Raw genomic sequence first — 60,948 nt, 5'->3', positions numbered from 1 at the left:
ACAGCTGTGTGATCCACACAGCTGTGTGATCCACACAGCTGTGTGATCCACACAGCTGTGTGCACAACTACAATTTGCAGCATGGGACATAACACAAGCACAGGACTTGTATTTTTCATTTTTAATCTAATTTATTGCAGTGTTTAGCCATCAAGTGGTATAATAAATGTAAAAAAAAACTTTCTATTAATTGTGCACGTGTTTTTATTTAATTGTTGTGTGGATTAGACTTGTAGACTTCGTTTTTAACGTAGATTTTTCGTTGCATTCACAGCTGGGTTGGACCTTTAGGTTTTCCGCGGTCCCAGGAGGCCCTCCTCAATAAGCCCGGCTCACTCGCTGGAGTCTCACTCCACAGTATTCCCTCGTTATTTACGACCTTGCTATCTGCGATTTTGGCTATCCGCGAATCACCCCTGGAACTCAACACGACTGCTGCATCGAGAGAGAGAAAGTAATGAGAGAGAATGTGGTGAGAGATAAGGCGACGAGATGAAATGAGAGAGCCTATTTACGTATTTATTTAAGGTAACGCATTAAAAAGTTAGGCTTTCGTAAGCCATTGTCGTCATCTGCAAGATATATCCCTCGCGAATAACGAGGGAATGGTGCATTTCAGTGGCGTTATTGACTGGGCCTGACTCTTCTAATCTTACGAACTCTAACCAACCCCAGACATCTGATGTCCTACAAATGCACGGTTGTATATTAAAGTTTTAGAAGCAGAGTAATGCGCGGGACATCTCAACGCGAACAATTAACATTGAAGCAAATCTCAAACGTCACCAAAATTTAGATCGGGAATCTGTCTCTTCACCCACGGCATCATCTTTGCCACGTTCGTGTAAAAGCTGCTCTTGATGTTCTTCCCACAATGCTGTGCCACTCCCCCAGCCACGATGCCAACCTGTTGTGGAACGAACACATCCTCGGTTTTAACACGCTTTCGCGAACAATATTAGCCGTCTTCTTGGTTCTTTCGGTAAAGTCACGTAGAATGGAAATAATAAAATAATAAAAATAAAACATTTCTTCACCTGAAGACGGCTGCTTGCGTTGTGGCCGAAACGTCGTGAGAATTATATTATTTTATTACGTTTTGTTTTTATTATTTTATTACTTCCCTTCTACGTGACTTTACCGAAAGAACCAAGAAGATGAATCCCTGCAGTCACGAAAGCTTTAAATCGAAAAATAATAAAATTATTCTCACGACGTTTCGGCCACAACGCAAGCAGCCGTCCTCAGGTGGAGAACAGGTCTGTCGAGTCATTCAGACTCTGTCTTCTCGACAGACCTGTTCTCCACCTGAGGACGGCTGCTTGCGTTGTGGCCGAAACGTCGTGAGAATGATTTAATTATGTTTTATTTGTATTATTTTATTATTTCCATTCTACGTGACTTTACCGAAAGAACCAAGAAGATGAATCCCTGCAGTCACGAAAGCTTTAAATCGGAATATCCGGTAGAGGTTTATTTTTAGGTTTGATCCCGTAAATATAAATGTGTCGTTAAACCTGCCACCACCCCGACATTGCCAATTTAGAAAGATTTGTGGCTATCAAATTTGAGCCAAATGTGGCTTTCACCTGATGATGCTAGTTGTAATTACTGGTGAAATATTGTGTGTTTACTCTCCAACACACCGGTGTGCTGTAGTGGTAATGAATTGGCATGTTTTGTTTAGGTGACAAACTTTACTAATTGGCTGTGTCGGGTGGTCGCGGGTTTAATGGCACATTTATTTGCGATCTAACCCAAAAAAACGTATGTAAACACAACCTTCTTTAAGACATTTCGCGGACACCCCATAACGTTCTATGCCGGTGGAGTGCGTTTGCTCCTCGACTTTGTTTTAAAAAGAATACCAAAGTAATATTTAATCTCCCGTCCATATCCAATAGGCCTCCTGAATTCACTACTGTAACAGTACAAATGTGGTTTTCAGTTTGGTGTCCTTTAAAAAAAAACGTTTTAAAATATTTCCAGCAGTTCGCCTTGATAGCAAATCGAGGTGATGTCATTGCAATAAAAAAACTGAAACTTCTCTTTTCCAAATGCATATTGAGTTGCACCGTAACACCCAGGTTAAATACTAAAGAAGAGGGCTAATATATTAGTACTTGAATTTCTATTGCACCCATAACTCAACATCTTTAAGGGATCATTTTTACCATGGGGTTCCGCTCCCCCTGCCGTTCTGCTGGCAGCTGCCCCCACGTGGCAAGCGGCGACCACAACACTGGCCTGCAAGTGGGAATTGAGTCTGCCACGAGCGGAGGTCATGTTGTGATGTTGCTACTGGTTAATCCAATTAAGTAACTTGAAAGTACATTTTTTTCTAATTTGGCAAATTTGGATCATGACGCAGGCACCACGTGACCTGCTGTTTTTTTTCTATATATCACCGGATCTCTTAATTTTCATTGTAAAGCAGAGGACGCCCCCTAAGACAATCCGGCAATGCCCAGGTGTGTTTTGAAATCACCTGAATCCATCTTCTGTTTTTTTGCAAAACAAGAGGTCCTCCGGAATCACCTGCACACAACGGAGTGGAGGGGGGAAATTGAGGGATTTATATTTCATGCTGTTGTCTTTTTCCTCCCCCATTTCATGGCAACTGTGCTGTTGGTAATTGTTTTTTTACCCTTCTATCTGGCAACAAAACCGACACCTTTTTTTACAAGGAGTCATGTTTGTATAGACCACAATACCTGCAGTCATAATGCAAACAAAAAACATAACTCTAATGTATGCACTGTCCGTGAAGTTGATTGGTCCACACCCGAGACAGCTTTCCTTAGAGCCTAGTCTCACCCATAACTCAACATCTGGCGTCATCTGGTCCAACCCATGTGAGACTAGGCTCTAAGGAAAGCTGTCTCGGGTGTGGACCAATCAACTTCAAGGACAGTGCATACATTATCAGAGTTATGTTTTTTGTTTGCATTATGACTGCAGGTATTGTGGTCTATGCAAACATGACTCTTTGTAAAAAAAGGTGTCTTTTGTTGCCAGATAGAAGGGTAAAAAACCAATTGTCATATTTTTTACTGGCAAATGAGGTTCCAATGGTGTCCTGTTGGTGTCATGCTGCTAGACACACGTCTGCTGAGACATCGCGAAGAGTGATGCATCGTGCTTTTGGGGAATGATCTGTGGTAGAAGATGTCGCAACAACGAATTCAGATATCTATTTCAGTGATTTTTTTTTTGCCTCCGATTCTTGGGTATGTATGTTGAACTTCTTTCGCACCGTACGTAGCCAATCGTGCTAAGCGGAGGTGCGGGGGAAGGACCACAAATTAAACACAAAGCAGTTCTATAGAAATAAGTGTTTAAACTAGATGATGATTTAAAAGTACATCGCTCCAGTGGCTTCCTAATATCGGAAGGAAGAGTGTTTCAGATGTCCGCACAAGAGCATCTGAAAGCGTTCGATACGGCGACTGACGTTCAATGGTTAGCCCAAAGCCACTGCGAGGATGACGGGAGTTCGCGTGATGGTTTCTGCTCCTTGGTGAGATCGGCAAGGTATTGTGGTTCATTTGTGGCAAGCACTTTGTGTGTAAAGAGTGCGACCTTTGGGATGATGAAGAGGAATGTTCTTTGCATGGCGGTCAAAACGAATATTTCAGTGCGGACTTCAGAGTACCTAAAACGTAGCTCTATGTGAAGACTAAATATAATGAATCTTAGGCTTTGCTTGCCTAAACAAATACTGCTGAATAATATTGCTCTGGTAAGCCACATGGGCTGATGGACTTACAGCAAAAATCTAGTTCAAGTAATGTCGAGAAAAAACATAGTAAAATGTATGAAAGTTTTTTTTTTAAATCCTTTATATTAAGTTCGCTTGCTTGCTTGCTTGCGTGCTTGCGTGCTTGCGTGCTTGCTTGCTTGCTTACGACCGTGCAAACCTTTCGGTCGCTTTTTAACCCACTTCCCGTGATCCAATCGAGCTGACATTTTGCACACAGACTCGTTGTGCGAGACAATTAATGTTCGTGACATTTTTTTTCCAAAATTTGACACTGTTTAGGAAAAACAAATTAAATATTTAATTACCAATTGTTTAATACTGCAGACAATCATCTGACCCATAGGTGGCAGCCATCTCAAGCCAGAGGACGAGAGGACTCTAGCCGCCACGCATATAAAGGATTTAGAGTGAAAAACTTTGTTTTTACGGGTTATACTTATTTTAACGTAAGCTCTGCTGGCTTTAACGCAGCCAAATGCATACCTCGGCATGTGTCTGCTGTTGCGTTCCATGCACACAGCATGTTCTCTGTGATATGTTTCTCTGCTTTCTCTTCGGTGACGTTAAATCTGGCCATTATGTCTTTCAGGCAAACTTCCTTTTTCTGGAAAACAAAGTACACGTGACACTCAGTAGGAATGCAACAATTTGCACTCCATTATAATTACAGAGACTCCTCTACTTATGAATTTTCGACTTACGAACTTGTAGAGATACGAACAAACCTGCCCATATGTCCAGTTGCCTGTTTGGACCGAGAGTCGTAAGTTCAACCGCCACGCAATAGATGGTGGTAGCGGCATCTACAACTGCATGAGATGATACAACGTTTAAAGCCATTCCCCGTGTTTGGAATCGACAGGGGTAAATTTGACTTACGGACAATTCGACTTACGAACAGACCTCTGGAACCTAACTCGTTCTTAAGTAGAGGAGTCCCTGTGGACGATTTCTCACATTTCGACTGGGGAATGTGGCTTTGCTCTTCCACGCCGGCCAGACATCTCGGAAGAGGTAGGACTACCAGAGGTCGCAAACGGGTTTTGATTCCTTACCTGTACCCGTACCCGGCCGCACCAGGGTCGCGAATGGGTACCCGTACGGGTACCCGTTCCCTACCCGTACCCGTACCCTACCCGAAATGAGTGACAAACGGTTACTCACCAGTGACTCACGGCCTACCCGTACCCGTACACGGCCGGGTACGGGTAGCCGGGTATCGGGTAGAGTACGGGTATCAGGTACCCGGTTGCGACCTCTGAGGACTACCCACATTTGACCCCGACACATGCCACCTGGCGGTTGACCGCATGGCTGTCACTCACCGCATATTGCACGGTAGCTTGCTGAAGCTGCTGGGCGTGTTTTTTATCACCCTCCAGAAGGCCAAATCCTGTGACTGTAAGTGATGTATTTTTTTTGACATCGATGAGGTTTTTTCCTGAAATAAAAAAAACATGTAAACATCTAGGAGAAGCAAGTAAAACAGCTACAAGACCAAACTGAACATTCACATTAGTGTTCAGTACAGCTTTGTATGCCTGTGAGACTTGGACGTTAAAAATATACTGACAGAGATAAGATATTGGCACTCGAAATCTATTGCTACAGAAGGATGCTGCATCTCAGATGGACCCAAAAGAGTGATCAACGTCGAAGAAAAATGTTGCACATCGAAGCCGTGTCGGATTAAGCTAGTGCGCTAACCTTAAACACCCAGTCGTTCATAAAGTTGAAGGCGTTATAGTACTATAGTAATAGAGCAAGTGCAGAATCACTGAATCGGAATTGATAGCTTGAAAGCATTTAGCGCGGGGCCCTTGAAAGTGCGTGGCCCGTAGCTACTACATGTGTCGCTACTTTTGCTACTACGATAATCCGGCACTTTAGAAGTCGACCTGATGCAGGAAGTGGTGAGACGGAAACTGGCATTATTTGAACACGTAGAATGAACAGGAAAATAACAAAAATTGCTTGCAAAAATGGAAGGAACCGGAAAGAGAGGAATACCTAAGAGAGGATGACTTGACGACATCATCAGAGATTGGTGTTAGAAAGATGTGGTCACTACTTGAGAATATTGGCACAAGACGAGAGGAAAGTTGAAACGGATAATGAAATGTGCAGTGGACACCGACGGGCGATCTGCATATGGAACTAATGATGATGTTTCAAAATGCGGAGGTGAAAAAACAAGACGACGCGGAGATAAATCGACATGACCACGGGGAGAATGTGAAAATGCCAAATATACAGGTGTCAGGGTCGGGATCGAACCGACGACCTCCTGCATACCAGATGAATGAGATTGCATCTCGCCAGTGTGGTTCCCCAACAAACTAAAAGCGGTTCTCATTCTATCTCGATTCTAAAAAGTTGCTAGCCGTCTGCTGTTTAATGCAGGCCAGCCGTCTGCTGTTCGACGAAGCTAATATCATCGGCTGACCATTACGACAAACACCTCCAGCACCCGGCAGCTTTAGACAATCGAGGTACAATGGGAGCTGCTCCATTCAACTCCTAAAAAACCTTCCTTAGCGCGTGCAGCAAAACGTCTGGAACGTTGTGTTGAACAGCGCTCGGCGCAAACCAGGAACACATCCGTCACAGTTCCTATGATCACTGTTTCATTGCTTTCATGGCTTTATTTTGGTGATTTCGAAAAGTGTATTGGTATAGCCATGTTTATTTGTTGTAGTACAGAGTTAGACGGATGGCCTTAATCTAAGTTGTCTTGTGGTTGTTGTTGGTTGTTTGACTTGCATCCTACTGGCATTTTTGCACACAGCGTTGGTGTACGGTGATTTTCTTCTGCAATATTTTGCTGTCTTTTCTTGGATTTTCTGTTTGCACTTAGTCACATATTCACTTTAAGATGTTTTTTGTTCATGTTTTTGCTTTTTGTTTGTTGCGGTTGCACCCGATTCAAGAGCCGAATGGCTCACAGGGCTACACCTAATACATGAACTTAAATGAACTTAAAAAATGAACGTCGGAGTGTTAATGGGTAATCATTGTTCATGGCAAGACGTACCATGTATGTTGCAGAGCGTTGTCCAATCCTTGTTTGCCGAATTGAGATCCAGGATCGCATTCGTTTCCTTTGTACATGGCAAGCAAATTGGCCTGTGTGAAAATGAAAGCGCATTTAGAAGAACAGAAGTCCGTTGCGACACACGAAAAAACCTCGGAATGCCGTTGTTGGGGAACACGATGGGATTAGCCGTCGTTTGGGCTCTTCGTACATCACAGGGGTGCCGGTCAGTGGCGTAGCTAAGATATTTTGCGCCCGGGGACGAACTATAAAATTGGCGTCCCCCCCCCCCCGTTTAATCACATACCAAAATGTAATTACATGACATGTAGGCTGTGTGTGGCGGGATATATAAACTTTTAGGTTGAGGTGTAGATTTGTGCAGTCGTTTCAGGCTGCCGCGCCCGCCGCAATAAGTTATAATGTGACGTTGTAAGCCTCATTTTGGCGCCCCTTTACCTTGGCGCCCGGGGACACATGTACCCCCCTGCCCCCCCCCCCCTAGCTACGCCTCTGGTGCCGGTCACCACCTTGACCAACACTGATGATGACGGGGCAGCCCGCGACGTAGGAGAAGGCCCAAACGCGGGTGCTCCAACGTACGCTACGACATGACGAACACGCGCCACTGTGTGCAACTGATGAGGTGGTATTAGAGAGGGGAGGAGGGGAGGGGGTATATACAGGGTGCTTCAAAAAATGTTGTTGTAGCAATATATTGGGGGGGGCGGGCATTTTGAGCATATTTGAATATTGGTGGGGATAATTACGGCCTCGGTACAGATAGTGGATAACAGTTAGATACTGCACTGTTTCTCGTGCGGTCTGATGAGAATTAACATGTACAAACATTGTGACGAATAGTTTTAATTTGGAATGTGATTAGTTACCTATTCGTAGAGAGAGAGAGAGTAGCAGACAAACCCTTCAATGGTCACGCATGTGTTACAACAAACTCATTTGTATTAAAAGTAAAACATTCAAAAATGTTGCGGACACATTGCATTCTGGGTAACCCTGTTGCAGTGTGGTCTCTTTATCTAGTTAACACAAAATTATAATTTGCATGATCCGCAAGTAAAACGTTATTACACACTTCACACGCCTGCTGAACACGTTCTATGTTATGGAGAGAACGCTGATTAAAATGACAATACATACAATACATACCTTCGTATGTGTGGACATGTGTGACCCATGTAACTGGTACGTAACGTATAAAATGTTCATTCAAATGAATGTCCTCGCATTTAACTTTGATACGAAAAAAACGATGTATCATGGAGTATAGTGAGAATTGAACATTGGAACACCCAACGTTAGCAAATGTATACAATACATTTGTACAGGCAACGAGCTGAACCACGTGGGTAATGTAATATCTGAGCAGCCGACCCTATGCAAGAATGAGATTTCTGGCTTCGAAGAAGACAAGCAATATCTGTTTTTAATGACGAACTGCTTACCGATATGTATATCCAAATGTTAGACGCTTGCTAAGTTTAATAAGGGCGATGTCGTTATCCAAATTTTCGATTTGTACATGAGCGTCTGGGTTCCTGTTGTAGCCTTCGTGGATGATAATTTGTTTTGGAGAAATTTTATCTCCTCCCAGTTTGTTACTTGATCCTAAAAGCAAGAAACATGTATGCGTTAATTCATGTGCACATTAACTTATGACAATTAGGATAAGGAGTTCAACTTATAGTGCTTACATGGCTCAGCAACACAATGTCTTGCGATATCGTATCAACGACGCCAATCCCTGCTGCACTTTCCAAGTTGGGCCCGCAGTGCGACACAAAATGTGTTCGCACAATTGCACCATGACACCTCCTCTTTTTCGAAATAGCAAAACCGTATCTTTAACGTCCACTTTGAAGCAGATGGCGTGTGTCTATGTTCAACACGTCTGCAGTATCCTACGTATACACTATGAGACCTCCTTTACTAGTGGCAAAATATAGTAATAGGTTTTTACCCTTTCAACTGGTACAAAACTGACACCTCTATACAAGGGGTCACGTTTGCAATAACCACAACACAAGCAGTCAAAATGCAAACAAAAAGAAACAACTCTGACGATGATAAAGATATGCACTGTCCTTGAAGTTGATTGGTCCACACCCGAGACAGCTTTTCTTAGAGCCTAGTCTCCATTGGTGTTGGACCAGATGACGCCAAAAGGCGTACAACTCAAAAACAGCGCACTATCAGAGTATTGAGAGCTCGGGGTAAGCATTTACACTATGAGACCTCCTTTACCAGTGGCAAAATATAGTAATAGGTTTTTACCCTTTCAACTGGTACAAAAACTGACACCTTTATACAAGGGATCACGTTTGCAAGGACAGCGCATATCATTATCATTATCAGAGTTGTTTCTTTTTGTTTGCATTTTGACTGCTTGTGTTGTGGTTATTGCAAACATGATGCCTTGTATAAAGGTGTCAGTTTTGTACCAGTTGAAAGGGTAAAAACCTATTACTATATCCTACGTATGTTTAACGTCTTTGGCACCGTGCGTAGCCAACCGTGCTAAAAGCGGAGGTGCAGGTGGAAGGACAACAAACTAAACATTACAAAAACATTTACAAGGGTGACCGCTAGGCTAGAACTGCAATGCCCCTGCAACAATAGGCCGTGTTGCCACCCGAAAGCCACGGTAATCATGTGATGAAGGCTTTGCTTTGGCAGTACCTATCACAACGTCAATCGATCCCCTCCACCATTCGTCGTCAGTGATGGCGAATTCGTCGAAGCAATGGGCAGCGGTGAGGATCCACTGCTCGGCAATGATGGAGCCACCGCAAAATGCTGGTTTTACGTGATCATTTGAGATGTGCACCTGAAAAGAAAAGTTAAGTAAAATTCGTTGGTTCTTTCGGTAAAGTCACGTAGATAGAAAAGAATAATAGAAACATTATAAAAATGATAAAATAAAAAAAAATTAATAAAAAACGAAAACTCACGATGTTTCCATCGCAACACAAGCGGACGTCATCAGGCGCCTAAATTAATTTATTTTATTTCTACGCGACCTTACCGAAAGAACCAAAGAGTATTTTATGCATTCATTACACTTTATACACCACCTACGTTCACCATAATTTTCACTCGTAAGGTGCCTTTCACGATGCCTAAAGGTGCCGTGGACGAAATGAGAAAAGTAAAATAAGAAATAACCGGGTTGCGAAACACTAACCAGAGCAGGAATAAAACTACTTTGGAGAAAAAGCTTTTAATAAAAAAGTATCTAAAAAAAAGTAGCTTTTCAGTCAGGAATTTTAAAAACAACAACAACACTGACAGACGTGTACCTCCACAGAGGTACCTCCACAGAGAGGTACCTCCATAGAGAGGTCCACGCCTGGATCACCGCAGCAACCCGTTTGCGCAACAGTGACACTCCACAAACGCGTTTGGAAAGGTGCACACGTACCCTCATACTAATCTGCGCTTGCCATGGCCACAGCTCGATTTTAGTGGGATCGCCTCCTGCGATCCGAGCACGCGGTATCCTGAAGGTGCCTGATGTACCGCACTGCGTAAACAGCTTCTCATCTGCAGCGCAGGCAACAAGGAACACCACACGCTTTCATTTCACTCACTCTGTCAGTTGTTGTTGTCGTCGTTGTTGTTGTTGTATCCTCAAATCTTGTAACTCAATTTTAACCCACTTCCCAATGTGGTATCGACTGCAAACTTGGTATACTTATGTCATATCTCCAACGCACGAGCAGAACTTCAGGCTGACAAACCCCTGCGAGGCAGGAGAGGCCACTGCCAATCTTAAGCAGGCGGAGTTCTGCCATCGGTGTGAACGCACGACCACGCAAACTCCAAGTGTACGAGCGTCAGGATCGGGATCGAACCCACGACCTCCTGTATACCAGGCGAGGTAGTTAACATCTCGCCCAACCTCCACTGCCACCCGATTGGCTCGTGCCTGATAGCCTCACCCCTGATAATTGTTTTTTTACCCTTTTATCTAGCAACAAAACTGACACCTTTTTTTTAACAAGGAGTCGTGTTTGCATTGACCACAATACCTGCAGTCGGAATGCAAACAAAAAACATAACTCTGATAATGTATGCACTGTCTTTGAAATTGATTGGTCTACACCCGAGACAGCTTTCCTTAGAGCCTAGTCTCACATGGTGTTGGACCAGATGACGCCAAAAGGCACACAACTCAAAGACAATGCACCAGCAGAGTATGAGAGCTCGGGTTAAGCATTTACACCATTGGAACCTCATTTGCCAGTAGCAAAATAGCAAAAAATGTGTTGCCAGATAAAAGGGTAAAAAAACTATTATCATATTTTGCTACTGGCAAATGAGGTTCCAATGGAGCCTCAGCCCTGTCGGAGTTGTCAGGAGCCACCTGCAGCAAGGCTCACCCCCGATTGGCCAAATCTTTGGAAGAATTCCATAACATTTATCCCCCCCCCCCACTTCTTGAATGAAAGACTTCACAAGCCCAAGCTGATTCCTTTACCCACTTAGCAAACTCAACACGGATCCCTCTCCCGTACCGATCTCTCTCCACATGGAGAAACATTAAGAGCGACGCAGGGGTTGCTTCAAAAAAATGTTAACACTTCTGAGAAGTTGCAACAATACCGCAAGAAGTGCGCCTCCCGGCTCTGGAGACCACCTGGAGAGGATTCCAGGCACGCGCTGACAATGACGGCGAACAAGTGGAGACTCGTTGAAGCTATTAACATACATTTGTTACCATGCTACAGCGTATTATCCGTTATTTTTCCATAAAAAACGATAGTCCCATGTAAGTGTTAACATGTTTTTGAAGCAGCCTGTTTTTCAATGTTTCTCACAGCCCACGCACTTTGATATCCCCGTTACAATGAAACTCGCCCGATTGCAACGATTTGGGAAATATTAACCCGTGCGTCGATTCGACTGCGCGATATTGAAACAAAGAAAGCATCACCTGCGTGCAGCATTTTTTCAAAAACTTCGTTCAGATCATCGTAATCCCTGAGAATGAAGGAATGTTGCTCGTTGGGTTTCTGCGACGCAATTGTTTCGATCTCGTCCTTGTAGACGTCTCCCATGCCAAAGACATAAACGTCTGGACAAACGCAAAAAAAGATACACACATGCAGAAGAGTCACTCGAGAAAGGCGACCTGCTCGAATGAATCGAATGGGCGGGTTGAAGTTCCGCAAGAACACATTCCTGCGGAGGGAGCTGGTAGGAACGTTGGGTAGCTCGGTCAATGGCCAGCGTCAACGGCGGCGTGGTGTATTCCGCAAATATGCCCGACTGTGAGGGCGGGCACAAGCCGGCGTGAGTAGGTTAAACGTTGAGTTTTATAAGGGCACCACGGGGTGACCAGCCCCTTCCCACCCAGCCACACCCCTCCCACCCCCACCCAGCCCCACCCTCCCCACCCAGCCCCTCCCCACCCTCCAAACCCAGCCCCTCCCCTCCCCACCCAGCCCCTCTCCACCCTGCCGTCGCCACCCAGTCCCTCCCTTCCCACCCAGCCCCTCCCTGCACGACGGACGGACGGACACAATAATCCCCTGTGGGCTGGTGTAACCAGGAGGTTCCTACCAGTATAACGTATGCGTTGTTTCTCCCGAGGTGATGGGGGTGTTTTTATTATTGCACGCTTTTATTTAACTCACACTCTGTGTGTTGTATCCTGAACTCTGTCTGTTGTCGTATCCTCAAATCTTGTAACTCAATTTTAACCCACTTCCCAATGTCGTATCGACTGCAAACTTGGTATACGTATGTCATACTGATGACAATACTATATTCTATCATTAAAATAATATATTTTTTATTTTAAGCAATCTTTTGTATATCTTATGTTTCGGCTTGGGTCTGATTGTCCATGCTTAAATGATGTTGGCTATAAATCACCACGGCCCCTTACCTTGTGGCAAGCCTCGGGGCCACTTCCATTACTCGTACGGTACATTTCATTAAAGCGTGTTTAAAAAAAAGTATTTTTAAATATTACTTATTGTGTGTTTTGGGGGGTAGGTGTTTGTCTACGTTTGGGCCCTGTACTGTGTTCCAGCACCACCTGATTGTTCGCTTAGAGGTACGTATCCACATTTTTTTTTACATTATAGGATTGGTTGGTATTGAGTCTTGTTGGATTAATTTGATCAGTATTAATTTGAAATGGCCAAAGGAAATGCAAGGTTTAAATACGCAATTTAGCCTTTTTTTCTACTTAGCTATGATTTGTACTAAATATTACTCTGACAAGATCAGCCTTACATTCGAGTACCAAACCCTAATGGGTGTGTAACTCTTACTGAAATCGAAATTGACAATAGGTTACAGAATTATTAAACGTCTCTTTATAGACGGAAATGCCATCCTATGTTGTTCAGTAATAATAATGAAAACCCAGGAGTATTATAATTGTTCTGCTTCTTGCAGGTTGTGCTCCAACTACCCATGTGTTCTTTAGGGATGTCCAGGTCAATGTTGTCCATCAGGAATTTGCCCGGTGGAGGTCCAACATTGGATCTTCCTTCAAACACGAAATAAATGAGAAGGGGAGGGGAAAGGTGGGGGAGGGGGGGGGAGACACAATCAGAAACCACTTTTTTCATATTTAGCATTATTGTACTTATATACCCAGGAGAGCCTTGCTGAATCTCAAAACTATTTCTTCAGGAAGGTCCTCGACACGTTTTTACATGGGGGGGTGCAAGTTAGTTTTCAACATTGAGATGTCCAGTACTAGTTACATAGCGGTTATTTCAATCTATGCGAGGAAAACAGAGAAGCTGTAGGAGATCATTGCAGAACAGGGGAAGGACAATGGAAAACTCTGCTAAGAGCACAGACAAAAACAATCAGACCAAGGACCTGTTTTGCTACGAGGCGTGAGTGTTACCACTGTGCCACCCGCCACCCCGTAATGACTCTGCATGTTCACAATAGTTTGAAACTACAAACACGAAACGGATGCGGAGTAAACTGCACGCCACGTGGCAGTTACACATTCCTGCGGAGGGAGCTGGTGTAGGAACCTTGGGTTGCTCGGTCAATGGCCAGGGTCAACGGCGGCGTGGTGTATTCCGCAAATATGGCCAACTGTGAGTTTTATAAGGGCACCACGGGGTGACCAGCCCCTCCCCACCCAGCCCCACCCCCCACCCAGCCCCACCCTCCCCACCCAGCCCCTCCCTACCCTCCCCTCTCCACCCGGCCCCACTCCTCAAATTTTTGGATGCACGACGGACGGACGAACACAATAATCCCCTGTGGGCTGGTGTAACCAGGATGTTCCTACCAGTACTAGTTTAAAAGTGTACAGAGTTGATTGTGTCGGTTCAGTCATCATTGCACGCACATTACATTTTGTCTTGCACTTAATTTCCTAAACGGCAGCTCTGAGAATGAAAATATCAGTTTGACTGTCAAGCAACGAACAATATTCTCATCACATGCAGAGCGAGTGGAAAAGTGCTGCCTCCTGCTATGTTATCCGCTTTTGGTGGGCTGGTTTATAACACAACGGGCCACGCTAGCTCTTCAGAGATCTGATTGAATTCTATGTCCCACGATGACATGATGCCAAAAAAAGCACAATCAGGATAAAACTGGGACGAACAACAGTTGCATATATCGCGGACAAAAAAAAGTTTGAACTTCTGCATCGGGAGATTTGCAACGCGGGCACGACTTTGTTTGCGAGATGTTCGGTTCAGTGATTTGGAGCCTTGCGCATGAAAAGTTGCTGTTGCTTCTGAGCCAAAGATGTGCACGTGTGAACGGCGGCTCACCATCTGTGAGAAGTATAATGGCTTGTCTGATATCCTTAAACGTATTCTGATTAGCCACTTTATATAAAGCCATTGTATCCAGCACCATCTTCAAAGCCATGGCTGTATTTGTACCCGGAGTATCGTCGAATTCTGTATCATTGTATACGGGAGATGAAAAACAAAACAAAGGAAAACATCATTGGAACCTCATTTGCCAGTAAAAAATATGATAATCGTTTTTTTACCCTTCTATCTGGCAGCAAAACTGACACCTTTTTTTATTTTGATGACGCCTTTTGGCGTCATCTGGTCCAACACCATATGAGACTAGGCTCTAAAGAAAGCTGTCTCGGGTGTGGACCAATCAACTTCAAGGACAGTGCATACATTATCAGAGTTATGTTTTTTGTTTTCATTATGACTGCAGGTATTGTGGTCTATGCAAACATGACTCCTTGTAAAAAAAGGTGTCAGTTGTGTTGCCAGATAGAAGGGTAACAAACCAATTATCAAAGGAAAACATTTTAAGAAATCCGTTTTTTCCTCTCTCAAAATGTGTGTTCGTTCATTCGTTTCTCAGTCCGCTTGTCCTCCGGCACAACATTACTACACCATAAGACAAAGATCCCCCGTATAGCCTTAACATACTCTCTGGTTCTTTCGGTAAAGTCACGTAGGTATAAAGTAAAATACAAAATTAAATCACGACGTTTCGATTGCAACACAAGCAATCATCATCATCAGGTGGGAAAACCACAGCAAGAAAACATTTTGCTGGAGCAACAGGAGAGCTTCACCATTCTTGCCCGATGAAGCTGATTGTAGTTATCAGCGAAACGTTGTACTCAAATTTTAAAATGCTGTTGATTCTCTCTTCAGCACACCGGTGGGCTAAAGAAGTCAATTAATTTGTCCTTTGAAAAACGTGACACATTTTTTACTGTTTGGCCGTGTCGGGTGGTGGAGGGTTACGACACATTTATAAATAACGCGATCTGACCCAAAAACCTACATTATGAACCAGCAGTATTTGTTTACAAAGCGGGACTTTCTTGATTAGAAGCAGGAGGTTACAACTGGTTGAGAGAGAGCCAGAAAGTGCTGGCTTCAGCTGAGGTCGCAGTCGACCTCACGGCACAAGGTGACAAGGTGGACAGAGGCAGAGGAGATTCAGGAAACGCATCCCCGTTATTTTGACTGCCTCGCCGGCCGATTGAACTGGTGACCTCTGGATGTTCCGACCACAATCATGAATGTGACGCAGTGCTTGCCAAAATGTACACTTACCGTAATAATCCAGATCATCCAAAATCTTGATCACAGCGTTGGGGTCATTGGACCAACTGTCACGCACCGAAAGCTTTAAGGATGGATTCGTGGCATACATCACGATGCTGTACCTTATATTCCTGACGTACATTCCGATCTAAGGAATTTTGACGGAGACATTCACGAGTCAGGATTAAACAGTTCGCCACCAATGAAACCCGCGCCACGCACGCACGCACGGCGTGAAGACGCACATCTTCTATGTCTTGCGATGATCAATTGGGTAAAATCGATTCTTACACTCGTGATAGACGCTTCAAATCTGTGTGCGCGGAGAATCGACGATGCTAAATAACACGTGTGTGAAATGAGAAACAATTCTAGATTTGAAGCTTTCGTGACTGCAAGGATTCATACTAGTAGGTCTTTTCGGTAAAGTCACGTAGGTATAAAAATAAGTAATAAAAATAAATAATAAAAGTAATATAATAATATAAGAAATAAGAAGAAATATTATTTCTTATATTATTTATATAAGAAGAAATATTATTTATTATTTTATTTCTTTTTATTATTTATTTTTTACCTACGTGACTTTACCGAAAAGACCTAAGAAAATGAGAAGCAAGTCTGAAAAGTGTGCAACAAGCCTTGGCCGGTTGTACAACTCTCCAAAATTACACCTTCAATAAAAAATAAAATTTCCTACAGGGATGCAAAAACGCAGAAAGATGTTCCTCGCTAAGGGAGATAAGGCAGAGCTATATAGGAATGATGCGAAGGAGGGAGATAGGAAGAGGTGGAGAGCGGAGGGAGGGGGGTGAGTGAAAAGGCATGGAACAGAGAAATAAGAGATAGAGCAAAACGGAAAGAGGACAGTGAGGGAAAGCAACTAGCAGTGGTTGAGAGGATTAGGGAAATCGAGATGAGAAAAGGAGAGCTGGGAGGAGAAGAGTGAGACGTCAGAGAGAGAGAGAGAGAAACAGAGAGAGATGGGGGGGGGGGGTGTGGGTGCGATACAGTGGAGGGAGGAGAGGAATAGAGAAACAGATAGAAACAGAGACAAAGTGAGGAATTGAGATAAATTAGGATACTCGGTACAGAGAAGGCACGAGAAAGGTGGAGAGAGACAGGGCTCTGTATAAGATTCATTGTTTTACTGGCTGGCTGGCTGGGAGGGACCTGGGGATTTCAAGGGATTTCACATCCAAAGGATGTGTGGGTTGCTAGCTATTGAAACATATAAAATTAATGAAGGTCAAATGAGTGCGTTACTGATTGAACTTTATGGTTAAAAATAAATTTGGATTAAATCATTTAAATGAACAATTATATTTAGTGCAATACACAATTAATGTTGTTTCAATGTAACACATTTAAATCTGAAAATAGAATACATACAGTACTAAATTGGCCCTAGAAATCCAAAAATCTGGTATCCTAAGAAATGAAAATCGCAACCCATCCTTAAAGTATATGAAAGGTAAAGGCGCGGACCTGCAACTGCTGGCTCATGCCACCGCCGTCAAAAAGGCCTCCACTCGAGCGAGTATTTGGTCTACTCTTCCACACTGACCAGATGCGTTGGCAAGAGATGGACATAAGCACACCTTACCCCTGTCGATTGACGAACACGTGACCTTCCGATCAATTAACCGTGTCGTACCCATATATACTGCTGGGCGGACAAAGGCAGGGGAATTTAAGAAACTTGTCCTTATTGTTTGAATTGCCGCCCGTGGCCATCGCATTGAACTGGCCGCCTCTGTGGTGCAAATCTGGTGTGTTGACCGCTAGAACACCGTGGCAGCTCCTCTAACATAAATGTTGTGCGTAAATGGTTCATGAGAGCCCTACTGCAACTTGCGAATCTCCACGCATCACGTCGGCAAGCATGGAATGTTGGGCCGACGCTGGTTCCAACGGTTCAAAACCACATGCCGAACGTTGGCCTTACGTTCGCACGCTTACCGGGACCAGCGGAAAACGATAATGAATGTACTGCATTGAATCACGACCCGCAATCGTGACAAATAATATACTCAAATCGCTGGGGTGTGAATCAAAAGATGCAGACCCATTGTGTCCATGCACCGTAATTGGGGGTGAGTTGTGTGCGGTGCGTTACCCTGTTGATGAGATCTTTGACAAAATTCAAGCCCGTGTCAAAGTCTTCCTTGCCAACGCTGTAGGAGGCATCAATGACCAGGTAGATGTGCGTGTCGTACAAGCTCGTCAAATTGATGGATCGTGCCATTGATTCTTAAACACACACACACACGTACAAATCCCAATATATTAAACGGCACAATTTGTCAATGTAAATGCAGGATATGTAATACACTGGTCGACACACTTTTTCTGGCATAAGGTATTCCAACGTAATTTTGGGGTGCTGATTCCAAATATGGCATCAGTTTTTGTCTATCACATCAAGTTTTTGAGATATCAAATATTGCATTTTCAATAAAAACTGCAGAAGAAAAATATTAAATAAATGTGGATATCTACATAAAATGATATTATAAACACACTATCCTAAAAAAATACAGCACCATATTTTAACACTAAAGCAGACCCTGACTCGCAACAACTTGCAATCATAAGTGACAGAGTTAATTTCGGGTAAAATCAATGAAAATGGGGTATGCTGATAGCATAAAAATGAGATGTGATAGAGCAAATCTGAGATCAGATTTGGAATAAGCAACCTGAAATTAGTCTAAAACAGCTGCAAAAGTCCAGTGATATTAAGGGCAATTAGGCTACGTATTGCTAAACTCAGGGTTTAATTTTTATTATATCCCCTCTCTTGGGGACGTCCAGGACCAGTTCAGATATTCGCCGCTGATGTTGGTGGCCATGAGCGGGAATCGAACTCAGGTGGTCGTGAGCGACTTCATGGCACCTGTGCTTGACACCTGGACTGCCACTCCCCACGCTGTAAGACAAAGACAACCCTGATAGTCTTCACACACGTTTGGGACAAGGGCTGTTAGTGAGGACTTATGAAGGCTGGCACGGTACACAAGGGGGTGGGTAGCCGGCACCACGCCCGACCGCCTTTGTCTCCCGAGTGGCGATGTTTACACACTGCACCAGGTACTCATTTGAGGCTGAGTCGACTAAAGAGAGGACCAGAACCGGTTCATAAAAATCGTCACTGATGTTGGCCGTGAGTGGGAATCGAACTCGGGTCACCGGGTTCGTAGTGCAGAGCGCTAACCACTGCACCACCGCTTCCCATACTGTTGGACAAACACGCACACACAAATCTATAAACGTACATTTAAAACACAAAGTAAGAGTAATATTTCGTGTGTTGCTTGCAACACAGTACCTGATTGCTCAACACCCATTGACAAAGTGACTTTGCTGAGTGCAAAGGACACATCTTCTGGATTGTCATAGCTGTAAATATCTGTGAGGATACAAAGATCAAATAATAATTAGTGGCGTAAGATATAATAATAAAGCAATTTGTAACGTGCACAACATTTGACAAACAATGACAATGATCATGAGGTATGTCTGCTCAGTGTCATGCCAGGCGCGAGAGGTGGGGCCTTTAAGTGTTTCTTAAAAGGTGTAGACTCTGTCAAGGCGCTCTCCTCCTCCGACTCAGCTTCAAAAGACGCTGCCAAGCTTAGCAGTGTTCATTAGGACGCTGTCTTTCCGACAGCCCTGTTCTTCACCTGAGGAAGGCTGCTTGCGTTGTGGCCGAAACGTCGTGAGAATTTGATCTTATTATGTTTTATTTTTATTATTTCATTATTTCCCTTCTACGTGACTTTACTGAAAGAACCAAGAATATGAATTTATGCAGTCACGAAAGCTTTAAATCTAAAAATGTCCAGTGGTATTCCAGACGGCCGGGGCTGCTGTCGGATAATCAGCGCCCAGCAGTGATGGTCTTAGTCCTTCGTGTAGAGCAGCGGTCGGGAACCTATGGCTCGCGAGCCATATATGGCTCTTCCGGTGACGGCATATGGCTCCCAGACAATTTTGAGTTGAAAAAAATAATAATAAAACAATAAAATCAGTTTGGAACTGATTTTAAAATACTTGTGATATTGCTTAATAATACTGTGCCATTTTAAAGTAAACAGAAATTTGTTTTGAAGATAAAATTTCTCGGGTCACGGGTCCCGTGACCAGAAGTCGCATTAAAAGTAAGACATATTTAATTTATTATACGTTAAAAATACTATATGGCTCTCAATGAAATATATTTAGAAATATTTGGCTTTTATGGCTCTCCCAGTCAAAAAGGTTCCTGACCCCTGGTGTAGAGAGAAGGAGGTTGACAGTTGTGCTGAATGATACTGCGATCATAAAAGCATAGGAGACATGCACACGATATTCCCTCATACTGGTAGGAACCTCCTGGTTACACCAGCCCACAGGGGATTATTGTGTCCGTCGTGCAGAGGGAGGGGCTGGGTGGGGAGGGAGGGGCTGGGTGGGGAGGGGAGGGTGGGGAGGGGCTGGGTGGGGAGGGAGGGGTTGGGTGGGGAGGGGAGGGGCTGGGTGGGGAGGGGCTGGGTGGGGGGTGGAGGGGTGGGGCTGGGTGGGGAGGGGAGGGTGGGGAGGGGCTGGGTGGGGAGGGTGGGGCTGGGTCGGGAGGGGAGGGTGGGGAGGGGCTGGGTGGGGAGGGTGGGGAGAGGCTGGGTGGGGAGGGGAGGGTGGGGAGGGGCTGGGTGGGGAGGGTGGGGCTGGGTGGGGAGGGGAGGGTGGGGAGGGGCTGGGTGGGGAGAGGCTGGGTGGGGAAGGGAGGGGCTGAGTGGGGGGTGGAGGGGTGGGGCTGGGTGGGGAGGGGCTGGGTGGGGTGGGGCTGGGTGGGGAGGGTGGGGCTGGGTGGATATGCACTGGCGAGATGGGCAGAGGGAACTCGTGGATTGGCCTCATTATTTCACGCTGCTAGTCGTGATGTAGGCCCACATCGACTGCCTGCTTTCCTAGATTGTTTAGCGGCCGACTTTCAGTCTCCTGCCTCCCCGACTCCTAAATATAGATTTACGGTTACTAAATCCTGGATTATAGTGTCGAAGACTGTCGTTCGGTTTCAGTTCAACGTACGTTTAATCGGGGTTTCAGTCCTCTGTATAGCATGACAACTGTAATTGCCAAGAATACTAGCATAAGTACCCGGCGTTGCCCGGGTGAAAAATATATTTCTTAATAACCTTACATATATACACAGATGGGCTGCTACCCCTGCCCCCCCCCAGCCACGATCTCCTCGGCCGCTGTGCAGTAATATGTACGGCCTATAGTGTGGTGGGGTGTCGAGGCCTAGTACCGTGCAGAGCCTCCGGCCTCGCCTAAATTGCCCACCCGGCTGAGGCTGGGTTTTAAAAATATTTCAAAATTACTGTTAATAATGTAACTGCAGTGCGTACTGACTGTGGTGGTACCTGCTTTCACTGCAGCAGTGCATACTGTGGTGGTACCTGCTATGATTACAGCAGTACATGGTGACTCTATAGCAGTATTTATGGACTGTATAGCACAAAGTACTCACCTGTCAGAGTGAATTTACCTCAGAGTCGCGTGTTAATGCGTGCGCATATTTTTAACGGGAATTAAAAATGGCGTCCACCCCGCAGCAAATGCGTCGCTACCCGTTGCCAGGGGCAACCGCCGTGGAAAACCAAACGGACAAATCGCGTCTCGCAAATCCCTCACATTTCGTCCAATGAAACTGCGTATGGTATATATATAGATGGAGCACACAAGGGAGCCACTGTGAATCTATAATGTAAAGTTTCAACAATAACCGAGAGGAACCAGCCACGGAATAAAAAAAAAAACCCAGACTTCCAAAGAAGGTAAAAATTAGGTCGCAATCAAAGACAAATTTTGATTCGTAATCGAGTATTTGTGTAACACGGGGGGACCCACAACACCTTCTACCAAAGACTATGATTCCTAATCGAGTACTGGTGCAACACGGGGGGGGGACCCACAACAACAATGAGGTCACACTCTACCAAAGACACATTCTGATTTGTAATTCAGTACTGATGTAACATGGGGTGGAAGGGGGCACAACAACAATGAGGTCACACTCTACCAAAGACACATTCGGATTCGTAATCGAGTGCTGGTGCAACACGGGGGATCCACAACAACAATGAGGTCACACTCTACCAAAGACACGTTCTGATTTGTAATTGAGTACTGGTGTAACACCGGGGAGGCCCACAACAACAATGAGGCCACACTCTACCAAAGACACATTCTGATTTATAATTGAGTACTGGTGTAACACCGGGGAGGCCCACAACAACAATGAGGCCACACTCTACCAAAGACACGTTCTGATTTGTAATTGAGTACTGGTGTAACACCGGGGATGTCCACAACAACCCACCTTCACAATCCGATTCCTTCCCCGTCCATTCCCCGGTCGACAGGCAGGTGCGCCGGGTGTCCCCGGACATCACCAGCCCCGGGCTGCAGGTGAAGGAGACGACTCCTTCAATGTCGAAGTCCACTCCCATCTTGCGACCTCCGAACGGAACGCCGGGGTTTCGACAAAATGAACCTGTGTATGACCCCATCCACCCACCCCAAAAATAAAAGAAAACGTTGGATGGCTCAAAAAGGTCCGCACGCACCACCGATTAGCAACGGTTGGCCATGCGTGCGGTGCGAAAGAAGTTCAACGTACCGTGCGTGCGCATACCTGTCAACCCATACTGTTTACCTGTGTTGTACAGGGAAATTGAGTTTTCAAGTCCATATGGCATAACAGCCGTTTCAATACGGGCACAATTTAGTTTTGTCTTTGTGTTTCTCCATTGTGATGGGACTTTGTAGGATGAACGTTGAAATGTATAAGGGGCACGGGCTGACCAATAATATCTGAATTGGTCTGTAGCAAGGTAGACACTGATAAGGGGTTGACAGGTATGTGTCTGCAACAGGTCAGAGAGCCGAGTTGGCATCACCCGAGATCCTGTGACCATGAGCTCAGGACTTAAGCAATGCTATACGTGGCCTAAGCCAAGACCTGTCTTGGCTCCAATTCCATAAGGAAGTTAAGACTGTTAAGCATCGTAAAGTTAGTTGAAAACTTAGGTGTAGCGAGGAGGCGTAAATAATAATCAAACGCTCCAAAGAGCTTCACTGTGAATGTTCGTCGCGGTTGCCATGCCCAGTCTAAGTGAGCGGGCGAGCTGGTCGACAATTGTGATGCATTTTACAGACGTGGGTGGACACGTACTCTCGTCGTCGCAGGCGGGAACAGTGCCGCTCCACTTTCCATTGGCTTGGCACGTGCGGTTACCAGACCCGTAGAATAAGAAGCCGCTGTAGCACGAGAAGGTGACGGTGTCGCCCACATTGTAGGGGTGCTTGCGTGGGTAATACTCCCCGTTCTCAAACTCCAGTGGCCCCACGCATGTCATCGCTGTCGGCGGGGGAGGGAAGGGAAAAAGGAAATAACATTGGTGGGTTAGGAACGTGGCTGGCATGAGTGGCCGATTGGCTGGGCCATGTGTAAGTTAGGCATGCAACTTGAGCCGAGAAAAATCAGTCGATTAATTGTATCAAACTAAAGTAAATAATCAACTAGATTGTTTGAAATAATAGGGGGGTTTCCCCCTTTTTTCTGGCGACAAAACTGAAACATTTTGCAAGGAATCGTGTTTACGTCCACCAAAATACTTGCAGTCAGAATGCAAACAAAAACAACACTCTGATCATTTATGCATTGTCCTTGAAACTGATTGGTCCACAGCAGAGACAGCTGGTCGAACACCGTATGAGACTAGGCTCTAAGGAAAGCTGTCTCTGGTGTGGACCAATCAGTTTCAAGGACAATGCATAAATAATTATCAAAGTATTGTTTTTTGTTTGCATTCTGACTGCAAGTATTGTGGTTAACGGAAACATGATTCCTTGCAAAAGGTTTCCGTTTTGTCGCCAGAAAAAGAGGAAAAACCCTATGATTATATTTTGGTACTAACAAAGTAGGCCTCATGATGTAGATTGTTTGTCTTGTGTCGCCACCCGGTCCAGCTCTGGGATGCGGGCAGGGGGGGGGGGCAGGAGATCTGGGGTGCATTCAATGGGCAGAGCACCCAAGAGTGATTTTACTGGTAGGAACCTCCTGGTTACACCAGCCCACAGGGGATTATTGTGTCCGTCCGTCGTGCAGGGAGGGGCTGGGTGGGGAGGGTGGGGAGGGGCTGGGTGGGGAGGGTGGGACTGGGCGGGGGGTGGGGCTGGGTGGGGAGGGGCTGGTCACCCCGTGGTGCCCTGATAAAACTCAACGTTTAACCTACTCACGCCGGCTTGTGCCCGTCCTCACAGTCGGGCATATTTGCGGAATACACCACGCCGCCGTTGACCCTGGCCATTGACTGAGCAACCCAACGTTCCTACCAGCTCCCTCCGCAGGAATGTGTTCTTTAGCACGACCCGTTGGTAGCCCAGAGCGCATCGTGTCAGGAGCTAACGGTCTGAGGAGCTTGCCTCGCTGTTTAAAGAGAGAGGGACATTCACTGGTAATGCAGCGGGCCCGTCCACGTTGGTTAGTTCGAATATTTATACGTGAAGACAGAGTAGGGAGGGAGAGCGGGGGGAAGGGGGGGTAGAGAAGGAGGGGGGGTTGTGGTTTGAAAAATATTTATAAGGAGCAGGTAGATTACATTTTGACTTAAAACTTTCGTTACTGCAGGAATTCATATTCTTTGGTTCTTTCGGTAAAAGTCACGTAGATAAAATACAAAATATTAATAAAAAATAAAAACCACGACGTTTCGAACGCAACGCAAGCGGTCGTCATCAGGAAAAGGGGGGGGGGGGGTGATGGGGGGGGGTATTGCGATCTAAACGTCGTGGTTTCTATTTTATATATTATAATTTTGTATTCTATCTACGTGACTTTATCGAAAGAACGAAAGAATAGGTAGAAGATTGTTAAGGTCTTTTTTTTTCAACTCAAAATGTTCTCACTCGTGGGAACTGACCCCACGTGCTCCCTCGTGACGAGCAGCTGCTGGATTTGGATGTCCTCCGAACTTAGAAGAAAACCCGTCGCAACACATATTTAAAAAATATTGTAGCAAATAGTCTTTAATTCATGGGACCTCCTTTGCCAGTACCAAAATATACTAATAGGGGGTTTCCCCTTTTTTTCTGGCAACAAAACTGATACCTTTTGCAAGGAATCCCCTATTAGTATATTTTGGTACTGGCAAAGGAGGTCCCATGATGTAGCTGCTCACCCGAGCCCTCATTACTCTGGTAGTGCGTTGTCTTGGAACTGTGCGCCTTTTGGCGTCATCTGGTCGAACACCATATGAGACTAGGCTCCAATGAAAGCTGTCTCTGGTGTGGACCAATCAGTTTCAAAGACAATGCATAAATTATCAGAGTATTGTTTTTTGTTTGCATTTGACTGCAAGTATTGTGGTTAATGTAAACATGATTCCTTTCAAAAGGTATCCGTTTTGTTGCCAAAAAAAGGGGAAAACCCCTATTAGTAGTCTTTACTTGTTATGAATTACAAGGTGGGGGGAGGGGGAGCTCAGCCTTCTACAAGACCCCCCTCCACCCCCATCCACCCCCTCCGGGTCACTAAAGGGGGGGGGGGGCATTTGTGTGCGTGCGAATTTACGGCGGCACGATGCTCTCCTCGCTTTCTGGTTGTAGGCGTTGACGAGCGGCGACCAGTCCCCGTTTTTCTGGCAGACGCGCGTGTGGACAGGAAACGGCCGCATGGCGTACGGGCACCTGTACTTGAGCACGCTGCCCACCGCCGGCTCGTCGGGCATGCTGGTGTTTCCCCCCAGGATCGACACCCCTTGTTTGGTGCACTGCAACCGAGCTGTGGGTGGAAAGAAAGCACGCGGTCAGTCGTCGTCGTCGTCAGGACCATCACGGCCGCCGTCATTGTCAGCGTCACCTTTGTCAACGATCGCCGTCAGTGTCACCGCCGTCAAGAGCGCATCGCGACCCGTGCCATCGATGCCAGCACGCCCTCGTCATCCGTTTGATTCCTTCTGCTGAGGCACGTAGTTATTGCAAAGTCGACGCTTGACATTCTATCTTAGTATCTCACCACCGCCACCTTCTTGGGTTAGGGTCTTCCCATTGGTCACCAACATCGAGGTACCACTCCAATGGCTGTCTCAGTAATTTTACTCCTACACGTGTCCCACCCATTGCAAACTCGTCTTTCCAATTGCATCTAGAGCAATCGCTTGTTATGTTGAACTACAAAGCTCCAAAAATGCTTACCCTATCCTCCCAACAGAGCCCTGGCATCCTCTGCAAGTGGCAGTTTAATTGTTTTTTTTTCGCCAGCCAAGCCAGCCTTTTGAGATGTGCGTCTCATCTCCAAGGGGCTTCTGCCTAGATGGCAGCTGCACTTTGGTGACACTTAAACGTTACAGAGAAAAAAACAAATAAAATTGCTTGCTCACGCCACTGCCGTCGGAAGGGCTTCCGCAAGAGGGACATTGAGAGGGCCCCCTCCAGAGTGTATTTGACCTTCTCTTCCACGCTGACCCAGACATCTTGGAGGATGTGCGATTACCCACAATTGGCTCCACCACAACTAACGCTGCCGATCATAGACAAGTCGTGGTTTACCCAGTTATGCCGCTGGGTGAACATACTCCTACTAAATCATGTTTTAGTTTACCAAGCAAGGTCCCCTGAGCTATATAGCTATTTTTTAGAAGCGAACTGGCCACGAATGATAGCTCAAGGAAGTGGCTTATCAGCCATATACTCTAAACATATGTTTTTAAATGTGGAGGGAAAGACCGGAGGACCCGAAGAAAAATCCACGCGACCACGGGCAGAGAGACATAAAAACTCCACGACCTCCTGTACACCAGGCGAGGTAGTAAACATCTCATAGCCACCGTGATGATGATGAGAGAGAGACGCAGACTCCAAATATACAGCTGGCGTCAGAGTTGGGATCGAACCCACGACCCCCTGTATACCAGGCGAGGTAGTTAACATCTCATAACCACCGTGATGATGATGAGAGAGAGACGCAGACTCCAAATATACAGCAGGCGTCAGGGTCGGGATCGAACCCACGACCTCCTGTACACCAGGCGAGGTAGTTAACATCTCGCCACCATGGCACCCCACAGGCAGGAGAGGAAGATTTCACAAAACTCGCCCCTCTGTTTCAACTGCCGCACCGGCAACCTCTCGACTGCCGTGGCAACCAATTAACACCGCGGTAGCATCCTAAAAACAAAGCAAAACCCCCCCAAAAAACAAATGTACACGCGTGAAAAGTAATTCGACTTACCGTCGCAGAGCTGCTGATGCGAAGCCCACACAACAATGCTCAGAACCACGACAGTCAACCTCGCACGGGGCATCTCTGCGCCGAGACGAGGCTGCGCGGGAGAGAGCGTGAAGCCAAGCGGCATCGACGGGGCGTGCGTGTTGTGGATGGCACAGCGGTGTCTGCTCAGTGTCGCCCGAAACCCAAGCCAGAATGCTTGCAACCTCGTTAAGCAGCGAGGAGGCTGGAATTTGTGCAGATCGTGCCAACCCTGGCACTTATCAAAGTCCAAACGGGAACCAAGGACTTGCGGGGGGTGGGGTGTAGGGAGGAAAAATTGTTTGTTATTCTGGAACGGTACTGGCAGATAAAAAATCCCACTGGCAAAGTTTCTGTTAATCATTCTTTAAAATCCGTGTTTTTTTTCATGGGCCCGATTTAAAAAATGTTTCACGTCGAACGAGGTCGAACATTGTTTTCGCAGAATATTTTCCGTCAGATTCGTGTGTCATTTATTAATTGATGTGCTATGAAGAAGAGGCCCCACACCTAGGATTAGCATGGTTGGCTAGGTACGGTACGAAAGAAGTTCAACATACGTATGTACGTACACTCACTGACCCGCTCACTCACGGTTGGCTACATATGGTGCAAAGAAAGTTAAATGTACATACATGGGTCAATGCCCTAACAGACACCCGTTATACTTTATTCTTTTTAAGTCTACAGTGTCATTGACGAATTGTTTTGAGTTTTTACGAATGTATTTGCAGACATGAAAGGAGATTTTTAAAAAAAATAGAAAACAGGTCCATAGTCTCTGCACGTACCCGTTTGTCTGAAAAGCGAATGAGCACATATTAATCATTGCCAACGTTGTCCATCAAAAAGTGGAACTGATGCATAATACAATGGCATTAAATGTAAATAATTATGTTATTGGAATAAATATTAAGTGGAAAATAATCACCGTTCTCCAGGAAAAAGAATATCACTTTAAATAGGCAGCAATATACAGTGTGCATATCTCGGACAATTATTTCAGGGATATCGAGATCAAAATGATGAACTAAAGAGTGAAGGGAGAGTGGGATAGATAGCTCTTAGAAATTAAAATGAAACGAAAAGCTACAGTTGAAGCGTACTGTGATGTCGACGCGGACAGGGCTAATATCAGTGGCGAGCGATATCTGCAGCAGTGCAGGACCACGACTCCTTCACCAACACACACTGACCCGTGTGGTGAAGTATGGTCAAACAACCCATATGAGCGACACGGCGTGAAATGACAAAGGGCTGTAAAAAAAACATGTCCATAATCACAATCAGTCATGGTCAATCCACTGCTGGATGATGGCCTCCCACAATCCAAAACACAAACCGAAACGGTGACAAAGTAAACTCATTTAAAGGTAACTCATTTGAAATAACAAATGTAAGAGCGAAGCAACACACGACACACGGCTGCCCATCGTAAGAAATTACAATAATAACAATTCATTTAGGCCTAAAACAACATTTCAAACGAAATTGTACGATTCCTGTAAACGTTTGCTGGAGCCATGGATTTTTTCAAACAAAAGTGAAGTGTTCACGGAGGTCACTCACTGGTGGAGGCAAACATTTGTGCTTGACAATCAGCCACATTCCGGGGAGCGGTGGAGATAAAACCGTTTCCCGTAAACCACGTGAATCGTCACCCGGGAGTTCACAGCGCGCAGCATGCCCAATGTCAATGTGCGGCCCTGCAATAGCCTCGCTCGTGATTTTAAGCTTTCGTGACTGCAAGGATTCATACTCGTAGGTTTTTTCGGTAAAGTCACGTAGGTAAAACATTAAAATAAATTAAATCACGACGTTTCGGAGGCAACACAAGCTCCGTCTTCAGGTGGAACCGTCACAGCAAAATTACTCTATCAAGTGTATCTCCCGCTCATCTTTGTGGTTCCTCCTCGCGCCTCTGAGTCGTTCTCTCCCTACGGGAGCGAGTGGATAGGAGAGACCTTTCGGTAAAGTCACGTAGGTAAATTTTTTTATTAAAATTAATAAAAGTTAAATAAAAAATAAAAAAATTCACGACGTGTCGGAGGCAACACAAGCTTCCGTCTTCAGGTGGAACCGTCACAGCACGATTGCTGTATCAAGTAAAGAGTTTTTTTTATTCTAGATTTGAAGCTTTCGTGACTGCAAGGATTCATATTCTTAGATTTTTTCGGTAAAGTCACGTAGGTAAAAAAATTTAAATTAATAAAAGTAAAATAAAAAATAAGAAAAAATTCACGACGTTTCGGAGGCAACACAAGCTTCCGTCTTCAGGTGGAACCGTCACAGCACGACTGCTGTACTTGATACAGCAGTCGTACTTGATACAGCAATCGTGCTGTGACGGTTCCACCTGAAGACGGAAGCTTGTGTTGCCTCCGAAACGTCGTGAATTTTTTATTTAACTTTTATTAATTTAAATTTTATTTTTTACCTACGTGACTTTACCGAAAAAACCTAAGAATATGCCTCGCTTGTGCCAATGCCGGCATCAGGCCCTCCGCTCGAGAGAGTCCTCCCCGGGGGGGGGGGGGGGTGGGGGGATTTTAGGCCTACTCTTCCAAGCTGGCCAGACGTGTTGCTGTTGTAAGATGTAGGAGCAACCGACACTTTGCCCCGTCGCAAACGACCTGCCGATCGGACGAGCTCATGGCGTCCCCACACGATTATTTATCGTAGTCTCTCGTTTCAGGCGAGAGACTGCGTTTGTTAGGATCAGGCCGTGTCGGGGCATACTTGGTCAGGAGGAGGATGCCGTAGGGCGTCGACTTTTTCCATTGCCGACGATGGCGACTCACGTACGATGCCGGGTGGATAGAGGAGGTTCGAGGATTAATCAACTTGATATGCAAATTCCTTTGTCAAGGCGCCCTTCCTCCCCTAACCCAGCTTAAATATACGCTGCCAAGCTTGGTGGTGTTCATTCAGACGCTGTCTTTCCGACAGACCTGTTCTTCACCTGAGGACGGCTGCTTGCGTTGTGGCCGAAACGTCGTGATAATTGTATTTTATTATGTTTTATTTTTATCATTTTATTGTTTCCCTTCTACGTGACTTTACCGAAAGAACCAAGAAGATTGCACCGTTCTGTTAACGATTCGCACGGTTGGCTGTGCGCGGTTAGAAATAAGTTCAACATACGTGCGTGCGTGCGTATGTGTCGGCAGATCGAATCGAGGAGGCGACCTTTCGTCCAGTGTGCTAAACCAATACACAGCAGCTCGGCACCATATTTTTAGGGAGACCAAAACATGATCTGTTTCTGCTTTTATCTCCTTTCGTCTATTTGTTCACGTCTCTATCCATGTCTGTCTTCTCGCCATATTTTTCTATCTCTGTCCTGTGTGTGCCTGTCGATCTCTAGTTCTGCGTGTGTGCGTCTTTGTATTTGTCTCTCTCAATCTTTTTCTCCATGTCTCTTCATCTCTGTTCTCTGTGCCTGTCTCTCTCCAGCTCTGTCCGTCTGTTTCTCTCTTCATCTCTTAATGACTGGGGTCTCTGCGTCTGTGTGGACGCTACCTGGTCTGTCGTTCCACACGAAGCTTCGGGTCTTCTCGGTCACAGTCACGGCCCTCCCTTCCCGATGCTTGCGAAAATGTGAACCCCCTCTAATAGAACATTTTACCAGGTTAGAAACATTCAGACTGCCCTCCCTGCAATCCATCCTGGGTTTAACCATCGGTGAGCTGCGTTGGCTGAGGCATGTAGCCTGCATGCCCAGTCACCGCATACCCAAACAGCTTTTGTTTGACCAGATAGAGGGGATGAAATGGGTGCGGCGCGGGCTAAAGAAGGGATGGACTGATGTGGTACAGGAGGATATGGAGCTGAGTGGACTTGCCGACCAGCGGTGTCGTGAAAGATGCATCTGGCCAGCTGGAGGCAATCGCCCTCCAACAACAGCATCGGGCAGATGATCAATGTCCACGATAACGAGCAGAGCGCCGGGTGGCCAAAACACAGCAGGGTCATCTCAGTCAGTCAACCCATGGCACCTGGGTCGAGTCACGCACTGCTGGGCCAAGTGCTGTTAGCGAGCACCTACGTCACACGGGGGAGTGGAGGAGGGGTGGCCAGCACACGCATGTTTTATCTGGGTCGTCCACTTTCCTCCTAACTGTTTAAACACCCATTCATTGCCTGAAGACATCTTCATATATAGAGGACCCTTAGAGCGTGGGTAATCGTTGGCACCGGCTCACTGTCGCCTAGCTCCTTCTGCCTTCCGGCTCATCTCTGGTTCCTCGTTGCGTCTTTCAGTTGTTCTCTCTCTCTCGTTGGGAGCAAAGCGCAACCCCGTCTGAATTGTTACCGCGATTGTTAGAATTAGATTGAGAAAAATCAAAGTAATTCACCCGTTCAACACGAGACACGCGGCGCTCCTTATGCTCATCGTCGCCATCATTATTAGTTGAAGTTTGGGTGCCGGAATTTTTGATGTGCCTCTATTTTCTTCACAAATCTGCTGGGGGGGGGGGGGGGGGTGTGGGGGGGGGGGGCTTGGGCTACTCAGGGCACTAGACCTTTGGCTTGTTTTGCTGAAGCCTATGTATGTATGTACAAAATGTTGACCTTCTTTCGCACACCCTATACGCAGCCGCTAACCGTGTGGATCGTGGGTGCGGGGCGAAGCGCGGATGTCTCCCCGGGTCGCCACGGCGAGAGCTCTTGGGGTGACGAATGCGGTTCAAGTTTAAGATGAAAACGGACACCGTGAGAGAAGGGCACGATATAAATCAACGAACATCAACGATGGCGGGTTCATCGTAATTTGCGAGATAATCGCCGTGTCGATTCATCGCCAATATTGTGACCACGGCCTCACCCCCCCCTCCCCGGCTTCATTTGATCGGCTAAAATATCATCGGCGAGATCGGTGATTCCTGAGCAGTCCACTCTGATCGTGACCTCGGGAGCGCGATCATGAGAGAGAGAGAGAGCGAGCGAGAGCGTGAGCGAGAGGTGGGGGTTTACATAAAGCAAAGTAAAAAAAAAAATTACGAAATAATGAACGAAGCAAAATGCCGACTACACCGAGCATCTTCTTGTTTCCACTGATCGTAAAAAAGAGAGAGCGAGTGGCGTTTCTCAACTTCGCCCAGCAGGCGGAGTAACGAAACCGTAACCCGAAAACGCGTTTGAATTTCCCCGGTCACTCGTTGCTCGTGCATATCACTGCCGAAGCGACAAACGTGCTGTCATTCTCTCAGATGTCACACGTACCACCACCACCACCCCTCCTCCCCGCCACCGCCCCCCCCCCCCCGCTCCACAGATACACAAATAAATAAGGAATGTGCGGTGTTCAGTTTGGTCAATGGGTCGACAGGGAACTGGCCCGTAATTTAAAAGCACGTGGCTGGGAGAGACCGCCGAATTGGTGTCCGGTTGGAGCAAGAGCGGAGAGTCCAAATGTGATTCAACGCAATACGGAGCGGACGGCATAGGGCAGGTGTGGGGAAAATTTTTTCTGCCAAAGGCCATTTGGATATTTATAACATCATTCGGGGCCATACAAAATTATCAACTTAAAAATGAGCCCGTTATATTTGGTCAAATATTTAATTAACTCACCCCTAATGCGATGGGCTGGAACTGCTTCTCTTAGGCAAGGCGTGTGGTGTTAGCTGGTATTGATGATGTTGCTACTCGCAACCGCTTTTCCAGGTTTGCTCCGAGATTTATTGAATTTCGAGTCCCGCCTGCGGTTGCCTTGGCAGGGCCACACCAAATGATTCTGCGGGCCGTATAAGGCCCGCGGGCCGGATGTTCACACCCCTGGCATAGGGCATCTAAATGCAAACCTGAATCTCGAGAGGGCCGGGTCGGCCTTCGTGTATAAGAAGTGTTCGGAAAGCTGCAATGGGTGTAATGGATAGAACACACGAGACTTTGAAAATTCCGAGGCCGTCGATTCAAACACCCGGCGTGGCAGTTTGTACTGCTGTCCACCCAGCAGGCCGAATCGGAATATTTATATTTAGACTGTAGGAATCCGATGAGCTGTAAAGCTTTTTTTCCCTACAGATTTCCAGTCGGGGCACGGGCTCAGAACGTTACAACAAACAATACAAAGACACGATGAGAGTGAAGAGTTTAGTAATGGTAAACACATCACTTAAAAAATATATGTAAGTAAAACTAAAACCATTTTTTTAAAATCTTACCAAGTAAAGCCGACTGAGCAATTAGCTTATTTTTATAAGTGACCTGGCCGCAAATGACAGCTCAACGAAGTGGCTCATCATCGTGTGGAAATGTAGAGCAGCAAATGTGTACACCATCGTGAGTCTATCGACAGGTCGTGTGTGGTGGGGTATGGTGTGGTGTGTGTCATTTTGGTCATCTCGGTCAGTCGACCCGTGGCACCTGCTGGGTCTGCCCCGTGACCTCCTGCTAGCGGGCGTTCGACACTTCACGTGGCCTCAAGGTGCACTTGGCCTGACACAAGCGTCGTGGTGACGTCACCGCCACTTAGTGGCGAATAGCGGTTGTTGGTGTGGATACTCCCAGCTCTTCGAAGACGTTTGGCTGGCGTGGAAGACTCGGCTCATCGTGCAAGAGGCCCTTCTGCAAGCAGTGGGCATCACGGCATAAGGGTATCACGGTGGCGAGATGTTAACTCCCTCGCCTGGTTTACAGGAGGTCGTGGGTTCTGATCCCAACCCTGACGCCTGCTGTATATTTGGAATTCGCACGTTCTCCCCGTGGTCACCGTGGATTTTTCTAAAGGGTCCTCCGGTTTTCTCCTCCACATTTAGAAACACGCGTTTTAGAGTATGTGGCTGTTATACATGTCCAAATGATAATCCACTTTAGTAGAGGTATGATCTGTAGCCATGTCGCTTCTGAAAAAAGCTATATAGTTCAGTGAGCCTTACCTGCTAAAATGAAAAATAGTTTTTAAAATAGTAATAGCAGTGAGGGATCTGAGAGCACCCATACTTCACAAATACGTTAAGACCAATCTCAATTACGACCGCAATCACTTGAGGTGTTACAATCGATTTAAAGCTTTCGTGACTGCAGGGATTCATATTCTTGGATCTTTCGGTAAAGTCACGTAGAAGGGAAATAATAAAATAATAAACATTAAACATAATACAATTCTCACGACGTTTCGGCCACAACGCAAGCAGCCGTCCTCACCTGAGTCTTCACCTGAGGACGGCTGCTTGTGTTGTCGCCGAAACGTCGTGAGAATTGTATTGTTTTATTTTAAAGGTTTTATTATTTCCCTTCTACGTGACTTTACCGAAAGATCCAAGAATATGTTACAGTCGGCCTGGTGTCTCGTCCGAAGAGCAAGCGGCTCACAATCGGAAGGTTGTGAGTTGGGGGGGGGGGGGGGGGTGACTCAGCCTATCATCCCTCGGGGGGTCGTTAAATGAGAACCACGTTGTGGGGAAGTTACGTCTGGTAGGATGGGGATGGTTTAATTGTATCAGTATGTGGGTGATGTGTTTACCTCTATTGTACTTAGTACTCCCATCATAATTGGTGTTTTACCCTTCTATCTGGCAACAAAACTGACACCTTGTTGCCAGATAGAAGGGTAAAAAAACAGTTATCATATTTTTACTGGCAAATGAGGTTCCAATGGTACTCCCATCATCTTTTGTGTATTGTTTTGTCGCTGTAACGTTCCTACCCGCCCCGACTGGACATCTGTGAAAAACAGCTTCATATCTCATCGGATTCCTCCCCTTTAAACAATTCTGGTCGTCATATTCAAGTTCGTCACACACCCATAGGGATGAGGGGAATGTGGAATTTGCGCGACTCGCTCAGAGCTGTGAACAGGCGATGAACACCAATGCCGCGATGTTCATTCGAGCACGAAATCGCTTGAGCTCATTTGTAAACGTCAGATGTCACGATGATGACCTTTCGATTTAAAGCTTTCGTGACTGCAGGGATTCATCTTCTTGGTTCTTTCGGTAAAGTCACGTAGAATGGAAATAATAAAAGAAAAAAATATATTATATTATTTTATTATATTATTATGTTTTATTTTTATTACTTTATTATTTCCATTTTACGTGACTTTACCAAAAGAACCAAGAAGATGAGGACCTTGCTCGCATGCCCCTGTAAAGGCTCCGAGCCGCTTCAGGTGTGGCCCTGTGCACACACAGTACGGCGATTCCGTTGCCGTCACGCAAATTTCGACCGCAATTTGCTCACTTGCCCATCCCTTTAAGTGTTGTTTTGTCGCTGCGGCGGAGGTCGTTCCAGGCACATCGTGAAACCGCAGGGAGCTTAAAGCGTAATGACCGCGTGACATCACACAGGGACAAAATACGGGTGGTGGCAATTTTTTTTTTTCATAATCGGCAGACTCCTGCTTCCGAGCAGGATCATTCCGGTGTCAGCAGCCAGTGTGGAGACCGGTGTAACAGTCCGAGTCAGTGACCTCGGGCCAGAACCACGAGCTCTCCTTTAAAAATTACGCGGCAAAAATGCTCCGTAAGCAAGAATCCACGAACTCCACCGCGATCCGCGGGCAGAATCAGCCCGAGCCCTCGTCGCGCCAGGAGGAGGATGCCGCGCGAGATCTTCGCAAGCGGCCGAGCGGCGCGCCGCTGGCCGAGGGGCGGAATCTTCTCGTCGACGCGGGCAGCCCGCGGCTTCGGCACATCCTGGACAAGGCCGGAGAGCTCAATGAGCTCGTCGAAGCCTTCTTTCGCGAGAACGGCGGAGCGGAGATCCTCCGGGCAGAGCGTGCAAGCGGCGGGCGCAACGTGAGCACCGAGACCCATCCCGCGACTCGCGCGGTGGCGGCGGCGGCGGCCGTGAAAAGCAACGGAGCTGGAAGCGTGGCTGACAGGAGTTTGTTCAACATCGTTGAGCTCAACGAGGCCGAAGGGGATCTGAAGGGGTCCGAGCGAGGCGACGGCGGGGACAGCGGCGCGTCGTCGGTGGACTTGGCCGCGCAGATGCTGAGGTTGAGAGATGCCCTCGGTGGCTACCAGCCAAAGGGGTTTAGAACGGAGGTGTTCCGGCTCGCCGGGAACATGACGGTACGTTTTTTTCTTGGTGCCGACGGCACCAAAGTTGGAGTCTCCTGATGCGTTGTTTTCGGGTTGTAGCCGCGCGTTTGTTCGAGGTGATGTCCGAGGTTTCGTGCCACATGCTGGGAGCTTCCTCGGGAACCGGGCATGGTGTCCCGGAAGCTCGCCATCGTGGCGAACGACACGCGGTACAACCACCGAAATCACATCGGAGAGCTACACAGCACCACCACGAGAACCTACGCAGTACATGCGGGCAGTAGATGGAAATGATTCTCAACCCGCATATATAACAACAAATGCCGTTTCTTAATCTGGTAGAGGCCCGTTGAGTCTCTAGACCCCTGCACTGGGATATTTGACCAAACTCTTTTTCAAGGAGCGTTTTGAATGTGGCACCAACCCTGATTGAACCTATGGATCGAGAAGGGATGACACTCAAGGGTCTACACATGAGGCCAGGGATCCACTTGCTGCACTGCCTTGCGGCCGGGAGATGGCAGCTTCACAAATCTGCACGATCCACCATCTCTTGGCTCTGGAGTGCTTCTTCATTTGGCTTGTGGTGGCCGTGAGGGGTGCAACTTGGTGGAATGACGGGTTCTCGTTTCACAAATGCCCGGTCTTAATAATAAAAAAGAGTGTGTATAAAACATGGAGAGATGTATGCGTGGGACTACAATGAGAGTCGGAGAGAGGGAGATATGGGTAACAGAACATAGGCAGATTAAAGATAACACTTTGACGGTTACGAATGTTGAGTGGGCTTTAAAGCAGGACACGTCACGGGAATGGATGGGGACCAGTGGAAGAGATTAACAACGGAGTGGCAGCCAAAGCAGGGAGAATGTCTGAGGGGCAACGGCCGATGAGACGGAGCAATGAAATCAACTCAGTGGCATGTGCTAGATCAGGAATGGGGAACCTTTTTTTCTGCCAAGGGCCATTTGTATATTTCTAACATTATTCGCGGGCCATACAAAATTATCAACTTAAACAAATTTAACCTGTTATATTTGGTCAAACATTTAATTAACTCATACCTAATGTGATGGCTGGAACTGCTTCTCTTTGGTGAGGCGTGTGATGTTAGCTGGTATTGATGATGTTGCTACTCGCAACTGCTTTTCCAGGTTTGCTCCTAGATTTATTGAATTTCGAGTCCCGCCTGCGGTTGCCTTGACAGGGCCACACTAAATGATTTCGCGGGCCTCATACGGCCCGCGGGCCGGACGTTCCCCACCCCTGTGCTAGATGGATTGTTGCATCACGGGATCGTGAGAGTTTCCGTTGGTTTGGAGAGGCGTTCATCCAGCAGTGGATTGATCATGGGCGATTATGATGAACAATTCGACTTTACTGTTCCACTTTAATGAGACACTTCAGAGACAAATTTAAAATGAGTTCACAAAAAAATCTAACTTTATGAAATGTGAAACGTTAAACGTGAACTTGGATAAGTAAACCTCATTATAATATACTTCATTAAGAGACTAATTTTTAATTGCTATATTATTCAACATGTTTTTTTTTCATCACTTATACTCAGAAACGCTCTTCTGCAATCACCTCTAAATATTATGAAGGATGTGAAACGTGAACGTTTCATTCTAATACATATCATTGCTTTGGTAGTTAAGAGCTCCCTCTTGTGGAGTCCTCTCAGCCAGCAGGCGTAGCGAGAGTAAATCATCGCAAGGCGACCCCGTTGTAGTCTTTGGTTTAGAACGCCATCGCAGTGGTACGCGCAGTGTATAACGAACCCATCGATCCCCAGGCGTGGCTACCATCAGTGGCGAGTAATATCTGAACTAGTCTTAGAAGTCCTGCCTTTCAGCACCCTACACTGACCAGCGGCGTGGTGAAGTTACGGTCAAGCAACTCTTCCACCCCATCTCCCCCACCCGCCCCAATGACTGCTAAAACACGGGGTAAAACTTCACGCGGAATTTGATTGACAACGGTGCGTACGTGATCGTCAATTACAATCACAACAAATATTAAGGCACGATAATTGACGACGGTGCAAAAACAACTTGCACGGAGGATACGTGCAAGGGCTCTCTGCCTTGCGAGCGGTACAGCATTCGTCGAGATCTGACATCAGTGAGAGACACTTGCTGGACGCTGGGCAGGGATTATGGGCAGAGACACCCCACACCCTCATCCTGACATTAAACACGCGCCACAACGCCACTTGCTCACATCCCTAAATTGTCAGACAGCGCCCCGTTTTGGTGAAACAAAACACCAAAAGGTCCTGCTACCGAGTCAAACGCGCCGTCTAACAATGATGATGATGATGATCATGTCCCTTTAATTCTAGATTTGAAGCTTTCGTGACTGCAATGATTCATACTCTTTGGTTTTTTCGGTAAAGTCACGTAGGTTACATTTAATTTATTTGTTTTCTTTGTTAACCTACGTGACTTTACCGAAAAAAACAAAGAAAATGCCCCTTTAGTTTCACATGTAGGCTTTCACGACCAACAGTACCCATAATAGAGTTTTTTTTGGTTTAGACTGCAGAAATATAAATGTGTCGTTAAACCCTCCACCACCAATTCGTAAGGTCCGTTCTGCCCCAGCGACTTTAGCGACGTACACAAACGCGCGCCTGGATTATTTGGAGTATTTCATACCGCTATAAATGGTACACGTGAAGACGATGCGCCATGATCAGCTCGCCCCTGAACAAGAAGCTCATGGGTCGGTGGGCCTTACCTGGTACAATAAGAATAGTTTAGTTTTCTTTGTATAAAAATTCATTTTAAAGTGATTTGCTTACCTTCACCACACTTTGCACTCCCATCGTGTTGTTCCTATTGTTTGTTGTTGTTGTTACCCGCCACCGCTGTACATGTTGATAAAGAGCTTGATAGCTCATCGGCTTCCTCCGGTATAAAGGAAGAATCTGATTCTGCTACCCAGGCATCCGCGCCCCCCCCCCCACCCATACAGGAACTCCCCAAGTTCGTCCATGCTTGGCTTATTAAGATCGGACGTGATTGGGCGCATTCGGGGTTGTGAAGTCCAAAGGCAATACAGACTTCGTGGAGAACGCGCAGAAGTTGCAGGCTCTAGTTGGTACTGGTGACATCACAAACGTGCGATGTTTACTCCACAGACGTACCGGTCCATCGCTTTCATCAAGACTTGCAAGTGTCCTGGATCTGCCGTTCCGACGTTTTCTGTTGCCAAGAAGGTAAGTCACTTGCTTCGCATAGCCTTCCCAGCTCTCGTAAGTGTCAAGCAAGCGGTGTGGATTCTGATAATTGTTTTTTTACCCTTTTATCTGGCAACAAAACTGACACCTGTTTTTTACAAGGAGTCATGTTTGCATAGACCACAATACCTGCAGTCATGATGCAAACAAAAAACATAAATCTGATGATGTATGCACTGTCCTTGAAGTTGATTGGTCCACACCCGAGACAGCTTTCCTTAGAGCCTAGTCCCACATGGTGTTGGACCAGATGACCCCAAAAGGCGTTGTGGATTCTATCGGAAAGAGGAGGTCGTGATTCGTCGGACACGTGCGGGGTGGAGGAGGATAGGGTAAGCGACTTGGAGGCCTCGTATGGAATGCTGCAAGAAAGCGCTGAGAGTTGCGATGAGAGAGCTGAGGTTGCGATTGGTGGGGAGCACGTGGCAGGCTGGAGGAGGGAAGGTGGCCGAGGCAGACATTGAAGTGTCACTCGGAGGGCGGTGACCAAGGGGAAGGCCCCGAAACCAAATACTGGGAGACTGTAAGTGCGGTCCTTGAGGGTCAGCTGTTGAATCTACATGAACGGGATCCAGGAGAAGGGAGCAATGACAAGGTGTGGTGGCATCAATGGCATTGATGACCTCTTGACTTTGATGAAATAGTGAGCGCCTAGGTCAAAGGGTCACCACGGCCAATGCCATTGGAATCCACCACGCGGTCATTGTCGTGGGAGATGGGCAACGTGACGAGCAGGAGGCGTTGGCTGAAGGCGGCAGCTGAAGGGGCTCTGGACTTGGGCTGTGGGACCCCCCCCCCCCACCTAGTTCAGTACAACTACGGAGGCCAAATGTGTCTCATGTACGAACAAGGGCGCAATAACAGGGCAGTGGGCACCCTGGGTCGTGACGAGCTGCAGTAACGAGCCGTAGTAACGAGATGAAGTAACGAGATGAAGTAACGATATAAAGTAACGAGATGAAGTAACGAGCCATAGTAACGAGATGAAGTAACGAGCCGTAGTAACGAGATGAAGTAACGAGCCGTAGTAACGAGATGAAGTAACGAGCCGTAGTAACGAGATGAAGTAACGAGATGAAGTAACGAGATGAAGTAACGAGCCGTAGTAACGAGATGAAGTAACGAGCCGTAGTAACGAGATGAAGTAACGAGCCATAGTAACGAGATGAAGTAACGAGCCGTAGTAACGAGATGAAGTAACGAGCCGTAGTAACGAGCTGTCGTAACGAGCCGTAGTAACGAGATGAAGTAACGAGATGAAGTAAAGAGATAGAGTAACGATATAAAGTAACGAAATCAAGTAATGAGCTGCAGTAACGAGCTGGAGTAACGATGGCACCTCAGACACCGGCGGTTACAGGGGCGCCACGACGTGAGCTCCGATCACGGTGGTGTCAAAAAAGACTAAACAAACTGTGAGTTCATGAAGATCACTACACTATCGGTGTTACATTGACGGTCGCTCACGACTCGATGCGGCAACGTCTTAACCTGACATTCAGCGGTTCACTTTTTTCGCGGGGACGTTGGCATATTCATAATTCTCATCCAAAAGCAAAAAAAAAGTTAAAATAAAAAAACGCAAACCGCAAAAGCGGCCATTTTTCTGCAACTCTTTAGCTGCACGTAAATAAGACAGCGAAGCGTCGTTGTCGGGTGTGAGTGAGTGTGTGTCAGGACATGTTTTAGAACTCTCTTTAATTTCGCCCCCCTCCCTGCCCCGTAACGACCGCCGATGGCCCGGAATGGCCCCGTCACCTCGCGGCGGAGAGTTGCGTCGCCGCATTTTCAGAAGAGAGCCGATCTGTTCGGTCGCCGGCCGTTGCACTATGTCATGTCATATCTCGTGAATGCCGCCACTGTGGGTGGACACCTGCAACACGACACGGTGGTGGTGGTGGGGGGGGGACCGCCAAGCTCCCAAAGAAACGAGGGCCTCTGCACAGACGCGCGGTGTCGCATCTCGCCTGCCTCGACTGTTGTGAAACGGTCCGACGCAAACACGACGGGGGGTGAATGGATGATTGAGTGGAACGGGCGGCACAATCTTCACCGGGCGCACGCGCGCGATTTCTGCTACCCGCCAAATAGAGTCGGAGGTTTCCGCACAGGTTAACAGAATAAAAAAAAACATATGAAACTGTTAAACTATTTTTTCTATTTTACCAGGTAAGGCCCACTGAGCTATGTAGCTCTTTTTCAGATGTGACCTGGCCACAAACGATAGCTCAACGAAGTGGCTTACCACGTGGATATTTATAGCAGCCGAATAATCTAAACGCACGTTTTCAAATGTGGAGGGAAAAACCGGAGAAAAACCCACGAGATCACAGGGAGAACATGCAAACTCTAAATACGCCGGGTCGAGATTGAACCCACAACCTCCTGTATACCAGGCGAGGTAGTTGACATCTCGCCATCCGTGGCGCCCATTATTGGCACACGGAGACGTAGAAAGTGACAGCCGCTCATCGTCGTCGTCGTCACATCATCCCTGGATGCGGTGAGGCTGCAGTTACTCGTCACGTGTCACCTACACCAGCACAGCAGTGAACAGGACAATATATTCAGTGAGAAATGAAGCATTGCGCGAGGCAGTGGGTCTCTATGCAACACTGGAGCTCACCTTAAGCTGGGTCTGTCCGGGTCAGTAATCCTGAAAATATTTACACCCTCGGCACGCCACATTGTCAGTATGCCTCTCGCCATGGCTGTGTCTGCCACGAGTAACGTGTGACCTACCGCATACCAGTTGCCCGGGAAACAATAATAATAACAAAGTTAAAATAATCCTGAAGGCGCAGCCCTGCAATTGCTTGCTCAGACCACTGCTGGCGGAAGGGCCCACACGCAAGGGAGATCTCGATCTCCCTCTTCCTTGTTGGTCAGACGTCTAGAAAGATGTCTAAGTACCCGCACTTTAGCCCACCGCACTCGGACTTGCCCATCGACTAACCGTGGTGGCACCCAGCGGATTTAAGAATATTCGCCCGATTTGTTTCAACTGCCACTCCGCGGGAGGGAGACAGAGACAGAGGGAGAGAGACGCGGAAAATATCCGTCGAGATCTCGAGGCCGCGGCCGCGTCGTCCCCCACCCGGTCCCTACTTCCGCGCAGGAGAACGGGCTCATGGGGCTGGTGATGGGGCTGGTGCGGCTGCTGGAGGCCGTCTCGTCCCAGCGCTGCGGCTGCCAGGGGTTCCGGTCGGCGCTGGCGCGGAACGGCGACGCGCTGGTGCAGACGGCGGCCGAGGTGTGCCGCATCGCCGAGGACAGCGAGCCGGTGCTGCGCAAGCTCTCCCACGGGGACCTCATCACCCGCGTGCAGACGGTGAACGGGCGAGAGACCTGTGTGGGGGGAAATTGAGGTGGTGACGTGGGGGATCACGGGGTCACGCACCCCAATAATAGGGTTGTCACCTCTGAGCAAAGTGACGGCTCGAGGGCGCTTCATCCAGCAGCGGACAGATCACGGCTGATGATTATGAATCAGATCGCAGGTGTTGCCGCTGATCACTTTGGCGCGTATTATCATTGTTGTTATTCCGCATGATTACCCACTGGAAAGCCTCACCGAGTCGTCGGGACTTTTCCCAGAACAATTGGCAACGCAACAACGGTGACAACCAGGAGCACGGGCAGCCCGGCGTTGGGGTGGAGGGTTAGGGTTGGGGTGGGGGTGGGGGTTGGGTTGGGGTGGGGGGGTTAGTGTTTGGGGTTAGGGTTGGGGTGGGGGGTTAGGGTTGGGGTGGGGGGGGGGTGATGGTTGGGGTGAGGGGGGGTTACGGTTGGGGGGTGGGGTTAGGGTCGGGGTGGGGGGTGAGGGTTGGGGTAGGAGGTTAGGGTTGGGGGTTTTGGTTGGGGTAGGAGGTTAGGGTTGGGGGTTAGGGTTGAGGTTGGGGGCTAGGGTTGGGGTGGGGGGGTTGGGGTGGGGTGGGGGGTTAGGGTTGGGGTGGGGGGTTGGGGTTGGGGTAGGAGGTTAGGGTTGGGGTGAGGGGGGGCCACAGCGCGCCAAGCTGCTCGTGGTGTTCCCCAATCCGACGAGTGCACAGAGCGCGATGGGTTTTGTCGCCGTACGACACCGACGCACCGCACAGGCTTGCGTGCACACGGCAGACGTTTTTCAAAACTTGCGAGGCACAACATTTGCGAAGCGGTGAAATAAACTGGCACGTTTTGCTCACGTGACGACTTTACGAATTTTACTTACTACGAGATCTGACAAAAATTTAATTGTAAATGTTGTGGGTTCACTCTCCAACACACCGGTGTGCTGAACTCGTCACGAATTGGCACGTTTTCTTTACGTGACAAACCTCGCTAATAGGCTGTGTCGGATGATAGCTGGTTTAACGACGCATTTATATTTAGGCGATCTAACCCAAAAAACCTCGATTATGGATAATATTGGTCGCGAAAGCCTACGTGTTTAACTTTACGAATTGGCTGTGTCGGGTCAAAGGAGAGTTTACGACACACATTTTAGTAACGAGATCTGACCAAAATCAATTAGGAACCGTCATAGTGGTCGCGAAAGCCAACGCGTTAACATTTACAAAGCGTGCCACTGAGCAGATGTGACGGGCGATAAACACCACCATCAGTGGGTGCAGACTTGTATTTTAAACACTGGGTTTAAGGGGAGGAATTAGGCTTAAGCTAATTGGAGACACTGTCTCATCTTCGGTTATTATGAGCAGAGGGCACGCACGCCAGCGGTAATTTTGCAATCGTCGCGGATTCAGTCGAAATTGCTCTTATTGTTGAGCGCACGGCTAGCTTTTTGCGGAAGCCACACGTGCCAGAGAGGTAGGTGCCCCGTGACATGCCGTGCCCAGGTCCATCGCTATGCCCTGAAATCAGAATGCTGTTTGCAATTGTAATAACACGCTGGAGACGGCTTGTAGAATCGGTCCTTTTATTTCACTTCCTTTGCAGTTCACAAACACTCCCCGTTGCTGGCAGGCAACGGGAAGCGGGCAGACAGTCACCAGAGACACACCACCACGTGGCACCTCGGAGCCCCACTCGCGCGTAGCCTCTCCCTCTCTTAGTTCCTGTGTCTGACCCCGTGTCTCTCCTCTCTCCCCTTATTTAATGCGTGGATCACGTGGTACACTCCAGCCAATTCTCAATAGCCTGCACCGAATGTTCCAGATTCCCCATCAACTCCCGGGACCACGCCCCTGACTTGTCTTCCCATTGGCTGAGGCCAAGACCACCGAAACCAATCACCTAGCTGACATCCCGTGATCACGCCGGGGCCATGCTCCCAGGCTCTCCCCCCATTGGCTGTGAAGCGGGACCGGCAAAGCCGATCACCACGTGAATCTGACATAGGCTCTTATCACAAAATGATCCTGTTTCCAATTGCACGGTATTCTGTTCTTCGTTGCTGTTGTTGTTGGTGCTGGTTGATCGAAATCACCCCAATGCAGGCAGAACCATCCTGGAGGAAGTCTTGAGACTCCAGTGGTGGAGTCAACGGGGAATTGTTGGGGGGAATCGCCCCCCCCCCTCTGCCCCCTTTGAGCCCCACGTCCCCCAAAATGTGTATTCTATTGCCAGTGAAAACACACTGCATTTTTTAACTGCACTCGAGTCTCGATTATTCGAGTGCGGTTTATCCGATTTGCGGGTTAACCGCACACCTGAGATTTTGACATGTATTAACAACTCATGAATTTTCCCTGAAGCCCAAATTAAGAAACTAAAGACAGTCATGCATTGTTATTCTTGAAGATGTTTATTACAAGTCACACGCTTTAACCGAATAAATATGTTGCTCCGGTTAATCCGAAATCCACGTGATCGCCTCTACAGTACAGTAGTTGCATATTTTTTACAAAAAGTGGGCAGAGTTTGAGTGATGTTGATTGGCGTGGCTCTGCTGCTGTCCACTGAGTGGGCGGAGTCTTCTGTGCGGGAGCAGGAAAGCGTTATCATTGAGCACGCGCATTGATCAGGTGGATCGATGTAGCGCGGATAATCGAGAGTATGCTGTTTATTCTTGACGTCGAGTCGTACTTTAGGACTGCCACATCACCCCTAATGTGCTGACAAATAGTTATTAAACGATTCGCATTGATTTTTTTTATCATTGTGTATATACACCAACTGGTCAAAAACAGCGCCCAGCAGACGTTAATTTTTTATTTGTTATTTTATGGGATGGTTGTGTGTCAGGCTACAACATTTTAGGGGAAGGCACTTGCCTGGGTTTAAATGTAGGCTTCACAGTCAATGCTGTTCTCTCTCTTGTGGACCATTCTAAATCGCGTGTATGGCCCATGAGCCAAGCAGGTTTGTCGGTACCAGCTGGCGTGGCAAATGCTACCAGTATGCACCATGGGCAGTGTGCACTATGAGCTGTAAAGCTTAGCGTGTCATAGAGACCCTTCATATTCATTTTAATAATGCGTGGATGTTTCAGATGACATTCATTTTTTTTCTCACACCAAAACGATATTCTCTGTCAAACATACCATGGTGACCTTTTGTATGAATTTTATCTCAGATAAAGCTACCATCGTGGTCTTGCTTTCATAGAGGCTTGTAATAGGGAGATACAATGCTTTAAGGAAATCATTGTTAGCATCTGCCACCTTAGGTGGTACCGACGAACCATCTCTGGGCCCATGGCTTAAGGACCACAATCACCGGCATGTCGTGGAAGCACAATTTCCCCACACCTGTCCCTCCACGTACAAAACAAAAGGCATGTTATTGTACATCCCATGAGCCACTCGGCCTTCTGGAAGTGCATCAGTTCAGCAGCATTGGTTCAATACAAGACAACTCTGGCCTGAGTTCGACATTCAGTGCCTCCTAAAGTCTGACGTTCCTTGACTGTCGATTCTTTATGATAACCCCACTTGCAAATGCATTGGACATCCTTGGCTGTTTACGTATTAATACAAGAGGCACCCTATATCTACGCAATGTTCCATAACTTCATTTTGTATTTCTACTATGCTCAGTCTATAAATGTTTTGCCCGAGCCAACTTGCGCTATGGGGAAAGTATTATTTCAACATTGATTTTTACATTTGTGCAATACGTTCGATGTGTCATGTAACACAGTTGTTTTTATTATTATAATTTATGTTTGCTGCATTTATCGACTTTGTAATTGTTGTGACCCAGGTCATGCTTGAAAATATAACTGTTGGGGTCATCTCTTGCATTCTCACCTGGTTAAATAAACTGAACCTGAAACAAACTAAACTTTAAATTTGTAAACCATCATTTCGATTTAAAGCTTTCGTGACTGCAGGGATTAATCTTCTTGGTTATTTCGGTAAAGTCACGTAGAATGGAAATAATACAATTATAAAAATAAAACATAATAAAATAATTCTCACGACGTTTCGGCCACAACGCAAGCAGCCGTCCTCAGGTGAAGAACAGGTCTGTCGAGAAGACAGAGTCTGAATGACACACCCCAGGCTTGGAGCGTCTATTTAAGCTGGGATGGAGGGGGAAGAGCTCCAAGCCTGGGGTGTGTCATTCAGACTCTGTCTTCTCGACAGACCTGTTCTTCACCTGAGGACGGCTGCTTGCGTTGTGGCCGAAACGTCGTGAGAATGATTCTATTACGTTTATTTGTATTATTTTATTTCCATTCTACGTGACTTTACCGAAAGAACCAAGAACTTGTAAACCATCAGTTGTCAAGCTTGCTTGAAGCAATGTCGGTGAACTGCCAGATGCTTATAGGCAAGCGACCTATCTCTGTTCGATAACACGTCCTAGTTTGATGCAAAACTTGAAAGTAATTAAGCAGACAATACCGCCTGCTTGTGCATCTATTTACTTTCTCATGAAGTCGTGGTATTTTCACCGCGAGGTTAAAGCTCCTAACTTCGGTGTGAACCCTGCAGGTGTGCCAAAAGATTAAAGGAATTCTGGATGAAATCTTGAGCGATGGTGCACCCAAGGTAATGTGTTTATTTTATTTCTCCTATCCTCAAAAAAAAAACCCCACAGCAAAACAAAACAGAGTTGACGAAAGACAAATATTAAAAAATGAAGTATTACGTCGGAAGTATAATTATTTACAATGAAAACACATTGCAAACGTTGCCTGTACAGCTTTACAACATTCTTTTTTTAGCGGACTGCATTTATTTTTTTAAACGTTCTGATAAAATCCGCTTCACACCATCTCCGCCCTATAGGAGTGCTTATCCAAACACCGCAACATTCTGCACAAATTTGCAAACGTTATTTTATTTACACGCGTTGAGAAATATGCCTGGCTGTGCAAGCAAGCCGAGAAATCTGATGGCTGTGGAAAAGTGAGCGAGGAAATTAGAGCAGACATCCTGTTGTAAAGTAAAATAATTGCAGCAAAATATTATTTAAAATCGGTGGAACGGTGGCACCGCGTTAAGCGCACACTGCACTACGAACCCGCCCAGCTGAGTTTGATTTCCGGTCATGGCTAAAGTTAGCGGTGGGTGATATCGGAAACCGGTCATGCACACTTTCCTCCCGTCACTAAACCTCACTGACCAACATGGTGAAGTATGGTCAAACGACCCCCATTACTGGTGTGGTGAGGTGTGTGGTCAAAGAACCCCTATGGCTAGTGTGGTGAAGTATTGGTAAAATAACCACAAACTAACTTTTTATTTTATTTTACCGGGTAAAGTCCAACTGAGCTATTGGCACTTTTTCAGAGGCGATCTGGCCACACATGTTAGCTCATCGACATGGCTTATATCATCATCATCACACATGTGAATGTCTCGAGTAGCAGCCAAATAACCTAAACGCGCGTGTCTAAATGCGGAGGGCAAAACCGGAGGACCCGGAGAAGTCACGTGATCCACAGGGGGCTTGAGCTGATTTCGCTCGGAGAGATTTGTCAACGGCTTCCTCATTTTGCAGGGCGACTCTGCACCACTTCAGAATCCACGTGCAACGCAGTTCAACATTGGCATGGCTGGCAAGGTGAGTCGAGAGGAGGTCCCCACAACAACAAACAAGCGCCATTCGTCACTAAGTGGTGGTGACGTCTCCACGGCGGCTATGCCAGGCCACGTGCACTTTAAGGCCACGTGATGGTGTTGTACGCCCGCTGGCAAGAGGTCACGGGACAGACCCAGGTGTCATGGGTTGACTGACTGAGTTGACCCACACACACACACACACATGCGAATAGGTAAGATTCAAGCCAGTACTTGGCCGATCGCTACTGTTGCAGTGACCACCTGCACGCCCGTAAGCCTGTGTACTGCGAGGCGGGGTTGGTGGACCACACGGTGATGGCACCATCCTGTATGTGAGATGACCTCAAAGGGACAGTAGTGGACGCCAGTGTTATTTTTAAAAATTAATGTATTATTATGATACTTGTTTACCGATGGAGCGTCCTGACTGAGTCCCGTGACTCTTTTTTCAGGAGCGTCCTGCCAAGTGTTTTTTTTTGACAGCACGGGCGATGTTGCTGTGGGTGTATTCCCCGTTGAGTCATTTGCTGGCAATTTGGTGGAAACGTCACAAATCTAGTGCCACCACCGAGTGCCCGTGCTGGAAATGTGCCACATGCAAGAAGGCCGGCATTTGTTATTCTATTTGTTTCTCTCCCCCCCCAATTACTGTACATTCTAATTGTGCTATGCTATTGGCACCTTGTGATGAGACAAAGACATTGCCATTCAGGAGTCACGGCACAGATGGCTACGTTTAATCCTGTGCTTAAAGCCACTCGTGCTGCACACACACACGCAATTACAGCACGTTTAAAATAAATAACAACTTAATCGAACCAAATTTAAAACACATTCCTGCGGAGGGAACTGGTAGGAACGTTGGGTTGCTCGGTCAATGGCCAGGGTCAACGGCGGCGTGGTGTATTCCGCAAATATGCCCGACTGTGAGGGCGGGCACAAGCCGGCGTGAGTAGGTTAAACGTTGAGTTTTATAAGGGCACCACGGGGTGACCAGCCCCTCCCCTCCCCACCCAGCCCCACCCCTTCCACCCCTCACCCAGCCCCACCCCCCACCCAGCCCCTCCCCACCCTCCCCACCCAGCCCCTCCCCACCCTCCCCTCCCCACCCAGCCCCTCCCCACCCTCCCCACCCAGCCCCTCCCACCCTCCCCTCTCCACCCAGCCCCACCCCTCCCATTTTTGGATGCACGAGGGACGGACGGACACAATAATCCCATGTGGGCTGGTGGAACCAGGTGGTTCCTAACAATATGAAACAATAACTGTGGACTGCTGCGAGGCGTCTGTGACAGGCCACATGGGGAAAAAGTGCCCTCTGGTGGAAGGAATCTCAGCAGTGATGCTGTGACATTTCCACAGCCACTCCGAGCTACGAGACCCATCTTAGCGGCCACTTCAGCTCATAGCAACCGCGCGATGCGGCGCCCGAGAGCTCAACTCCAATACACTTTTTGTGGGAAAAAGGCGGCCCCCTTTCGCTGTCTCACACGCGACACCAGTCGCATAACGGCGATGACATTTTTTGGGAACAACACGGCAATTCCTCGCAGCTCTCCGATGTGCTTCCAGGTCTGTGCCACGTGCGTGGTTCCTCGGCAAACGATGTCCGAACAACCACGCGATCACAACTCGACAATTCAACGAAACTATTCGTTATTTCAACCAGGCAGGGACCCAGGGGTTTAGTTTCAGCCGGGTCTGTATTGGTCGTCAACCTGGAATTAATGTCCACGAGAGCAGAAGGCACACCACGTAATCCAAATGATAGCTCAACGAAGTGGCTTATCACGTGGAAATGTATCGCAGCCAAATGCTATAAACGCGTGATATTGATTCTAAATGCGGAGGGAAAAACCGAAGGACCTGGAGAAAAATCCACGTGACCACAGGGAGAACACGCAAACTCCAAACATACAGGCGTCAGGATTGAGTTCAAACCCACGACCTCCTGTACACCAGGCGAGAGAGTTAACATCTCGCCACCGCGGCACCCGACGAATCGGAGAGGCGCACAGGACAACCCGCGAACACATCCTACAGCACGGGGTGCGGTCCCTCGTCGTGATCTCAACCCCGGCGTTCCCTCTCACTCCGCTCCCTGCAGGCCCCGGACCTGTCGGTGAAGGTGCCCTTGGAAGGCGCCGGCCGCGTCCGTGCGGCCCCCCGCGCTGCCGGGACGGCTGAGGCCCCGGGCGGGCCACGGGGCGTCGGCGTCTTCCACCACGCGTACAACATCCCCAGCCGGGGGAACGGGCCGCACCTGCAGCGTCCGTACGGAGGCATCGCGGGGCCGGGCTACACTCACAGAGACTGCCACCAGTGAGCACGAGGCTTCTCCCACCAGAGCGCAGCGTTGACAGCTCTTCCCCGACGGTGTTTCGAGGTCGTCCGTCGCGCCGCGTGCTGTGCAGAAGTGGCTCTACGAGATCTTCTGTCCGGCAGCTCGTTCTATCAAATTCCAGACGCAACACGTGGTGTGGGGGGGGGGGGGGGTAATATGCCGCTCACGAGGGGTGTTCCAAATGGATGCTTCGTCCCACGAGATGACATGATACCCGTCGCATTCATACGGAATAAAATTGAGCAAGGGGACAAACACGAATGAAAAGCAATGCATGCTTTGGGCGATGTGTGATCTTGTGCTCCTGCGTACGTTTTCGAGGTTGTGCCGTATTGCGCTCTTAAGTGTTTCGGTTCGTACCGCGTGTTGTTTGGGATGAGGTCTGACGTTTCGCTCCATGTCCTGTAAGCTTCTTCAGGAACTGCATCTCCCAGCTTGCGGAGAGAATCGTGGGACCTCATGCCGAACAACAACACGTGGTAACAGCCCGAAGAGAGAGAGAGACCTTGCACTAGCTCGAACACTGATGCAAGAAGTACACCATTACCTTTTATCCAAAGACACGCATTTATTTCAATTGCTGTTGTTCTCTGCCCAATGTTTGTGCAATGGGTGCCACGCCACGAGACACACTGTCCATTTGGGTCTCTCATAGCCAGCACTGCATCACCCCGTGTGTTTTATGTCACAGAAACGCTTCTGAGAAGCAGTGATCTCGTAATTAATCTGCGCTGCTTGCAGAGACTGTTCGTGGCGATGACAGTTTAATTCTTCACGCTGGAGTTTAGCCAAATGCAGATGAACATTAATCTATAGACAAATTATTATGCTTTGTTTGCATCCGGTGACGAGTGGTAAAGCCTGACCCCGTCGGCTCTCTGCGCTTGAGAACGCTGTTTAAATCGCAGGCAGCTGCAACCGAGAATTCGAACCCAGCATCTAAAAGGAGTGGGCTCTGGGCTCTAATCTCCGAGCCACCCGGCCACCACATTCGTGAACAACAACGTGGCCATGTTAAAAAAGAAAAGAAAAAATATCTATAATAGGCGACGTTTCGGGTAATGGCCCTTCTCAAGAGCACGTAAGTTGTGCACCACCACGGATGTTGGTCACTCTTAGCACACAGCAGAAACTCTTCAAGTCCCGTTTGTTGCGCTGTTTAGTAGTGATCTAAACCACAGTGTAACGTCCATGTGCATGTGTGGGGATTTCAATTAGGGGGCACAGGTCTGCATCTGGCCAGTCATCTCGGTCAGCCAACCCATGGCACCTGGGTCTGTCCCGTGACCTGCCAGCGAGCCTTCGACACTTTTACGCGGCCTTAAAGTGCACATAGCCTGGCACAAGCGCCGTGGTGGTCACCACCACTTAGTGGTGACCACAGCCCACGTGGGTGGAGCAGTCCGAGTTGGTGAGTCCCTGACCTCATTCAAACACTCGCTCCAAAAAAAACTCCACTCGCCTCGTCGCTAGCGCGCAAGCGATGCAGCCGCCTCTTTGTGACGAACTCGCGACGAATGTTTCATGTTCACGTCGTTCTGTTCGGCGCCCTTCGAACGAGACTCGGCCCGTGTTATGGCGCGCTATAGCAAGTTGTTGTTATTACTGCTACTCCGTGTGATTAAAAACGCCGTCAAACCAGAGACCAGCCTCTTGCAATCAGGCTTCGCCAGCAAGGTATTTGCTCACATTTGGTTGAGACTCGCTCAGGAGGACACAAATCATTCCAGGCAGGGGGGACCCAGGGGTTTCGTTTCAGACCTGTTCTTCACCTGAGGACGGCTGCTTGCGTTGTGGCCGAAACGTCGTGAGAATGATTTTATAATGTTTTATTTTTATTATTTTATTATTTCCCTTCTACGTGACTTTACCGAAAGAACCAAGAAGATGAATCCCTGCAGTCACGAAAGCTTTAAATCGAAATTTAGGCTCGCTCAAGTCAACGAATGACGCATCAGCTCCTATTTGTCACACCTGCAACAGTGCTGTTTGTCGCTGGCCGCGGTGGCGTTCTGGGCCCCTTTGCGCTCAGCAACTGCCGTTAACAGAGAAGCCAACCCTCTCTCGTCAAACGCTGTGGCTGCCACACCACGTGCCCCCTTCTATCGTCAGTCCAACCAGCGACCTGGGAAATATTGAGCGAGAAATGCAGCCCTGGCGGGGGCATGCGCGAGACCGCGTGGGAATTTGCGTAAAACAAATTCGTAATAAAAAAAAAATCATCATGATAAAACGTGTCTCAAATGTGGACGCAACAGTAGCATCAAATGAATCTCGTGAACTCTGCAGTAAGTGTCGTTGATTGGCTTTGTCTGTTGCCATAAGTGGCAGATTGGGCAAGCAATGACCAGTCAACTCATGACAAGTTGGAAACACAAGAGGCACACCTATCACAAGTTCCCTGTATACATTATTATTGACGCTGTTTCAGAGAAACGTATTAAAAGCCAATATGTCATCTCGAGATTATGACATTTATTTACGTGCATACAGCACCTGAAATTAAAGGGATCTTCACTAATTAGATTGCACGAATACTCAACAAACACATGCTCGCTTTCGTAAATAGAATTGTGTAGAGTGAGGTTTAGCTGTCCGTCACAACGTGCATATAAAATGCGGCGAAGCCCGATAAAGGGAATTTGTTTGAACGCGCTGCACGCGAACACGCACAGTAAACGGCCCGCGATGATTGAGCAATTATCTCTGGAAGCTTTAAATTGCGACCATTACGGTGACCGAATGAACACATTGTGTGCCCATTCACACGTCTGTTGTGGCCAGCTCCATTGTAGGCACGTACACGTGATGCACGCCTTCCACTGCCGCCTTAGAGATTTCCAAGCTAATCGAGTGACAATTCCTGATGTTGTACTTAAACAGACACTTTCACACCTTGTCGTGGGCAGAGCAGCGAAACGTTGGCGGGTGGCAAAAAGGAGGGATGGCACGATGCACCAGTGGTGAATATTCATTCTTTGTTGATTTGAAGCTTTCGTGACTGCAGGAATCCATACCATTTGTTTTTTTCGGTAAAGTCACGTAGGTAGAAAATAAAATAAATCACCTTTCGGGCGCAACACAAGCGTCCGTCATCAGGTGGGAAAGCACGGTCTGTTGCTGAAGCAGACTGTTCTAAAAGGTTTTAAATGGGTGTAGCCCAATGGTCATAAAGAAGTGGCCGGGGCTAGTGATGTTATTTTATACTCACGTGACTTTACCGAAAGAACCAAAGAGTATCATTCTTTGTTGTTGTAATATCGGGTGCTTCAAAAAGATGTTAACGCTTCTGACAATTTGCAACAATACCACAAGAAGTCTGCCTCCGGGCTTAGGAGACCACCTGGAGAAGATTCCAGGCACGCGTTGACAACGATGGCGAACGAGTGAAGACTCGTTGACTTTTGAAGCTATTAACATACACTTATCATCCATAAGAGGTTGTTTTGGGTTAGATCGCGTAAATAAAAATGTGTCGTTAAAACCCGCCACCACCCGACACAGCCAACTAGTAAGGGTAGTCACGTAAACAGAACGTGCCAATTCGTCACTAGTACAGCATCACCGGTGTGTTGGAGAGCCAAGCCACAACATTTACAATCTGAGTACGACGTTTCGCCAGTAATTACAACTAGCTTCATCAGGCGACAGCCAGATTTGTTGAAGTCCACCTGTTTCGTTCCTTAAATAGAGGCGTAGATGTGGTGACCACACTTGTGTGTTCTTGCGTAAAGTGTAGGGGGGGGGGGATTAATGAGCCAATGTAAATTATGCATGCGCATTATGCGAGCCCTTTGATCTTGTCCTTACTGTCCATTGTGTGTATTAAAATAGCCGTACCAACGGTAATCCCTATTGAGGTATGGTGGCCTGCATAGGCGTGTATTTAAACAATGTATTATTTCATGATTCGCTTCCACGCAGCACTAAGTCGGTAGCTATCCGAAACGGTTAAAATTAGACGACACAACGGATTCTTGAAACAAAATTGCGGGCTCCGAATCGCGACAATTCCACTCTTGGGGGGCATGAATACAATTTCCACCCGTGCCTTTTTCTCAATTGAAGCTTTTGTTGTTGTTTGAACCAACAGATGACGTTACGGACCTAAAACGTAATTCCATTGGAGAGACTCCCACGGAAAGAGACGCCTGTTTAGCCGAGCATCTGGCCCTGGAATTCGAACTGCACGACCCAACTTGAAACAAAAAGCCACAGTGTTTGTTCTACTCTAAGGGCAGGCCACGCGGACACATAAACACAAATGTCCCCCAGCATAGCCTTTTGACAGACTGCTGGGGCAAGTACCGTTAACGAGCACATATGAAGGCCGGAACGGCACAGAATTGTAGTGGGGTGGCCGGCACCAAGCCCGGCCGCCTTAATCTCCACAATGCTGATGTTTACGCACTGCACCAAGGACTCATTTGAGGTCGAGTCGACCTAGGGAGGGCACAGATGTTGGCGGCCATGAGCGGGAATCAAACCCGGGACGCCGGGTTCGTCGCCCAGTGGGCTAACCACTGCACCACCGTGCACACGCAAAAACACGTACGCACGTGCGCACACACACACACACACGCGTACACAAGGATCCGCACTGTTATGACTGCTCGCCGTCAGCACAGGGGCTCGTGATATTTGCGACTTGTTTTGGTTCGGCTTCAACAACAGTGCAACTCTAAATCGTCGCGCGATCAAACAAACATTTCGTGTCGTCCCAGTGGCGTGCGTCAGAACGAGCAATAAAACACGGTCTCGAATCGCATCGCGCTCCGTGTTATTATGATTGCATTAAAGAGGGTTCTCATTAAACACCCCCATAAATATTCTTGGTTCTTTCGGTAAAGTCACGTAGAATGGAAATAATAAAATAATAAAAATAAAACGTAATAAAATAATTCTCACGATGCTTCGGCCACAACGCAAGCAGCCGTCCTCAGGTGAAGAACAGGTCTGTCGAGAAGACAGAGTCTGAATGACACACTCCAGGCTTCTCATTCAGACTCTGTCTTCTCGACAGACTTGTTCTTCACCTGAGGACGGCTGATTGCGTTGTGGCCGAAACGTCGTGAGAATTATTTTATTATGTTTTATTTTTATTATTTTATTATTTCCATTCTACGTGACTTTACCAAAAGAAACAAGAAGATGAATCCCTGCAGTCACGAAAGTTTTAAATCGAAATTTAACCCCCATAAATGTAAGGAAAGACACCGATGTTGGCCTGCAGCTCTCCGATGCGCCCAGTTGTGCCGCGCAGTTGTCCGGCAACGATGTCCGACGTTTTAGCCCCACGTGCCGCGAATTTCTATCGGGAACTCATATCTCCCGGCACGTGGAACGACACGAGCGGACACAACGGAAGAGTGGGTGTGGGGGATAGAAAACTCAGCGGCGAAATTATTCCCGGAGAAAAGTTTGGCTAAGTCGCTTGGACGCAGTGCGTTTGCGTGCGGCATCTGGGATTGCCTGACACCGTCGTTTGACTGCAGAGAAACGCATGAGACAGCGAAGCTGAATTCGTTGTCCACCGACGATATTCCAAGTTGCCAGAACGCGCCTGAAACGCATCGCCAAGAGAGTCGCTTCAACTCCTAAGTGAGCTTATTAACAAAGTTTACGAAACTAACCCCCCCCCACCACCACAGCCTACACACACCCCCCCTTCACCCCGAAAAAAAAAAGTATCGACATTATGTTTTGCATCAAAACGACAAAAACAATCGCAATAACGGTAATGACCGAACAGATGTTGTGTTAAAAATAATAATCATTAAAACGAAAACGCCAATTTTTTTTAAGTTGAAATCTCCACGCGAAATAATTAAAAGGTTCGTTGGAGCCCCCCTCGGCTGCCATGGCGGGTTTTTTTTCTCTCTCCTTTCGATTGTCGCTGACGTTACGGCTGCGAATTGGCCTCTCGCTCACAACATTTTTCTCCGGCCCAGGTGCAGAAAACAAACGAGTTTGCCAACGAGTGGCCATGATTTATCGAGCGTACGTGTTGCGGGGGGGGGGCTGGTGTAGAGTTCAACAGTTGACAAGTGTGTTCACTTTAATTAAGTGAAACAGATACCGCGGTGTAGAGGCAGAGAATGTGGCATCGCTGCACCCATTACACCCGCCGGCTCGCATTTCTGCCTTCCTGTAATTTGTCTGAAGTATTAACTAAAAAAAAAGTAGTCGGGGTGGGAAAGGGGAGGGGAGAGGGGCTAAAAAATAAGATGCAGTTGAATTTTTTTTTTATTAAAAAAATTAAAATCAAAATTTTGCAATTAAAAAGGCGAGCCTGCAAGCGGCGACGAGAGCACGTACAAATTGCCCGACGTCACCGGCAAACCGCTAAGGATTTATTTTAACGAAATTAGTTTTTTTATTTCCCCCCCCACCCGCTAAGACGGATCACTTTTTTTTCCCTCCTTCTTCTTCTTACCCCGGAGTAGCTTTTTTTTTGGGGGGGGGGGGATTTTTTTTTTAGCTCGGAATGCGATTCATTCGCAGGGGTTATGCCCTGCAAAGCATCACCAGTTAAGGGAGCCCTTTGTCAGCTGTGCCGGGGCCCCTCTTAATTGATGAGCCTCCTTTTCGTGCCGAGCGACGGCAGGTTTCCTGCAAGCGCGGAAGCTTCGCAATTAAAGCGGCGGCAGATTTACCTGCTGCACGCACCCGGCTTTTATTTATTCATTTGCCCAAACCGCGCCGCGAGTTCAAACAAAGTGGCCGTTGAAATAGTGTGCCGTGGTGGCGGTGCTTTCATTCCCAATTTTTTTTCTCCAAAGGGAGATGGGCGAGGGCCTAATCGCACCGCGTTGCAAAAAAAACGACCCGGGGCCACCTCCACCATCGCCCCATCGTCCCACCTTCCCCGCCACCTCCGTGCTCAAAGCCCTGCTTCTCTCGCAGCGTCTCTCCTCCGCTCTGTTCAAGCCTTCGTTGTACGGGTACCTTTTGTTGTTGCTTGTTTAACGCCAGAACCGGCGAAACCCATGGCGCTTACTCAATTTTACCGCGCCCGATGTCTATACCCACTGGCGGAGCCAGTGGAGGAGGCGGGGCACGTGCCCCCCCCCCCCCCCCCAATGATCCGATCGAAATCTCTCATTTCAATCGGATCATTGAGGTTTATGAGTAATCATTTGGCATGTTGCGACCCCCGCTGTCACTGTGTAGCATATGATTACGTGCCAGGGACTCTATGAGATGATAGGACAATAGTCTGATTCCATAATTGGCAATAAGTAACGGCAAAGTGGTTATAAGTGACTCAGAATTGTGCGCAGTTGCGTATATAGTACACGACTTCCCTGAAGGCATCAACACCTTCAGCGAGCGCGATGCCGATCACACAACGCGGTTCGAATTCGACCCTCGATCGATGGCTGCCCCATCGCCGCACACGCGTCAAATAAAAATCAAGGGACAAGTCCTTACTTACTAACAACGCCTCTATCATTTGTCATTGCTGGAGGGGTTGCCCCCCTCCTACCTGTAATCCTGGCTCCGCCATTGTCTATACCGCTCTCGTTATACACAGCAGCGTGCGCCCTCGGCATGGAGTTAAAGCTGCGTTCCAGGCGACAGTGGCGCCTAAAGATAGGCCCTCTTCACAAAGTCAACGGGAAAGTCTCTCAACCGTCTTTCCTTAACTGAACACGTCCCAGTCGGTGTTCGCACACGGGAGTTTATTTGTGGGGGGGGGGGGGGGGATTCGGGGCCACCGAGCGATGTGGCCAAACAAACTGCCGCCACAAGGCCCCTCCAGACCACCCGACGTAGCCAAGCGCACTCGATTGTGACGCGCACAAAGCGTCGATTTTAAACACGAGCGCATCTCCCATGGTCAAGAACTGGACACATTCGTCCACAGCACTGCCTTAGAAAAAAACGATGATACTGGTAGGAACCTCTTGGTTCCACCAGCCCACAGGGAATTATTGTGTCCGTCCGTCGTGCATCCAAAAATGGGAGGGGTGGGGCTGGGTGGAGAGGGGAGGGTGGGGAAGGGCTGGGTGGGGAGGGGCTGGGTGGAGAGGGTGGGGCTGGGTGGGAGGTGGGAGGGGTGGGGCTGGGTGGGGATGGGCTGGTCACCCCGTGGTGCCCTTATAAAACTCAACGTTTAACCTACTCACGCCGGCTTGTGCCCGCTCTCACAGTCGGGCATATTTGCGGAATACACCACGCCGCCGTTGACCCTGGCCATTTACCGAGCAACCCAACGTTCCTACTAGCTCCCTCCACAGGAATGTGTTTTATTTTTTCATAATAGGCGACGTTTTGGGCCATTGTCCTTCTTCGCAGCACCTTGAGAGACCAGAGAGAGAACGAGAGGCCTCGTTCTCTGCTGTGATTAAGGGCTATTGCCCGAAACGTTACCTATTATAATTTTTTTTATTTTATAGTGTTTTTTTTTAACGACCACAATGTTGTTGGCGAATGTGGTGGCTGGGTAGCTCTGGGCTCAGAGCACCGAGCCGACTCTGCCGAAATCCTGGGTTCGATTCTCAGTTTCACCAAATCATTTGTTCCAAGGTTACGGTTCAGGGACCGCACCACCGATAATTAGCGCGGTTGGCTACGTACGGCGCGAAAAAGAAGTTCAGCGTCTACACACATACATCATCGAGCTCCTGCACACGGGCCTATCTCGTCACTCCGGGGGGGGGGGGGGGGAGCCGAGCAGCGACGCGTTTGCCGCACGTTGTTGTGGTCTGCGGTTGGAATCTAACGGCCCGCCCTGGTAAATGCTGCGAGTGTATTCACTAAATAATATCAGAATCAGAATCGGAAAGGGTTTTATTCGCCATGAAAGTTCGCACAGACAAGGAATTTACTATGGCAGGAAGGTGCATACATTCAACATGTAGGAATATGCGCCATCTGTGACGTTATTCGAAAAAGGGTAGGCCATTGTGCGCCAGCGTAACTGGCAAAATTTGCTAAATTTCCCGAAAATTACGCGCAGTGAAAAAGAAGTTAAACGTGCATACGTACGTAGTGCGGTAGTTTGCGACGTGAAAGGGGGGGGGGGGGGTAGCAGGCTTGGGATGGGGCAGGAGGAACTTGAGCCATGGACCTAAACCCTCGCCTGGAGAGATCGAAACAAGAAGATATCCCAATTGTACATTCTGCAATATGCCACCCAGCGAAGTAGATGCGCTGTTCCAGTGGCTCCTTCTAAAAAGGCTCTCGCGTCGTTTGGGGGGAAAAGTTCCGGAGGATGACACCATGCAAACTGTCTCTCTGCAGTCGCTTCAACAGGCCTCTCTCACCCGCCACTAGGTGGCGCTGCTCTACTATAAGAGGGCATTGCAACGTGTAAATCACCCAGTAATATCTTTGCAACGCCGGACCCCAAATGATGGTGCCGACTAGAGGAGGCCTTCATCCAGCAGTGGACTAATCATGGCTGATAATGGTGAGTTATGGATATGTATGTTAGAGCTCTGACATGGACACAGGCTGGACTGAGTGAAACATATTTTTTGTTCAAATTAAGTGAGGATTTTTGTTGATGTTGTCGATGATGATGATGGAACGAAATAGAGCTACATCCATATCTCCACGTGTCTATTTTTAGCTCATACGCCAATGGAGCTTCCAGACCGATGTTGTCCAGCAGCGTTTGTCGATGCGGGCAAACCTGGGGACTGCTTTCGATCTTCTCGGTCTCATCAGAGTCAGGCCTCTTTTAAACCAACACGGCCGAGCTCCCAGATTGTTATTGGCAAAAGCACTCCATTTACATGCAACGTGGCCCAAGCACAAAGAGCAATATTATTTAGAATATTACAGATTATTTATTTATACGCGTAGAGATGGATGGAAACGCGTTTATTTATTTTGTTACCCACACTACCGCTGATCTAGAAGCACGGCGCTCCGCGCACTGCACTATGTACCTGGTGACCTGAATTCCATTCTCCGCCCCACTGCCAGCAGCAGTGGCAAGGTGATATCCGAACTGGGGGCCGGGCTCCCCTTCACCAACCCCGCACGGACCAGCGTGGTGAAGTGCGATCAAACAATCCCCGTGACCGACTCGCCGTGCAGAGGCCCTCATCCAGCGGTGTATTGACAAAAGAGGCTGTAAAATTCAATGGCCGGTGAGTTTCTTAGTTACTTTTAATTTGTGTGCTGAGACCAATAAGGTGGCAGCACTTGAGAAGCCGCTTTTCATCGTGGGTGGGTGGCCTGATTTAATGTATGTGTGACGACTCACCGACAAGTTATATGGAGAGCCACTTTTATTTAGAGTTGA

At 47.6% G+C, this 60,948-nt stretch overlaps 2 protein-coding genes across 2 annotated transcripts; both read right to left on the bottom strand.

The window, feature by feature from the left end:
* Positions 1 to 498: 498 nt before the first annotated feature.
* Positions 499 to 27,380, bottom strand: LOC133351216 (complement factor B-like). The gene is made up of 18 exons (XM_061566292.1): positions 27,126 to 27,380; positions 25,467 to 25,676; positions 23,067 to 23,252; positions 22,212 to 22,385; positions 19,176 to 19,256; positions 17,964 to 18,097; positions 15,854 to 15,992; positions 14,585 to 14,716; positions 13,246 to 13,323; positions 11,755 to 11,895; positions 10,240 to 10,361; positions 9,498 to 9,645; positions 8,264 to 8,426; positions 6,798 to 6,889; positions 5,089 to 5,204; positions 4,247 to 4,367; positions 2,489 to 2,538; positions 499 to 907 (listed from the first exon to the last, which is right to left on the bottom strand). Exons 1-18 carry the CDS (start codon positions 27,247 to 27,249, stop codon positions 776 to 778), a joined length of 2,343 nt encoding a protein of 780 aa, XP_061422276.1. The 5' UTR covers positions 27,250 to 27,380; the 3' UTR covers positions 499 to 775.
* Positions 27,381 to 49,564: 22,184 nt separating this feature from the next.
* Positions 49,565 to 54,400, bottom strand: LOC133351075 (uncharacterized). Its single transcript, XM_061565992.1, has 2 exons — positions 51,048 to 54,400; positions 49,565 to 50,794 (listed from the first exon to the last, which is right to left on the bottom strand). The coding sequence occupies exons 1-2, from the start codon at positions 51,338 to 51,340 to the stop codon at positions 50,182 to 50,184; spliced, it is 906 nt and encodes a 301-aa protein (XP_061421976.1). The 5' UTR covers positions 51,341 to 54,400; the 3' UTR covers positions 49,565 to 50,181.
* Between the last annotated feature and the right edge of the window lie 6,548 nt (positions 54,401 to 60,948).

This window comes from Lethenteron reissneri, chromosome 36 (genome assembly GCF_015708825.2).
Source record: "Lethenteron reissneri isolate LAM-NWPU_2019-01 chromosome 36, ASM1570882v1, whole genome shotgun sequence".
NCBI classification, from domain to species: Eukaryota; Metazoa; Chordata; class Hyperoartia; order Petromyzontiformes; family Petromyzontidae; genus Lethenteron; species Lethenteron reissneri.
This window is presented reverse-complemented; position numbering and strand designations above follow the sequence as displayed.

Bases quoted from the DNA above. Each gene is read 5' to 3' on its own strand.
- LOC133351216 (XM_061566292.1), bottom strand. From the start codon at position 27,249: ATGCCGCTTGGCTTCACGCTCTCTCCCGCGCAGCCTCGTCTCGGCGCA. The intron at 22,386-23,066 runs GTACGTGTCCAC...GGTCATACACAG, and splicing joins TCCCGCCTGCGACGACGAGA to GTTCATTTTGTCGAAACCCC. The intron at 6,890-8,263 runs GTAAGCAGTTCG...ATTTTCACACAG, and splicing joins ACATTTGGATATACATATCG to GCCAATTTGCTTGCCATGTA.
- LOC133351075 (XM_061565992.1), bottom strand. From the start codon at position 51,340: ATGAGAGACCCAAATGGACAGTGTGTCTCGTGGCGTGGCACCCATTGC. The intron at 50,795-51,047 runs GTACGAACCGAA...GGAATTTGATAG, and splicing joins CTCATCCCAAACAACACGCG to AACGAGCTGCCGGACAGAAG.